Source organism: Balaenoptera acutorostrata, chromosome 7 (assembly GCF_949987535.1).
Source record: "Balaenoptera acutorostrata chromosome 7, mBalAcu1.1, whole genome shotgun sequence".
Lineage (NCBI taxonomy): Eukaryota > Metazoa > Chordata > Mammalia > Artiodactyla > Balaenopteridae > Balaenoptera > Balaenoptera acutorostrata.
This window is the reverse complement of record NC_080070.1, coordinates 28,057,545-28,129,633: the sequence shown is the minus strand read 5'-3', so window position 1 is coordinate 28,129,633 and position 72,089 is coordinate 28,057,545. Positions and strand designations below refer to the sequence as shown.

At 39.8% G+C, this 72,089-nt stretch overlaps 1 protein-coding gene and 1 long non-coding RNA gene across 2 annotated transcripts; one reads left to right on the top strand and one right to left on the bottom strand.

The window, feature by feature from the left end:
* Positions 1-34,412: 34,412 nt before the first annotated feature.
* Positions 34,413-35,528, bottom strand: TMEM229A (transmembrane protein 229A). Its single transcript, XM_057550573.1, has one exon. The coding sequence runs from the start codon at positions 35,526-35,528 to the stop codon at positions 34,413-34,415; it is 1,116 nt and encodes a 371-aa protein (XP_057406556.1).
* A 282-nt stretch (positions 35,529-35,810) lies between these two features.
* Positions 35,811-43,377, top strand: LOC130708605 (uncharacterized). Its single transcript, XR_009008870.1, has 3 exons — positions 35,811-35,960; positions 36,714-36,809; positions 43,236-43,377. It is a non-coding gene; the product is annotated as an uncharacterized LOC130708605 (long non-coding RNA).
* Positions 43,378-72,089: the final 28,712 nt, after the last annotated feature.

Sequence of the window (72,089 nt, the reverse complement as noted above, 5' to 3'; positions counted from 1 at the left end):
GTGGGAATTAGGATTTCAACATATGACCTTGAGGGGCACAAAAACATTCAAACCACGGCAGTTCATTTCTGCCATTTTTATTTATTGAGGTTGATTCTGTGAAGTAACATGGTAAAGATGAAAAAGGAATAGAAGCGGAAGATTAAACTTCCTTCTCACCCCACTGCTCGAAAAGATTTGGGCTAAAGTTACCATCATCCACAGCCCTGTAAACCCCCTGGACTCCTTCCTGATCCTAATTCAAAAATAATGTCTCGGGCTTCCCTGGTGGCGCAGTGGTTGAGAATCTGCCTGCCGATGCAGGGGACACGGGTTCGAGCCCTGGTCTGGGAAGATCCCACATGCCGCGGAGCAACTGGGCCCGTGAGCCACAATTACTGAGCCTGCGCGTCTGGAGCCTGTGCTCCGCAACAAGAGAGGCCGCGACAGTGAGAGGCCCGCGCACCGCGATGAAGAGTGGCCCCCGCTTGCCGCAGCTAGAGAAAGCCCTCGCACAGAAACGAAGACCCAACATAGCCAAAAATAAATAAATAAATAAATTAATTAATTAATTAATTTTTTAAAAACAAAAACAGTATTTCCTTAAAAAAAAATAATGTCTCATGCTCCCTGCCACGGCGGATATAATCTTTCCTCCTGCTTGAGCTAGTTACATAGAAAGTCATATGGAGGGACTCACGGGTGGCATCATCTGCTTTTCTTAGTGTCCCTTACCCACATTTTGACTATACAATATATTTTGAGCTAGATTTGTTGTCACTTCAAAGGCATATTTACAGATATAAATTAGTGAGTGATTTCTCTCAGCTAGATATCTCTCATAGATAAGAGAAACTATGATAATATTAGAGAAACCTCTTATAACTTGCTTTCTTTACCATAAAAAATATTCATACACACTGTGGCATGTATTAACCATTGGGTCTCCTGCATGAAAGACTCTAAATGAGGAGGTCAGAATAAAGAAATGCTATTTTTATATTGGAACCACTCTGGACACAAGAAGGAGTGCAGTGTTAAGGGGCCTTGCATGGTGGTGGCATCTGAAGTGACAGCTGACCACACCGTGATGTCACCTCTGTCCCTTCCTACCTTGAGAAAGTTGTTTCTGAAGCTCAGTCATGAGAGCTTGCAGCGAGCTGCCATGTTTACCACGAATCCGCCCAGCCCTGCTGTCAAAGCTGCCTCCTTTGCCTGAGACCGGGCAGGTTCTCAAAACACTTCAGGAACTTTTAATGAATCCGCACAAATCCCCTGTGAAATGGGACATTTTTCATCTGCCTCCGAGCAGGAGGTAAAACATTTGTCTGACTTGTTTAAGGTCACAGACAAAGAGAGAGCCAGGGCAGGCAGAAACAGGAACAGGGCTGGGCGTGGAACTGTTAGCTCAACAAAGTCAAGGCAACGAGCACGACGCGGCGGGTGGAGCTGGGCTCCAGGTGTTTTCCACAGCGGTGATATCGCATTTCAGGGAACAGCGATGATAAATGTAGGCCCTGTGCCTTTCCTCAGACTGAAAAGGCATCCGAGCATGGGCTGGGATGAGGAAGGGGCTGATGAGGAGACAGGAAGAAAGCAGGGATCAAAGGTCAAGTGTCAGGGTAAAGGGGTAGGAGGTAGAGAGATGCAGGGACTCAATGTAAAGTGATGGAGATGCAGGAGTGGAGTCGGAAAAAGGGCAGAAACAGGTCTAGAAGGAATGGTGGCAGAGGTTTGTTTTGTGTCTGGGTCTTAATTTATGAAGGTGACTGACTGAGTGTGACATGGAGAAGTCAATGCCATTGAAAAAAGAAAGTTTAACATTACTCACAGTTTCTCTAGAAACAGGAGGTTCGGCTCGCCACACATGGACACATAAGGAGCACCAGGTTTTGGTCAGGAAGCCGAAACAGGAGCAGAGATGGGTGTGGGTCAGGGAGTGTTAGTTCCTTGTAGGTGTCCCATAGTCCATTTTTATGCCACTGAGGGGCCTCTGAAGAGTAACGTTTGACCATGGACTACCTTTGCTGGTGGCCAATGTACTTCTATTGTGAAGCTTCGTGTTTTCTCTTCTACTTTTCCATCAAACTCAAATGAGGATGTAGTAATATGTATTCCTTACAGAGATGAGATTTAGAAACTAAGTTCTACAGTCTGTTAAACATCTGACCTACTAAATTTTTCCTTTTATGGTCAGAGCCCACCACAGAATATAATTCCTACTGAAAATTTTAATATTAGAAAATTTAGCAGGAAAAACCAACTCTGAAGAAAAGTTGCAATTCATCAAATTGCTCAGGATCAGTTTATGTTACAGAAGCAAGGTAAGTAAAAAATTAAGAATAATGTATTTTAAACATTCAAAAAGACCACCTGATAAACTAATGGAAATTACTTTAAAAATAAAACAAATTTTATCTAGAATAAGATTAATATACTGATAACTGTCCTCCTTAATCAGACATGTGTAGAGTCATGTTAGGTAATTGTTTTAGCTGGAAATCAGTGATTCTTTTGGATCACAGCCAGTCTACAATTCCTAATAAATTCCACAACTGATGGTTATTATTATACTGTTTTTTCTTCTTTATAATTATTGTCTTATGGAAGTATAGCTTATATACAGAAAAGTGTACAGATCATACAGCTACAGTTCAGAGCATTTTCATATTGAAAGGCCTTTGTGTTTTTTCCCAGCCACTCTCCTCCTTATCAAAGGTAATTCCTTTCTGACTTCTATGATTATAGATTTTTTTTGTTTTATACATTGATATAAATAAAATAATACAGTATTTACTCTTTCGTGCCTGCCTTTCTCTCCCTCCAACATTATTTTTTTGATATGCATTTCTATTGTTGTAATAGTAGTTTATTTTTTATTGCTGTAAATATTCTAACATAGGAATATATATATATATTAATTTATGTTATAAACCACTCCTATGTTATATGTGGGAGAAATGTATGGAATGTGCGCCAAAGGACAGATTCAAGAATGTCCATAGCAGCACTAGTCTAACTTAAATGTCCATCAGCACATTCTCTTCCAGTCTGGTGGCTTTCCCTTTTCCTCTCTTAATGCTTTCTTTCGAAGAACAGAAGCTCCTAATTTTCATGTAGGTCCTTTTATCAATCTTTTTTCCTAAGGGTAGTGGTTTTGTGCCTTGCTCAAGAAATCTCTGCCTAGACCAAGGCTATTAGTTCTATGTTATTCTCTAGAAGCTTTATTGTTTTCTCTCTCATATTTAGACCTGCAATCTACCTAGAATTTTTTTCCTGTTGTGAAAGGTAGGGTCAAGATTAATTTTTTTCCTCTATAGATATCCAAATTAACCATTTAGTGACAAGACCATTGCTCTTCAGTGTCATCTTTTTCTACTGGTTTTAAATAATACTAAGTAAACGGAGTCGGGAATTCCCTGGCGGTCCAGTTGTTAGGATTCTGCACTTCCACTGCAGGGTGCCCAGGTTCCATCCCTGGTTGGGGAACTAAGATCCCACATGCTGTGCAGTGTGGTGCATCCAAAAACAAAACAAAACAGAAAACTAAATGGAATAAAACCTAAGAACAATGCTGTTTTTTCTAATACCCATACATCTTTTTGTTTATGTACCTGGAATCTATGGTAAAAGATTTCTCTAAGTATTTTTTTCCTAAGCTGAACTTGTTTTTTTAGATACATTTTAATGATCCTTAAACCAAGACCACCACAAGATTTGACTGTGGTCTTGGAATTTTGCCATGGTCTTGAGAAAGCAACTTAAATTGGTTTTTGCGTTGCTTTTATTTCTTTTTGAATCATTGGCAGGAAATAAAAGGGAGGATGCTTGAGGTCAAACTTTCTTCCCAAGATAAAATGTATTTGTTGCTGAAAAAAATTGGTGCTTCCACAAAAAGAAACGAAGAGCAGACTTGTCACAGAAATGCAGTTAACATCATGCAACTGAAAGACACTTAAGTTTCTTAGATTATTGAAAAGATGTAAACAGTTTTAAAAAGCCTGGATTTCCGAGGTTCAATAAAATCATACGCTTTGCTTAGGTGTCAAGAGAGGTACCCTGATACGGTGATAGAGCTAAAAGAGTCATGTTCCCGTGTTCCTGCTCTACCACCAGATACTTATCAACTCTTCTTCGTTTCCTTCTTTTACCATTAAGTGATGCAGGCCAGTACTTATTTTTTTCCTGTTGTGACTGTGTCACAAATGTTTCATCGTACAACCTACACGCAGGTGCATGCCTGGGCCATAGTCTGGCCTCTGTTTATTAGTTTTATTCTTTTTTTACCTCCTATTTGGGAAACTTTCCTGAGGGCAAGAAAATAAAAGGCTGCTACATAGCAATGAACTTTCTTCCTCTGTAATTCATTAAACATAACTTTCAAACTATTATCACTAAAAACTCGCTTGTGGCCAAGTTAAGCTGAGAGCTTGGAATAGCCTTTAATTCCTCTCAGACCCCTCTCATTTCTTTTTCTCAGTTTTTGTTACCAAAAACTTTTGTATAGCTTTTCTTGCTATACAGAGAGTGTTGATTTTTCCAGTAGACCCAAGGAAATGTGTAGTTCCTCTTACATGTTCTCAGCTAATTCCACCTTGTGACAATGTATTTATTTGCCAAGTGCTTAAAGGTTAAAGATAAGTTTGTGACTAGGAAATGCAGTAAAATTAATCTACAACTTGTAACAACCGTATTTCATTGAATCCAATGCACCATCAATTGTAAGAAGCACCATCCTGTTAAGCACCAGTAAGAAAGAAAAAAAATGCTCTCAATGAAACCATGAAACATTAATTGTAAGATACATTCTAATTTTTAATATATTAAAATGCATTAAAATGTCTTGGAACCTATGAAATATGATAATCTTATTAGTTCTCTAACTAAATAATTTACAGCATCATATACAAGAAAAAAAATATAGGTATGAGCATGATAGTTCCCAAACTCAGCTGTTCATTGGAACTACCTGGGGATTTCTGGATCCCTTCCTGGGCCAGCTGAATCAGAATACTGGAGGACGGGTCCAAGGAATGCATATTAAAATAAACCAGCCAACAGGTTAAGAAACACTCCCCACTTGGTTCTGCTGGACTTTCGTATTTGGGAGATATCAGAACAGAGAAAGCCTATCTGATAATTGGCTTGTCATCTTCAGCTCTCTGTTGTTGTTGCCTAATCTATAGAACCAGCAAAAGAGGATGTCTGTGGAAGAGCTACCCAATATGTTGTTTGTTTTTTTTCTCTTCTATAAGAAGAAAATGGATTAATGGACTAATGCTTTTCAGATTTTCAAAAAATGAGGGTGTCAATGCTATTCATTCTGAAATTGATTCTTGACAAAAAGTTTAAAACAAGTATTGAGCTGAGAGTTTGGTATTTTAGAAAGGAATAAATTAATCACAAGAACCATAGGATAGGTTTGATACTCCAACCTATTTTTTTTTTTCAAATAAGATTATGAGGTTAGTGTATCTTAAGGGCAGCAAGGCATTTCACAAGCCTCCTATGGTATCCTTGAGGACATGATGATGAAATATGTAGCATAATATTAGTGAATTCATTTCAAGGCTGGCCAAATAAATGAAGCAAGGTTCTGTTCTTGACCCTAGCTTATTTACCTTTTTAATAAATGATTTGATTGAAGACATCTAATAACACTTGTTTGTGCAATTTGAATTGTGACCAAAGCTGGTAGAGCTCACTAGCACTATAATCATTCAAACTAACATTGGCTATAAAAATCTTGACATGCTGGAACATTCAGGGAAAAAATTAATTGAAAAACTGTGAGCTCTTTTTTTTTGGTTAAAAAAATATAATTCGAAAAGATATGGTATATGTACAGTGGAGCAATCTGAATAAGTCCCGAGCATTTTAGTTGATCTGAAGTGTATCATAATTACAAGGTGTAACCTAACTGTTGAAAAGCTAAACACATTAGCATGCTACAGGGAAGCTCACCAGCTGCTTTAACAGAATCACTTTCTAATTCTGCAGGCTTGGCAATGGACAGAGAGGCTCCAGATAAGGAGGGGCTGCTGGACTTCACAGCTCTTCTCTTATCCTTTAAGAGATTCCACTGTCACCAGCAAGCTGTACCCCATCTATCCTTATTCTGGCACAAGCCATAATTTAACTGAGGGCTCCAGGAAACTGGAGGGAATTTCCACCCAAAGACTACCATAAACAATTGGCTTCTAAGATTGGCTCTTCTCAGGAAACAGAACCCTGTCTCTCCTCAGGGTCCCCTGGTGTGATCTCCTGTCCAGACACAGGGTTGTTTCTCCTTGCTAACCACCCATTTGCCTCATCAACCAAGAGCCCTCTGAACACTTGGAAAGACCCAGAGTGGAGCAAGGAAGATGGCCCATTTCTTTTTCATTGTGGATTTTCTTCCAAGTTATAATTCTATTCCCAGGATGCTTCTTTTCCATGGATAACTGACACTGAAATGACTATTTCATGACATGAGGCACTAACTTCTACTCATGTGATTGGAATGACAGTACACTTTGGCCTTAATAGGACAACTATGTCATATCCCACTAGTCCAATATTAGTACAAGATACACACATATGGACGGGGGTGTTCTTTTCATCAAACCATATTATTACCTGAATTAAGAAATAATGTCTCTGATTTTGCAGTATACTAAATCTTGAATGTTAAATTCAATTCTGCCCATCAAAACTCAAGAGAAACTTTAACAAACTGCTGTGTTTCCCAAAGAAGGAAACCAGGTTGAAAAAAATTGGGAAAGTGAAGCTTACAGAGTAAAACGGGAAGATTTGATAGCTCTCTCTGTATTCCATTTAGATGAGGAAGCACTTGAAAGTTGTCTGAACAGTGTAATTTTTAAAAAAATTTTTATTTATTTTTCCTGCATTGGGTCTTCATTGCTGTACGCGGGCTTTCTCTAGTAGCGGCGAGCAGGGGCTACTCTTCGTTGCGGTGTGGGGGCTTCTCATTGCGGTGGCCTCTCTTGTTGTGGAGCACAGGCTCTAGGTGCACGGGCTTCAGTAGTTGTGGCACGCAGGCTCAGTAGTTGTGGCACACGGGCTTAGTTGCTCCGTGGTATGTGGGATCTGAAAGGGTATGAGCCCTTCCAGACCAGGGCTCGAACCCGTGTCCCCTGCATTGTCAGGCGGATTCTTAACCACTGTGCCACCAGGGAAGTCCAGAACACTGTAATTCTTTTTTGATTTATTTATTTTGGGCTACATTGGGTCTTTGTTGCTGCGTGCGGGCTTTCTCTAGTTGCAGTGAGCAGGGGCTACTCTTCGTTGCGGTGCGCGGGCTTCTCATTGCAGTGGTTTCTCTCATTGCAGAGCACGGGCGCTAGGCGCGCAGGCTTCAGTAGTTGTGGTGTGTGGGCTCAGTAGCTGTGGCTCACAGGTTCTAGAGCGCAGGCTCAGTAGTTGTGGCGCACGGGCTTAGTTGCTCTGCGGCATGTGGGATCTTCCCAGACCAGGGTTTGAACCCGTGTCCCCTGCATTGGTAGGCAGATTCTTAACCATTGTGCCACCAGGGAAGCCCCTCAATGTTTTGTGGGTTTTTTTGATAAAATAATATTTCTAGAATAATTGTTAATAACACTTCTTTAGGAATTTTTAAATGAGTTTAAATAACTATTATTTGGAAGATTTATGTAGTGAGAAAGGTCCTGAGGTATAATCTAGTACAACTCCTTTGTTTTATAGAAGAAACTGAGATTCAAAGAGGCCAAATGACATGTCCAAGATTGCACATCAAACTTGTAGTTGAGCTGGAAGGAGATCCCAGTTGTTATTTTTTATCTCCCAGCTCAGTTCCCCTTCTATTCTAAAAAATGGTAACTGGAATTTTTGATGACAAATTAAACACAGGAAATTAATATTATTTCAACAAATGGTTAATAAGCAATTATCATAAGCAATTTTTCAACCTGATGAATGTGGAAACTTGAAACATTTGTTAAGCAAGTGAATGGTTCACTGAGTCCGTTTTTACTATACACATACCTGCTATCATTTTAATAGAATTCCTAAAAGGAATATGTTTGACAGAGTTAAACAATTTTATGGCATTTCTGGAATCACTAGTTATCACACAGTTGTCATGGAAGGTGGGAATCTATTGACATAAAAGGAAGGTCTCAGAAGACCAGCTCTTCAAACCCTGAACATTGTTCCCAGTTGAGATGTTGGCTGGTATTAAGCAACAAAGACATCTTGCCTTTTAGAATAAGCGTGAAGAGGTTCTGATTTGGAATATTAATTATAAAGATCACATAGTGAAGAGAAAACATACCTATGTATGGAGCATGGGAAAGTTTCTTATGTGTAAACAAAACGAAAGTTGTCATGAGTTGAGGGCATTTTCCATTTTTCATTCATATTGATAATATATAGCTGCCTTTCCTACAGTCTGCTTAAATCCAATTATGAAAGGATTTTTTTCAATTGCTCTGAGAACAGGAAAGAAGCAAAATTAGTATACCATATTCCCAATAGTGTTGAAATAAAAGAAAAATGGGTGTTTTTCTGAGAAAAGATATTTGAGTAAAGGCTGAAACTGCTGAAGGAGCTTTTATTTAGCAGCAATGACACACTATTCATTAAAACAACACATTTTTTTAAAAATTAAGAAAGCATCACACATTTCCCTGCACCCAACTTTTTTGGATATCAACCCTGGATGCATGGATTGGCAATTTTTACATTTCTATTCTTTTTATCTGTATTTATGTTGCTTAAATATGAAATTGAGTTTGTTACTGTATAATTATTTCCCGAATTTTTTTTAGATTTTTGTGCTAAATGAAGGCAAAAGGAAATGCTGAAGAAATGATGCTGTTTTTTAAGTTAGGAAAGATATATTAGATAATCCTTTTCTTCTCTGTTGAAAAAAATGTTCCTGATGTGTTTTCAACTTCATTAAGAAAAAGTAGCATGTAAATTATATAAAAAACACTAAACACAAATAATAATATTTATTTATTGCTCATCATATTCTAGTAGGATCTTGGGTTTAGTTTTTACTCTATTTTATTATCCTAACAAAATTCTTGGAATAGTCCTGTGAGGTAGCTCTTGTTATCCCTGTGTCACAGGTAAGGAAACCCAGATTACAGAAGTTAGTAAATGGCAGAACTAGGGTTCTAACCCACACTGGCTTCAGTCTAAAACTTTGCTTTTTAACTTGCCACTCTTCCCAAGTATGTACAGCAGAACTGTAAAATGCAAGATCATTTTGGGTGGTGCAGGCATGAGTATTTTTTATTTTAAAGAATTGTATATTTACTTTAAAGCATTACATTTACATTCTTACTAGGTCTCATGAGATGTGAGGGAACTGATCAAGAAAGGAAGGGTCTTAACAGTTGGAAAGATGCTATCTGGGAAGATCTGGAGAAAGCTAAACCTCAGAATTGCCCAGAATCACCTGCCTCATCTCTTCCATATCTTGAGGAAGCAATTCCAACCCCTGACTTTGCCAGAAACAGCTAAATATTTCCCTTAAGAAAGTGTTAACTTTTTAAAATTTATTTATTTATGGCTGTGTTGGGTCCTCGTTTCTGTGCGAGGGCTTTCTCTAGTTGCGGCAAGCGGGGGCCACTCATCGCGTTGCGCGGGCCTCTCAGTATCGCGGCCTCTCACCATCGCGGCCTCTCTTGTTGCAGACCACAGGCTCCAGACACGCAGGCTCAGTAGTTGTGGCTCACGGGCCTAGATGCTCTGCGGCATGTGGGATCTTCCCAGACCAGGGCTCGAACCCGTGTCCCCTGCCTTGGCAGGCAGACTCAACCACTGCGCCACCAGGGAAGCCCAGAAAGTGTTAACTTTTAAGTAGATATAAGAATACAAATTTACAGAGCCTCAGGGATAAAATGCAGATTTGGATTATGAAAAAGAAAGGTTCCAACCAGAACTGAGTAATTTATACTTTTTAAAATCTCAGTTATTTCATTTATTCTTTCCATGCAATAATTACTTATGAAAAGCTATTGTGGTGAGGAACCATGTTAGATTTTAATCCCTTGACTTCAAGAAGATGGTATAGCAGGGGAGTCAGAAAGTAATCTAGAGTAATAATTTCCCAGCCAATATATAACTGCAGCTGTGACGTGTACTTCCAAGGAATGACCTGCTGGCTTATGAACTTATTCAAGGGTAACGCTTCCCTGATGCGTTGGAATCGCAGGGGAGCAAAATTTGCCACTCAAAATGTCCTCTTGGCATGCAAATTATTTCAAGCCGAAAACAATCAAGGCCCAAAGACTCAAGAATCTTTGACCTTTCCCCCTAATGGCCTAAAATAATTTAGATAGAGGACCTGTTTCCAGAATAGAGCAATCATCAGCGATATCTGCAAAGACTGTGGATTAGGTGTGGTGGGGAAAACATGGCAGAGTTTAGAGTCTACTCTGTGTCCCTTTGTCTCTGCACAGCCAGCAAACATCTGTTTACCAAACATTTGCTTTTCTGTCACAATGTGAATTGTCTTCCTCCCCTTTGAAATTCCAAACACTACACCCAAATCCTCTTTTGTCTTTAGCTGAAGATGGAATTTAAGGTGAGGGCTTCGGCCATTTTGGTGAGTTACTCAATTCGCCTGGGTCTCTCCCTTGTATACATGTTATTAAACTTTTGTTTGATTTTCTCCTGTTAATCTGTCTCATGTCAATTTAATTCTTAGACCAGCCAGAAGAACGTGGAAGGGTAGAAGAAAATTTCTTTCTCCTTGACAGAGTTAACCAGGTAGAAAAGCAGGGACAAGCAAACTAAGTGGGCAAAATAGCACATGCACATGCGTTATGGTGGTGGGGATAACCCAAGGAGGGACTTTAAGGCCATGGTGATGGGACTTCCCTGGTTGTCCATTGTTTAAGACTCCATGCTCCCAATGCAGGGGGCCCCCGGTTCGATCCCTGGTCAGGGAACTCTTAGAGCCCACGTGCCGCAATGAAGATGCCGCAAGTAAGACCCGGAGCAGACAAATAAATAAATATTAAAAAAAAAAAAAAAAAAAGACATGGTGGCTAAGGTGGGGAGGGCAGTGAGGACGAGCGGGGTACAATATGAAACTAGCTCTGTGAGGGAGCTTTGCCCTTATAGGTAAACCTCATTTCTTTTGCAAATGTCAGGTAGCATTTTATCACATTTGTGCCCCTCCTACCCTCTCGCTGTGGCTTCATCTTTGTCTTTGGATGCAGTGTATCTTTTTTGGTAGGTTCCAGCATTTTTTAGCTGATGATTGTTAAGCAGTTAGTTTGTAAGAAGAGGTTGAGAGCATGTTCTTCTACTCCGCCCTCTTGTCATTTCCTCAATTAGCATTTTTTTAAAAAAATTATTAGCACCTTTAATTATTATTAATTTGTTTATTTATTTGGGCTGTGTTGGGTCTTCGTTTCTGTGCGAGGGCTTCCTCTAGTTGCGGCAAGCGGGGGCCACTCTTCATCGCGGTGCGCGGGCCTCTCACTATCGTGGCCTCTCTTGTTGCGGAGCACAGGCTCCAGACACGCAGGCTCAGTAATTGTGTCTCACGGGCCCAGTTGCTCCGCGGCATGTGGGATTTTCCCAGACCAGGGCTCAAACCCGTGTCCCCTGCATTGGCAGGCAGATTCTCAACCACTGCGCCACCAGGGAAGCCCTCAATTAGCATTTTAATTGTGATGTTTAGTTTTAATTGTATTTATTTTTTAAGGTTACCTTTTTAGTACATGCAATACTAGTTTTCCTTTTACAGTAGTAATATTTTTATTTTACAATCTACTTATTTAAAAATAGGATGAGCTTTAATAATTTTATAATCAACAAGATTATAGATGTGCAGAGATTTAGAAAAAACTATGAAGGTGGTACGGACATGACTCAAGTTTGAGAAACACTCTACTAGGCCAGTGTTTGGCAAGTTATGGCCCTTGGGCCAAATCCGGCTCTCCAGTGCTTTTGTAAATAACATATTATTGGAACAGAGTCACACCCATTCGTTTAGTATTGCCTGTGGCTGCTCTCCCCTACACTGGCAGAGTTGAGCAGTTGAGACAGAGAATATATAGTCCAACAAACCTAAAATACTTACTATCTAGCCTTCCGCAGAAAAAATGTGCTGACCCTTCTACCAACCCATATAAAATGTAATCATTACAATCATGACTTTATAAGGCACAGATACATTCACCAGCCAAACTTGTCCTTTCACTATATTGTCCCTTTTCTATATTCAAGATATTTTAGTGCCTCTCTACAGATCAAGAGCTTTCCAGGACACCTAAGGCTTGAGGCCATGTGAGAACACTGGGCTATTATGAGAGTTTCTTTGTTTACTGTTTGACTGGATGGATTCTGCCTTCTCCTCAAATTCTGTTTGATCAGAAACACTGTGGCACAATAAAAGGAGCTGATGAATTACTGAGGCCTTGAGGCTCCACTAAAGATTAGAGTTAAATGTGCACTTCAAAGAATCCTGGTGAAGCAGGAAACGTCCGACGAAAGCTTTGATTTCTAAATGCAGAGGAGGCAAGGGAACTTAGGATGAGGGAACTGGAAACTATCATTCTTTTTTTTTTTTTTTAATTTATTTATTTATTTTTGGCTGTGTTGGGTCTTCGTTTCTGTGCGAGGACTTTCTCCAGTTGTGGCAAGCGGGGGCCACTCTTCATCGCGGTGCGCGGGCCTCTCACTATCATGGCCTCTCTTGTTGCGGAGCACAGGCTCCAGACGCGCAGGCTCAGTAGTTGTGGCTCACGGGACTAATTGCTCCCCGGCATGTGGGATCTTCCCAGACCAGGGCTCGAACCGCGTCCCCTGCATTAGCAGGCAGATTCTCAACCACTGCGCCACCAGGGAAGCCCGAAACCATCATCCTTAAATGAGCGTTGGTGGAGCAATGTAGGGATTGCTTCACCTGGTGGTCAAGGTTCTGCTGCGCTCTGGTTTCATGTTCCTTTTCAGCTTAACAAATATATTCTGGGTAGGTCTTCCATAATCCATGTCCTTGTAAGAACACATTGCTTCTGATACCTGTGTATGTCCTGAGCACTGTTTCCAGTGTTTGACGTCTATCATCTCACTTCATCCTTACATTTACCCCATGAGGTAAGTACTGTTATTATCCCTGTTTTACAAAGGAGGGCACAGAAGCACAGAGAGGTTTGGTAACCTGCTCAAAATCTCAGAGCTGGTAATAGGCGGAGTGGGGATTTGAACTCAGGATTTGATTCCAGTGCCTGTTTTCTAATCACTGCCCTACTCTGCCTCTATTCTGACCTGGACACCCAGCTGAAGGCACAGTGTAAAAGTCATGTTACCAAACCAAACTTGGGTCTGCTCACCTGTGCTCAGTAAAGCCAATCTGACACCAAGTTGTGGTGAAGGAAAGTGCAACGCTTATTACAGGGGGCCAAGTAAGGAGTCCAGGGCAGCGAGTGCTCAAAACACTCCCTGATGGGTTTTTGGAAAGCATTTTTTAAAAAAAGGCAAGGTAGAGGAGGAGGAGTCCCAGGGTATGAGATCAACTCATGCACAGTTCTCTGGTTGATGGTGAGGCAACAGGGGTTAACGTTACCAATCCTTAGGTGCCAGTAGATCTGGGGGCTATGTGCCCATGGTCATCAAGCAGTTAATTTCTACCATTTGGTGGTGATTTTGGTATCTGTAAAATAGCTCAGGAAATATGCATCAGATACTATTATCTAGGCACTTCAGAGAGGAGATAAAGCAGAGGATGTGGGGGAGGGGTCTGTCCCGGGAAGGCCCAATAAGGTCCTGCTCTGTTATAGTCACACACCTATACTTAGGAGGCAGAGTCTTCCTTGAAGGTGTTGATCTAAGACAAATTGACTGGGACTTCCCTGGTGACGCAGTGGTTAAGAATCCGCCTGCCAATGCAGGGGACACGAGTTCGAGCCCTGGTCTGGGAAGATCCCACATGCCACAGAGCAACTAAGCCCACGAGCCACAACTACTGAGCACACACTCAGCAACTACTGAAGCCTGCGCGCCTAGAGGCCGTGCTCCACAACAAGAGAAGCCACCGCAATGAGAAGCCCGCGCATGGCAAAGAAGAGTAGACCCCGCTCGCCGCCAACTAGAGAAAGCCCACGCGCAGCAACGAAGAACCAACACAGCCAAAAAATTAATTAAAAAATAAAATAAAATAAAAAATAAAACAAATTGACTGCCAGTTATTTCTCCAGTAAAAATGGGTTTATTTGGGATCAGCTAAGAACTGCAATGCAAGGTCTGCAACCATGGTGAGCCATGTGCAAGACCCCAACAAAAATGGAAAGGTGAACTCTTTTATAGAGGGGAAAAGGAAGTTAAGAGGGCTCTGGTAAACAAAGAGTCCATGGCTTTTCATTGGCTGAGTTGTGGAAGGTGGCTACGCTCTCCACTGTACCACCAAGGCTCATTGGTTGAGTGGTGACTGTCTCTCATTGGCTGAGCTCTTGCCAGGAGAGAAGTGGAGTCTTTCTTCTTCCTACTGGGCTCTGCCATGTCACAGGGAGAGAGAGCTCCCCGTTCTGGTCTCCCGACTCTATTGAATTGAGGTTTCTGTTTATTAATTTTTTACAAAGAGATGAATGTTCTTCGTGTCAATCCCTGAAGAAGAGACGGGTTTAGGCAGGAAGCTGAGACGAGGAAGGCTGGCCTTAGAACGGCTGAAGAAGGAATTCCTGTGCCCACACCTGGTATTTTTCTCTTCAGACTAGACTTTTAGGGAGGCAGAGGTTCAGACATTAGCTCTTGGATGTGGGTTGTACTGGTCAGCCTATCTGTGTGGAAACAAGGCCTTGAACAAGGACTTTTGAGGTGAACCACAAGAAATGGGGAGATGTTGGAAATTTCTAAGTGAAGAAGTAATATGTGTGCTTTAAAAGAAAACAAACCCTGGAGATTTGTTGAGGCTATACTGGAGGGACTCTTGTAGAGTCAAGTACATGCTGTTGCAGACCTGCACGGAGGAGGAGTGGGGAGAGCACGGTGGGCGGTGGGTACCACCACCTCTGCTGCGGGGAGGGCAGGGGAGATGAGGCTGGAGGGCCACCAGTTTGGCAACTTGGAGCTCATTGGTGACCTTGACAAGAGCAATTTCCATGAGTGGTGGAGACAAAACCTAGTTAGAGTGGGTTCAGGAGGGAATGAGCAGTAAGAAAGTAGAGACTGCAAGCTGTTGGGGCCCAGGACAGGCCACCCCAAAATATGCCTCAGTGGCATGGTGATTATTTTAAAAAGTTACTTAAGAAATGGCCCATGTAAGAGGGACACTTTGACCCTCCTCTCTGTCTCCCTGAAAGCAGGAAATAAATCTCCCACGTGAAAGGTGCTCTTCCCTTAGCCAGAGGTAGAAAAAGATCCTTATCACCAAAGATAGGGAGCTCGGGGCCAATAAGCCTGTATAAACAAAGCTCGTTACTTCATTATTAATTTACCACCCAAACCCAAACTTTGCTTAAATGTCTTAATTAATAAGAAATTAAGCACTCAAACCTAAGTTTCTTTGTCCTGTCAATTCCTCTCAAATTTATCGTTTGTCTTAAAAGTATAAAAGCTACCTGCATTAGCCACTTCTTAGGTCCTATTTCTATGAGACCTCTGTGTGTATGAATTAAATTTGTTTCTCTTTCTCCTGTTAATATGTCCATTTTATTATTAGTCCAGCCACAAGAACTCAAGAGGAGTATGAGAGGAAAGTCTCCCCCTTCCCCAACATAGGGTGGAAATCTCTTTCGTGGAGTTTTGTTGTGAAGGAGAGAAGTGGGCAGTAGGTAGAGAGAGTTGTAAGGTCAGGGCAGGTTTTATTTTGTTTTGTTTTATTTATTTATCTTATGTTTGTCAGCTGATGAGACTGATCTAATGGAGAGAGAGAATTTGATGATATAGGAGGTAATGTGATTACCTGTAAGAGCAAAATCCTTGATTAGGTAAGAAGTGATTAGAGGCAGTGTGCAAGCAGAGGAGTTGGTCTTATACTGGAACACAGTTGTTTATTCTTAAGAACAAAAGACCAGGTGGGAACCCTCCCACAATAAAGTCTGTTAATGTTTGGGGGGAAAAAAAGAGAAAAGAACAAAAGAAAAAACAGAATATGTGGATTTGTACATGCAGGGAGGTTGATAGTTGGATGTAGAAAGATGAGGATACACTCTTCTGATTGCCTTATTTTCTCGGTGCATAAGAAGTAAAGTCATCATCTGACGTGAGAAGGGAAGAAGAGTATCAGAGATTTGAGGGAAAAGGAGAAGCTATGTGTGATGTTGTGATTTAAAACAAGGGATATAAATTTGGTCTTTGTCCTGTTTTTGGTACAGCACTCCTAAAACCCTTGGAATTTCCTGTGATAAGAGCAACAAAGGTGTATCTTGTTATGTTAATGAGGTGGCTTTTGGTCCAAGTCTAAGGATGGGGACTGGTTGCCAGGAGAACCAACCAGGTGATTAGAAGGTTGGCACTTTCAGTCTCACCCCATCCCGACCCCCTCACCTCCAGGAAGGGGAGAGGGCCTGGAGGTTGAATGGATCACCAAGGGCCGATGATTTTATCAATCTTGACTATGTAATGAAGCCTCCATAAAACCCCCAAAGGACAGGGTTTGGAGAGCTTCTGGGTTGGTGAACACCTGGAGGTGCTGGGACAGTGGCGTGCCTTATGCGTCTCTTCGGTCTGGCTGTTGCTGAGTTCCATCCTTTTATAATAAACTAGGGATCTAGTAAGTAAAGTGTTTCTTCGAGTTCTTCGAGGTGCTGTAGCAAATTAATCAAACAGGGGGGAGGGTTATAGGAGCATCTAATTTGTAGTCAGTTGGTCAGAAGTACAGATGACCACCTTGGCTTTCGACTGGCATCTGAAATGGGGGGAGGTTGCTGAAGAGGCAATCTTGTAGGACTGAGTCCTCAACCTGTAGAATCTAATGCTGTTTCCAGGTAGATAGTGTCAGAATTAAACTAAATTGAATTCTTGGACACTGTGCTAGATCTGAGAATTGCTTATTGAGTGGGGAAGCCTCCCCCCACCCCCGACACACACACACACACACACACACACACACAAAATGTCGACTGAAAAAAAATGCACAATGTGAGAGTTGTGAGTTGAGTTTTATTTGGGGCAAAATTAGGACTATAGACTAGAGACAGCATTTCAGAGAGCTCTGAGAAACTGCTCCAGAGAGGTAGGGGGGGAGGTCAACGTTATACGTGATTTTAGTGAAGGGGGATACGAGCAGTCAAGCACACATTTGACAGAGGCTTGCTGCCAGTCACGAGGAGCAGATGCCACTGTTAATGAGTGTAGTGCTTTTCTAGATACCAAGAGATGCGAAAATTGGGCTCGTAGAATCTTCTGAAAACATTTATCTAAAGACCTGTTCTGCCAGTTTTTTCCAGAGCACAGAGTGCCTCATTCCTGATCTCCACCATGAACTCCTTTCAGGGGGTGTTGAAGGTCAGTAGATGCAGCAGCTCATGATTTAATTCTTGTAGAGGTAGATGGCAAGTGCCAATTTGTAGTTGGCAACACACACACACACACGCGTGCGTGCACACACACACACACACACACTTTGGAATTGGGTCCAGAAACACAAAAGACTATGAAACAGTAAAAGAACTACTTGACTAGGGAAGAGTATGTATACTGCCTGCCAGAATTGTGGTCCACATGAGTTTTGAGTTCTAAACTTAAAGAAGTTCTCTTATCTCCTTTCCAGCCATCATCAACTACTTGAGTGAAGGCATGGATGAACAGGCTGAGAGTGTGTATTTCCAGGTCTGAAGTTTTAGAAAAGATGGACAACAGGGAGAAACAGGCAAGGAAGGGGAGGTTGTATGTAAGTGAAGGAAGCTAGAATATCACCCCAAAATATGCCTCTTTAACACAAAAATTATTTTAGGCTGAAGGCAATTAAGAAGTAGTAAATGAAGAAAAAGCTCCCCCTTTTCTGCCTTAAGGCAGGAAATAAATTCTCCTTTTACTAGAGACAGATTCTTATCAGCACAGTGACCAAAGGAATCTGCAAACAAACCTTGTTAAACAAACACTTATCTTTTTAGTTACTTCTCTACCATTTATTACCCCAAGCCCAAACCCCTTTGTCTTGTCGGTTCTTCACAAATGTATTGTTTCTTTGCCTTTAAGGTGTAAAAGCTTCCTGCTCTGGTCGCTTCTGTGAAAAAATACATTTCTGCTGTTTTAAGCCACCAAGTTTATGGTAATTTATTACAGTAGCCCTAGGAAACAAATGCCATCGTATTATTATTAATGTGAGGATTGTTAGCCTAAATGAATGACAAGTGAGTCTAAATTTTATTGCAAAGCTTAGCTGAACATGGGCATCTCTCGAGCTCCAGGCTTCAGGAGAATGCATTATTCAGAAGAAATGGACTTCCCAAATGAGGAATAGATGGTGCAAAATCAGAAACTGAAACACACTTTTACATCCTAAAAACCTCAACAATTTTAGACATTACAATACCACTCTCTCATTAGGGCAGATCGGTGATTTTCAGCTGGGGAGGGTGCTACAGGCTTCTAATAGGTAGAGACTAGGGATGTCCCTAAACATCTTACAATGCACAGGATAGCTTCCCACAGCAAAGACTTACGTGGCCCCAAATGTCAGAAGTGATGAAGTTGAGAAGCCTCAGGGTAAATGTAAATATAGTGCCATGAAGTTCCCATCACTCTTACTTCTCAATTTGGATGCAGCACAATTGTTGTTTTAGGGAAGAAAAATATTCCTTCTATCTTTCTTGGCTGGTCTAATAATCAAATTGACAAAAGCAGGTTAAAAGGAGAAAAAGAAAGCTTAATAACATGTATAACTCCTGTATACATTGGGGAGACGCAGGAAAACTGAGTAGCTCACCAAAATCACCAAATCCACCACCTTAAATACCATCTTCAACTAAAGACAAAAGAAGATGGGAGAGGGGGGAGTCAGTTATGGGAGGTTACCAAGAAAAGTACAGTAAATAAGGGTAAGATCGTTACGCAAATTTAAGTCATTCCCTTCTGCATTGATAAGAGTTTCTAGAGATGAAGTTATCACACTCTTCCTGGTACAGTGAAGGAGACACCCTTACAAGTGGAGATTTCTCTCTTTTTTTTAATTGAAGTATGGTTGATTTACAAATTGTGTTAGTTTCAGGTGTACAGCAAAGTGATTCAGTTATTTGCTGAGCCCAGGTCCTGGAACTGGCCAGCACCAATCTTTAAATTCTGTTATTTCTTCCTGGGAACAGATTGAACTTGCTCAGACCTGCCTTGTGTTGAGATTACTCCTAACACCACTTAATTTGCAATTGCCAATATTTGCCTTGTGCCTCTCAATGGGTGTGAAAATATTCGGATTGTCACGCTAATTAGAATATCTTTTGACAGCTGCACTTTCTGGGGATTGGGCCAAGGAAAGGCCCCGGCGCACCCTAGTGCCCCTCCTGGGAGCAGGTTTGTGACCTCAGGTGGCCCAAGGTTAGTCAGTTTCCATTCACAGGTACCTTGAGGTGCTTTTTCAACCTCACCTCACCCTGAACCATTACCTTACAAGATTGTTAGGCACTTTTGATCTTTAAATATCACACGATATATACAAAGCATTTTAAAAGAGGAAGCAAACCAGAAAATGGCAAAGTGAATGTTTATTAAAATAAAAAAAAAAACAAGACAAATAAATTATGCAAGCTGTCTGTTTTACATAGAATACAGCAAAGTCATAGGAAGTTTTTACATGTGGCAATTCTGTCAGTCTTGACAGGACTATGTTTTTTTGTTTGTTTTGTTTTGTTTTTAATTTTTATTAATTAATTTATTTATTATTTATTTTTGGCTGTGTTGGGTCTTCGTTTACTGTGCGAGGGCTTTCTCTAGTTGTGGCAAGCGGGGGCCACTCTTCATCATGGTGCGCGGGCCTCTCACTATCGCGGCCTCTCTTGTTGGGGAGCACAGGCTCCAGACGCGCAGGCTCAGTAGTTGTGGCTCACGGGCCTAGTTGCTCCACGTCATGTGGGATCTTCCCAGACCAGGGCTCGAACCCGTGTCCCCTGCATTGGCAGACAGATTCTCAACCACTGCGCCACCGGGGAACCCCCAGGACTATGTTTTAAGACAAAAATATTAGGGACTTCCCTGGTGGCTCAGAGGCAAAGAATCCGCCTGCCAATGCAGGGGACACGGGTTCGAGCCCTGGTCCGGGAAGATCTCACATGCTGCAGAGCAACTAAGCCCGTGGGCCACAACTACTGAGCCTGCACTCTAGAGCCCGTGAGCGACAACTACTGAGCCCGAGTGCTGCAACTACTGAAGCCCACATGCCTAGAGCCCGTGCTCCGCAACAAGAGAAGTCACAACAATGAGAAGCCCGCGCACTGCAATGAAGAGTAGCCCTGCTCGCCGCAAATAGAGAAAGCCCGCGTGCAGCAACGAAGGCCCAATGCAGCCAAAAATAAATTTAAAAAAAAAGACATGAATGTTTGATAAAAATATAAAGTCCTGGGGTTGTAATGTACAGCATGCTGACCATAGTTAATAACACTGGATTGCATATTTTAAAATTGCTAAGAGAGTAAATCTTAAGTCCTTATCACAAGAAAAAAAATTGTAACTATCTATGGGGAGAGATGTTAACTGGACTTATTGTGGTGATCTCTTTGCAATATATATAAATATTGAATCATTATGTTTACACCTGAAACTAATATAATATTGTATGTTAATTTTACCTCATTTAAAAAATACATACATAAAGAAAGAGATAAAGAAAAAAAGAAAGAAAAGGATGAGGATGATGCAGTGTTTCATCTCTCACACACTTAAGACTAAATTCTTGCCATCACAGTGCCTCCTATCCCTCTTTTGCTGTATCTATTCATTCTCTGGAACCTACTTTCCAAATAACTTTCTCCTATCCACTCTGCTACAGCCTTAACTCAGACCAGCAGCATTTCTTATCTGAATTATCACATCGACTTCCTGGTTTCTCTGTCATTCACTATTCTCTCCCTGCTAATCAGAGTAATCTTTCTAAAACCCATATCTGCTTACAGATAGTTCGCTCTCCTGTTTCAATTAACACCCGATATCCACAGGATAAACCCAAACTTGGCATGGAATACACATCTCTCCATCGCCTGACCCCTATTCCAGTCTTACCTTGCAGCCGCTCCTCCCTTGATTTCCTTCCTCCCTGACTCTAACAGAAATACACCCTCCGCTCTCCATCGCCATCCCAGTGAAGTTTTTGTCCTTATGCTTGATTAAGGACAGAATTTGTGAAAAATGCAGTTACCTATTCCCTTGTGGTTACAGAAGAAGGGCACTTAATACACACTCTCATCAATAAACAGCATAATTCCAATCAGACTTTTAAAGAAATCTTGAGAGTCTGGAATTTTGAGATAAATAAATGTATTATTTATGAAGGTTTTTCTAAAAACCTAACCCCCATAGGTAAAAATGTACTTAAGAGTTTCTATTAAGAAATGCCGGGCTTCCCTGGTGGCGCAGTGGTTGAGAATCTGCCTGCCAATGCAGGGAACACGGGTTCGAGCCCTGGTCTGGGAGGATCCCACATGCCACAGAGCAACTGGGCCCGTGAGCCACAACTACTGAGCCTGCGCGTCTGGAGCCTGTGCTCCGCAACAAGAGAGGTCGTGATAGTGAGAGGCCCGCGCACCGCGATGAAGAGTGGCCCCCGCTCGCCGCAACTGGAGAAAGCCCTCGCACAGAAACGAAGACCCAACATAACCCCCCAAAATTAAATAAATAAATTAAAAAAAAAAAAAAAAAAAAAAAAAAAAAAGAAATGCCTCCTGGTATTTATATGAAGTTAGATCTGGCCTATGAGAGGAAGTTCAGTTTCATACACAATAGAGAAAACACACAGCAAAGGCTAATGCTAGCTCTGGAATAATTTTTCATCCCTGAAAACTCATAGCTAAGTCTTCCTCTCTAATTTGAAGCCAATTTTTAATCGGAAGTGAAGAGTCAGTTTACACATTCACATACTCAATTTTATATTTACCTACTCAATCTTCATGTGAAAATGTTATGTCATTTATTTGGTCAGTAAAGGGAGAATTCAAGGAGGACTGAACACAGAAGGATAAGATTAAATCTGAAATGCCAACTGGGACCGATCCCACAGGAGCGGGTCATCCATTAGTCAAAGAGTAACTGATCACGGTGGGGCCCAAGGGTTTGGGACCGTATCCAGGTGAGTGAATTCCGCAAAGAGCCCCAAGGGGGAGCAGGGACAGCAAAAGGCCAACCCAGAGGAAAGGCTGAAGTCTCTAAAAAGAAAGGGGTGAAAGAGATTAAAGGGCTCTAAGAAGTGCCGTCAGATGCTGGGAAGGCACATCCTATTGTTTCTGAACAATGACAGGCTTTCTTTACAACCCTCCTTTTCACTTCATTCCCATATATTTATTCACACGGATATGTGGAACTCGCACTAACACTCATTTCCTTCAAATAACACAAAATCTTATGTTTGAATTTCACAGTTTTGTTCTCCTAAGAGCTTTGCTATACGCTGATACAGAGGACTCTGCTTTAATTTCAAAGATGTACAGTTAGTTTATGTTTTTTTAATTCTTTTATTCTCCATTTTTCCGATTTCCTCCCAGTTTCATAAGGAGAGTCAGAAGTGCAGTCGTGTTAAGAAGAGCCTTCCAGGACTTCCCTGGTGGCGCAGTGGTTAAGAATCCACCTGCCAATGCGGGCAAAGAAAGCTCAATACCTTGTTATCTGTGTTTTCTATTTTATGCCACCAAAAGCAAAACATCACATAGGTAAGCATATCTGGGGTTATTTATAGATCATCTAGAAATAATATTAGGAATTTATGTTTCTGAAATGAATACCCTATAAATTAATGGAAATGTGGTTATGTAATAATAGTTACAATACCTTGAAAATTGATTTTGTACTCTTGAATACCCTGGTCAAATATTTTAAATGCTAATCTAAAAATACATTCTATGAAATTAAGTGAATTGCCAGTAGAGTTGCCCTTTAAGGCCTCTGTCTCAGCTCTCAGAAAGTCCTGGAGACACAGTGTCTGTGTTCAGATGTTTCCAGAGAGCTAATTTTCTGAGTAACAAATAGACTTTGAAGAAAAAAATAAAAATGGGGAGGGGCTCACTTAAAAAATCTGTGTACAAATACCAATAAAGGTTAAAATTAGGGATGGATGAAATAGAACTTGTCCCTAGAGAGAATTAAAAAAAAAACAATGATGAATTTATTATGTAACATTGGAAGGATAAAACTAAGGGGAAGCTCCTTCTTTCTTTTTTCAGATATTCTTCTCCCCTGTCTAATGATACAGCCCTGAACTTTCTGAGAGACAGATAATGTTGCTTAAAAAGAATACTGAAGGACTTCCCTGGTAGTCCAGTGGTTAAGACTCTGTGCTTCCACTGCAGGGGGTGCACGTTCTATTCCTGGTTGGGGCATTAAGATCCTGCATGCCATGCATGGCCAAAAAATTAAAAAAAAAAAAAAGAAAAGAAAAAAGAATACTGAAATGGAGTCTCATTCTTGTCTCTTATTAGCTGTGTGGCAGATAAATTTCAGTGACTTCATCTATAAGCTATAAATAATAATAATAACAATAGTAACTATAATACCATACAGGGTCATTGTGGGAATTAAAAAAAAAGAAGTGGTATGAACTGAATTGTGTTTCCCCACCAGATTCATATGTTGAAGCCCTAACCCTCAATGTATTTGGAGATACAGTCTTTACAGTTACTTAAGGTTAAATGAGGTCATAAGGGTAGGGCCCTAATCTGATAGAATCAGTGTCCTTTTAAGAAGAGACAGTGGAGAGCTTGTTCTCTGTCTACCATTCGAGGACACAGTGAGAAGGCAGCCATCTGCAAACCGGGAAGACAGCTCTCACCAAAAGAGAATCCTGCCAAACCTTGATCTCGGACTTCTAGCCTCCAGAACTGAGAGAGTAAATTTCTGTTGCTTCAGTCACCCAGTCTACAGTATTTTGTTACGGCAGCCTGAGCTGACTGATACAATAAGGTAGGATATCAAGGGTAGAGTCCATGTCAGACTTGCTGATGTTTAATCCCACAGCATTCTCAGTGCCTATTATCTAGTAGGTACTCAATAAATCTTTACTGAATGAATAAATGATTGAATCAAAAAATAAAAGTTAGTCATTACATACAGATTTAAATTCTCTTTGAGCAGAGCTGACTTCAGACTTTCTCTGAGTCCTTTATTGGATTGCATATGTTAGGCAGCATGAAAATCCAGTACAGTGCCAATCCCAGGAGTTTCTCCCTCTCTATACTTTCCCTTTTCCTCCACCTGTTTGTGTAGGTGTTTAGAGAATGCAGCTTGGGATCCAGACTGCCTGAGTCCAAATCTTGGCTCTATCACTTGTAGCCTTGGGCAAGATGGTGGCAGTAATAGCATATGTAAAAACAGAGATAATAATAACCTACCTCATCAGGTTGCTGTGAGAATTAAATGAACAGACACTTGTCATGCTTAGAAAACAAATAACTTAATCTATTGACAGCATCCTCCCTTCCGTGCCTATACTCCCCCTTCCTGAATATCTTGAAATACAGAGGTCATTAACTCTGTTCTTAAATTTACTTTAATTTTAGGATGAACTTGATGTATTGACCTAAAACAAATAGACTGCCAGATATTTCTCCAGCAAAGACGGATTTTTTTCAGGATCAGCACAGAATCACAATTCAACCATGGCAAGCCACATGCAAGTTCCCACAAGGCAAGGGAAGGAGAAGATTTCATAGAGGGGAAAAGGAAGTTGGGAGGGCCAGAGTAAACAAAGAGTCCATGGCTTTTCATTGGCTGAGTCCTTGCCCGGAAAGAAGTGGAGTCTTTCTTCTTCCCAATGAGCTCTGCTCTCGTTGCAGGGTGTGGAAGCTCCCATCTCTATTTAATTGCAGTTTCTGTTTGTTAGTTTTACAGATGATACCAAACACGCCCTCTCCTTCCTCTCTTCTGTTGTTGGTGCTATCACCTTCTCAGGATCTCCTGCCTATCTGACCATTTATTCCCATATCTCTTGCAGGCTTCCTCTTTCTACTTTCTTTTGGAAGTCTTCAAGGCTCTGAGTCTACATTCACTTGTCCAGTTGCATCTGCTTCTCTCTCTCAACTTGTACAACCATCCTATCACTACACACTCTCTATTCTGACTCTTAAATATCTCTCAAATCTATATTTTAGGCCATCTCCACTGTCACAATCCTGGTCCAGCTCTCCATCATCTTTCACCTTTTGTATAACAGCCTCATAACTGGTCTTTCACTACCTCTAATCTTGTCCTCTCCGATCTCAGTTTTGTTTTGTTTTGTTTTTTCATTTTTTTTATTATTAATTTATTTGTTTATTTTTGGCTGTGTTGGGTCTTTGTTGCTGTGCGCAGGCTTTCTCTACTTGTGGCGAATGGGGGCTATTCTTTGTTGTGGGGCCCAGGCTTCTCACTGAGGTGGCTTCTCTTGTTGCGGAGCACAGGCACACAGGCTTCAGTAGTTGTGGCTCACGGGCTCCAGAGCTCAGGCTCAGTAGTTGTGACGCACAGGCTTTGCTGCTCCGCGGCCTGTGGGATCTTCCCAGACCAGGGCTCAAACCCATGTCCCCTGCATTGGCAGGTGGATTCTCAACCACTGCACCACCAGAGAAGCCCTCAGTTTTGTTTTTAAAAATGCAAGTTGGATTAGTACTTTGCCTGCTTAAAAGCCCTAATTAACTTGTCAACACCCTTAGGAAATGGCCCTCCAAACTTTAATGTGCCCATAAACTTCAAGACCTGCCTCTTGCCTACCCCTCTGGCTTCAGGTCTCACTCATCCCTCCGTTGCTGTCCTCAACCAGATATAGCGGGCTTTGAGTTACTCCGCGCTCTGACACTCACTCTTGACAGGCCTTTGAGCAGGTTGGGCCCCCCATCTAAAGCCTTCCCAATATGCTCTCCAGTCTTGGTGGCTTCCCCATGGTCTCCTCCAGCAGCAACTTTCTGTAACACACTTTTGTTTTAAAATCCTCATCCTCTGCTTGATGAAAGAAGAATTGCTTATGTCTTATTTACTTTTTAACACACAGTACACATTTAAATAGTTGTTGGCTAGATGAATGAATGAACCCTTCTCAATTTTCCTTATGCTCATTTTTACTCCTTTGGTTCAAATGCTTTGATCTGTGTGACAGTTAATTTTATGTATCGACTTGGCTGGGCCGCGGGATGCCCAGATACGGGGTCAATCATTACTCTTAGTACTTCGGTGAGGGTGTTTTTGGATGAGTTTAGTCTTTAAATCAATAGATAAAGCAGATTGTTCTTCCTAGTGTGCGTAGGCCTCATCCAATCAGTTGAAGGCCTGAATAGAATAAAAAGACTGACCTTCTCCGAATAAGAGGAAATTCCTCCTGTTCAAGCTGGGACATTGGTTTTTACCTGTCTTCAGATTTGAACTGAGACATCGGCTCTTCCTGGGTCTTGAGCCCACTGGTCTTTGGATTGTAACTACATCATTGGCTCTCTGGGTCTTCAGCTTGCAGACTCACCCTGCAGATCTTAGGACTTGCCAGCTTCTATAATTGCGTGAGCCAAATTCTTACAGTAAGTCTGTCTGTCTATCTATCTATCTATCTACCTATCTATCTACAGCCTGTTTGTTCTGTTTCTCAGGAGAATGCTAACACAATCTGCCAATAGTATATGAGGTTGGAAATACAGCATGAAGTGAATCAGATTCATAGATAATAAAACAAAAATATTTACTGCTGGACAATAAAACTGCCACTAGCAGCAGTTTTCTAAATTTAACCAAGTTTGAATTTTATTTTCATTTCTCTGTTCAAAAATTGCCCCAATCCAGAAGGTCAGCAAAAACAGTAATGAAAATCAAGATGCATCAGTAAGCTGCAAACTGAATAACTCCTTCTTTAGGGGAGTGTTATCCAGTAAAACATGCACTGCCAGCCAGTTCATATTTAAAAATTCATATTTCAGAAATAATGTTTTAAAGGGTAGTTAAGTTTAAATAGCCTACAAATTAAAACAAAAACAAAAAACAAACCTATAATGTGGCTAAACTCTCTTAGAGAATGACCTGAGTTCTGTGCCTGACAAAAGAAGTTGCTCAGCAGAGAATGAAAGACTATGAGAAGATTAAGCAATTTCTACCTTTTTTCTAGGTACATGGTGGGTCTTATTTATGTTCCATAAATAAATGTCCTGTTGAAGTCACATGTTGTCACCTGGCAGCATTCCTAATTCCTGCTTCCACTACTGAATTATATCTGGCATGAGAATTCAGATGAGTTCACCAAAACAAATTTTTTGAGCACCTGCTCTGTGCTAAGTTCATTGCTAAGTGTTGAGAAGACACAGAGAATGACATATGCCTGCTCCCAAAAGATGAAATTAGAAAATAGTAGGAACAAAAGAAGTGAAGAGTGAATTCAACAGCAACTTTTCTGTTCTTCACTCTATTTGCCTTCATTTCCCTCTAATTACTTTCAGGCCCGGTAATGAGTATGTGACGAGCAGATCCTGGCCAATTACTTATATCAGAATGTGCAGGTCCATGAAGAGGACCACCGGCTTAACGGGAGTCTATAGGAGACAGACTTAGGGGATGTAGAAAATTCAACTGAAACAATGATGTGACTGAGCTGCTAAAAAAGCTCATAATGCTTATTTTGTTCTACATTTGTAGAAATAAAGCATCTAGATCAAAGTAGGTAATAGTTTTACCACTGTATATTTTATTATATATTGCTGAATGATCTTGGATATTTAGCCTGGAGTAAGTCAATTAAGACACATTTGGAAACTTTCTTCAAACCTTTGGTCTTCTGTTTATCTATGGATGAAAAACTTGGGACAATGAGTGAAAGTTACAGATGGGGTCCCTTTTCTAGCTATCAAGGTATATAACAAAGAAATGAGTTGGCCTGGGGGATCTGAATAAGTACAAAGCTTTCTATCAGAAGTGATCAAGGAAAGGATGGATGGACACCTGTCAAAGATAATCTAGAAGAACTTATTCTTTTGGCAGGAGTTGAATCATGACATTCATTACCTCCTCAAGCTCTAAAATTCCATGATTTTAGATTTCAATAAGTTGTAGACTGTTTACCCGTGCATTGGGTAGACACATCAATGATACATTATTAAAACTTTTATAGCATGTTCAATAACATCATTTCACAAAAAATAAACTCAGAAATTTTGTTAAATAAATATGGATACAATAAAGTGTACATTTTGGTACCCAACCAAACTTAGCCTGTGCAGTATTTCATGAACATAAAGTTTTCTTTGTAATTCAAATCTTACATGGTATAAAGACCTAGAATAATATTTATAAATGTGAATTATTTTAGCCAAAGAAAAATAATGCAAGGTCTCTCTGAGGCTATTGAACACTCTCCCTTTCAATGTATCTTTTACTTCTGCCTTTATTATTCTTTTGTTTCTGTTTTATTTGCTGAAAATATCATTACAAGTAAGTACAATGATAAATTTTGTTAAACTCTTGCTTTTAAGTACTTGGAATCTGAATCCTTGTTCTGATGTACTCTGGGGAACTCTTCTATTTATTTTTTCTTCCTGTCCCTTCATTGTTTCTAATAAAAGGTTAAGACTAAAATAGTTCCCCTTCAGAAATGTACAAGGGCGTATATTCAATTTAGTTTTTGTTCCTAGAAGTTAGTGCGTAATCAAAATGATATGATATAAACTTTCTGCATGTTCCTCTCCATATTATTTTCAAATATTTAAAGTTTCAAATCTGAGATCCTTTGAGACTACTTTTATTTTCATCATGCATGGATTATAAATAATATGTTAATAAAATACCTTGAATGTAATATAAATATTTTTTGGAAACCCATCAAAAGTTGGTCTAGTTCTCTCCTTAATATCGTAAGTATAATTTTTTTTTGGATGGGAGGGTTGATCCATGGCATCTTTCACCGTTTCTGGTTAGCTAATTGCTTCTGTCATACCTGTGTCTTCTCATTTCCTTTCCTGATGAAGCTGTTTAGGTCTGCCAAGGAAGCTACCATGAAACTCCCCCAGCTAATATTCCACAGGTGGACCTGAGCAGCCACCAAAGGCTTTTCCTGGGTTGAACCAGGTTGAGATTCCAACGACCCAAGCAGGGTTCCTACTATTTAATCTTTTACTCCTATGCCTGCAGCCAATGTTGGCTTATTTGTTTGTTTGTTGTTCTGAAGTAATTTAAATTATACTCAAAGCTCTCAAAGTCCTATTGCTTAGACTCAGTGAATTGGAGCATCTTTGAAAAGATATGATAAGTAGAACATAAGTATCATGGTAAAAGAATGAAATACTGATTTTTTTCTTTTAAATAAAGAGAAAAGAGTGTCTTAAAAAGTGTTTCATTGCAATACGCCAGCAGGCTGACCAGTATATATTAGCTCCTGGAAACTTTGAGAAGCCTTCTTCCTTCACGAATAGACAGTGGGGTTTATCATCTCAGCTTTAACACCTTTCCCCTCATTTAGTCTTTGCATGAGAAACACAATTAATGCTGTCTTGAATAGTCCAAGCTGAGTTGAGAAACCATCTGTCAGAGATGTAAGAAATTCCAGCCTTGGATGGAAGGCTGGATGTTATTAATCTTCATGGTTTCTTTCAACCCTTAATTCTTCTTAATTATGGTAAAGATATATTTTCTTCTAAATGGGAAAGTTGATCCATGTGACTTGGATTCTAACAGTGGATTCTAACAGAATTTTTAAGAGGTTAAGATGAACATCAAACTTTTCTGTATATCAAAGACCAGCCTCTCTGTCTCTCTCGCTCTCCCCCTCTCTCTCCCTCTCTCTCTCTCTCTCTCTCTAGGAGTTGTCTGGTCATTTGTTTGACCGTTTCTGAAAAGAGAATTTAAAAATTAAAGAAAAAAGTCTCCATATTTACGTTCTCTTTATATTAAGAAAAAAATCTCTAAGGAAAAATTTCTCTATACACATCACAGGTTAATTTATAATTTGGGTTGCTAGCGACTGGAAGTCATTGCCTGTGTGATAGCTTCATGTCTCCGTGTTAAAAATTAGAAAGAGATCAGTTCTAATGAACAGAGGTCCACACAGACAAGTGCTGTTTTTGTTGGTTCCTCTCGTACCAAGTCTAAGAATAAAAAGGAAAAAAAAAACCCAAAAACTGGCAACAGAAGAGAACCATCTTTTACTGCCATCTTTCCCTTCAGCATAAACTGAGGCACGTGTTTGATAGAGGGAAGGGAAGTGTGCTTCTTCTTACTCTCCCTCAGTAAAGGATCTTAGTTCCATTAAGCATTGTTGGAAAGTATATTGGAGATAGTATATTTAAAATTAATTTAAAAGGTAAAGGGTTTTTAATGCCTTTTAATATAAGCAAACATTGATTTTATTAAAATGCCTTCAGATATTACAATACAATGACTTATTTATCACTCCAAGTCTGTATCATGAGTATAACTTCCTTTCCAAGTATACTGATTTTGTGTATTTTGGAAGTGGAGAGAGAACCAAAGCAGTCTACCAAAATTCTTCCTCACCATCCTTCTTAAATAGAATCAGGTCTATCATGCCAACAGAGACTATTTCAAAACAGTAGAAATTATTATTTTTTTTAAAGGGATAGGATTAACCAATTAGATGTTTCTTAAACAACAAAGAATGTCATATTTTTCTAAGCTGTGTTTGACATAAAATGTCAAACATTTATAATAAAATATTAAAGTTAAGTACAGTGAAATGTGTGAAATATTGAAAGGATTATCAACCTTGTTGGAGTCCTTGTATAGCACAGGAACGTCTATATTCATTGATAACATGAAAAACTTAGCATTTCTCTTTAGATTGAAAGCCCAAATAGAATTGATTTAAAGTTTAAAGCACTTCTAGAAAGAAATTTCAGCACTGTATAAGTTAAACATGGAGTGAAAACCATATTTATTACTTTTTTTCTCATGTTTTTCTGTTAAGAACTTTCTTAGACTCTGAGGTGTTTAATTGAACTCAACAAATATTTGCAAAAATTTAATTTTAATTTTTGGGCTGTTTAGCTCTTACAGTGAAGCCCATTCTGAGTGGTATATTAAATGTATAGCAGTAATTATATGTATTTTCCTAGCTTGTGATATGAGGTATCTTGCATTTCAATATATTATTCTTATACTCAAGATCATCTGACTTCAAATGAGGAACTCTATTTCAGAGCACCCCTTGAATATAAAGACTATCACCCACCTGGGGATTAGAACTAGGCTGATTGTCAGTTATGCAACCTGGTATTAGTGCCCTTGTTATTTTCCACGGAATAAAAAGGCAACATGAAGGAGAGTCTTTGCTACTAGTATCTATCTTTTATACAGCTGCCCTTGCATTTGTCATAGTGCAAGAGAAGAGAAATACAGATTGTAAGGTGAAATCCATAGAAGATTCAAAGTCACTGTGGTCAGTAGATAGAGGCATGACAGCCATGCTGTTAAGAAGAGACACTGGAGTCCAGTGTACTTGGATTCTATCTGTTGATAAATAGCTGTATGACTTGGATAGTTACTTAACCTCTTTGGGCTTCAGTTTCATTGTCCTCATGTAAAAGGAAAGTTGTTAGAGGTTTAAGTAAATATGTGTGTGTGTTTGTGTACATATTTATGTGTATATATATATACACTTAAGGTATATATATATCATATGATATGTATGTATCTTTAATATATATCATATATGAACCTTAAGATATACATTACTTAAAATTAAATACATATATACTTGAGATATATATATATAATGTATATTCATTTAGGATATACGTGGCTATGTACATATATTCACTTACAATTATACATATATGATAACAGAACAGTTCTTGGCAGGTGGTAAGCACTACTTAAATATTAACTATTATTTTATTGCCTTATCATTTCTATATCTGAACTACTAATGAGTAACAAAGTTGATTGACCTGATGGTTCTTTCCTTTCCCTGCTGTTTCTTTAAAGGTTCAAAGTTGCAGCAAAATGTTACTTTTAAGAAATTGAGTAAACACAGAATGAGAAGCCCTAAAGCAAGGTGCTGAGTTAATAGACAGGATAATCACTTCCTGAACACAGATGAAGGAGCTCTTTGTAGAACTAGCAGGGGGACTGTTAATGGGCTTTTGTTTTAGAGAGGATGGATTAAGGGAGAGGCCTGATGAGAGCCCTCACAACATCTGCCTCTTTCCTTGCCTATTACTGAAACAGTAGCCTTGCAAATAAGTATAATCTCATATAAATCAAAACACTAGACTGTGAGCTCTATCAGGACAGAGATTTTGTCTATGTTGGGTCACTGCTGTCTCCACAGGGTCCAGGCAAGCGCCTGACAAATAGCAGGTTCACAATAACTATTTCTTGAATGAATTGAAAGAATGAAAAATCTTGACCTTTCCTTTAAATAGGATTAACATTAAAAGCAAAACAAACAAAATAGCAAGCTTTCCTACTTCCTGATGGATTTCTGACCCCAAGAATGCTGGTAAGCAGATTAAGCAGGGTTGAGGAGCAGCATGTGAATGACAGCAGTGTGAATACGTACATTTAGCAAGTATTCCAGAAGCCACGGATTTGGTTTAGGCTTCACAGGAATGTGTGGTGTGGAGAGGTGCCACACTGAACTCGGATTCATGCACATGTGACACATTTGAATTACAAATATTTTGTCCAGCATCTAACTTTAGTGTCTATACTTATACTTTTTCTCTCCCCAGGTTTTCACAAACCTTTTTCACAAAGTGATACTTTTACTCTCTGCAAACATTTAGCTTACTTTAGCTTTCTACTCAGCCTTTGACTGGCTAACACGATCAGTGCGACAGGATCTATTTCACAGGTGGGATTTATCATATAGCATTACTTATAATTTAGCTCACGACCTCGGATTGTAGATTAAAATAATATAACATTCTTAGAGCTATGCCTGACTTCAATCTAAATACATGTTCATTTTTACTGTCATAGCAAACATTTTTTTGAAAACAGAAAGAAGTCCCTTTTTATAGCATAGGCAAGCTAATAATTTGAATAGGAATATATGTTCATTTATGTACACCATAAGTTTTCCTAATTTTCTTTGTAATGAAAACTGAGAAGGTATTAATCATCCTTGGATGAGCCATACTCAGTTCTACTTGTCTTTTCTAAATATAATGAAAACACAGCAAACAAATTTAAAGTACATTATTAATTGATTAGATATGATTTCTTAAAATGGCTTACATCATCTCTTTTAACTTCCATCTCTTCCAAGCTTCCAGACATTCATAACGAGTCACCAAAAAGCTATCATTGATTTATAATGCACATTACTACATCGGGCTTGGCCCAAGAAATCTGTATGGGCCCCAAAGAAAACAGAAAAATGTTTACAACTGAGCCATGGCAGAAATAGTCTGAAAACACATATCTGTATTCTCCAAAAACAATTAGGGCTAATGTAATTAAGGTGAATATTCCGGTTCATTTTATTCCATGGAACTGTTTCTGCTCTTGAAGCCCCATGTAGGAAAGAGTCTTTATGGTTAGAACACTACTGAGGGTGGTGTAATTTTGCTTGGCTCTTGTACATCTAAAGTAAACATTTTACATTATTGCACAGGGACAAAAATTTACAGCCAAAGATGACACAGGATCTGATTAAAGTTAACACACTTGGCGTTTAAGGCTAACCCACATAGGAAAGCAATCATTCCCAGGATGGAGATCAAATATCTTAACACAGTGTTACCTGTCTGAGTTGCTAGAAAAGATTTCTTACCTAAAAATTGATTCATAGGATGTGTTTTCAAAGTTGTCAGTTTCTTTTCATTTGTGTGCTAGACAGAGGCACTTTAAGAGCTATTAACTGTAGTCTCAGGAGTACAAGACTGGGTTTCAGCAGTCATTGGTAAATATGGCAAGGAATTTAAATGACCTTGGATTAAAAAGAAAGTAAACAAACCATTAAATCAGAAAATTTCACCAAATCTTGTAAAAATCACTGGTCTCTGAGTTGAAGAACTTCCTCACTTAAAAAAAAAAGAAAAAAGAAAAAAGAAAAATCAGTGGCTATCCTCCCACCCAAATAAGTGAATTCTACAGCTTTTAGATGTTAAGGTATGATGGTTTTGCTGTTTGGGCTAGTGAGGGTTTTAAAATATTCAGGAGTTAAGTACTTTGAGTTATGTTTCCAGCAATATTTCAAAGTATTGTAGTATTATGCATAAGTTCCAAATAGAAAAACTAAAATATCGAATAAAACAGGTTGAAAAAGTTCAATAAAATGTATAAAAATTAAAAGGCTAAAAACCAAAACCAAAACCAAAAAAACCTCACCGCGTTTTAAGTGTGTAAAAATAAATCACATTCATTCATGGAAATCCAGTGACTGTGGTTTTTTTTTTTTTTTTTTGGTCTTAGTTAGTTGGTACGTACTGCACCTGCCACAACACGTTGGAAAGTAGGTCCTGGTACACACTAAGGAATATCCAACCAGGTAAATACATCAGGGTGATAAGGCCCATGAAATTGAGCGGATAGTGAGAATAGTCCCAGGAACAAGCGCCCCAAGTGCGGAGTCCCAGACCCCAGGACAACTCCCACGCGTAGATGAAGACCACGTAGAAGGGCACTCGCTTCCAGGTACCCCAGCCCCGACTGTAGTGGAGGTGGAAGTAGAGCTTTTCCACCACGAAACTGCAGCTGCCGTACATAAAGAAGGACCAGAGAGACGTGTGGCCGCTGCTTGTCCCGTCCCCCTGCCCCAGCAGGTTAAAGAAGAATGTGAAGAAGATCTCATCCAAAAAGCCGTGCATTCCGAAGAAAAGAAAGCGGAGCAGGTCCGGCAGCCCCTGGCTGGGGGCTCCCGCGGCGCCCCTGGGGCCGCGAGGTCTCCGCCGCCGGCCGCCGGCTGCCGCAGGGACCCGGGCGCCTGCAGGGGCGGGGGGCGCGCCCCGCAGCAGCTGTTGCTGCTGCTGTTGCCGCCGCCGCTGGTACCGCAAGCGCAGGAAGCGCTTCAGGAACACTTGGCAGTGGTAGAGCGCCAGCACGTACTGCAGCGCCAGGTCCAGCGCCCCCGGCGCCGCTGCGCCCCCCGGGCCGCCGCCCTGGCTGAGCAACGCGCCCGCCAGGGTCTGCAGCCCCACGTGGGCCGAGGGGTAGAGGAGGAAATTGAAGACGAAGGCACTGGGGCAGCGCCGCTGCTGCAGGTAGACCTTCTCCAGGGCAAAGTGGGTGAGCGAGTGCAGAAGGCAGTGGTAGGGCGAGGAGAAGCCCAGCATCCGGAGGTCGGGGCTGCGAACGAAGCGCCGCGCCGCAGACAGGAGCACGTCCAGGGTGATCCCGTGCATCCCGTAGAAGTAGAGGCGCATCCAGGCGGGCAGCGCGGCGCCCTCGGCCGGCGCTTCAGCAGTGGACAGCGGCTCGGGGCGGCTGACGGCTGCCTCGCCTCCCCGCCCGCCGGGGGCCCCAGAAAGCCTCGCCGCGCCGCCCCTCCGCGTGGGACCCTCGTCGTCCGCGTCCCTGCGGGCCATCGGCTCAGAGGCTGCCCGGGCGCCCGAGCCCGCGCCACCGCTGCCGCCGCCGCTGCCGGGTGCGCGGAGCTGCGGGGCCGAGGGCCCGAGCCCCGCGCCGCCTCCCGGACGCTGCCGGCCCCCGGGGGGCGCGCGGGGAGCTCCGTCCCGGCTGCGGCCGGGCGGCGGCCGGAGCTGCTGCGATTGGGGGAAGCGCGGGCCGCCCGGCTCGCGGAGTCCCCCCGCCGCGGCCCCGCCGCGCCCTCGCCTCCAGTCCCGGGCGAGGTGCCGCCGGCCAGCGCCCGCGCTCACGCTGCGCGGCCTATCGGGCGCTGAGGCCCGGCGAGGTGCAGTGGCGCCGGGGCCGAGGGGAGAAATGCAGAGGCTGGTGCAAACCCCATCTCCTCCGCGGCGCAGCCCCGCCGCCTCTGCTGCAGGTTCTAGAAGCGTAACGTGAGCAGCGACGCCCCTTCCCCCGGCCCTCCCCATGCCCCTCTCAGCCCCTGTCGACCTCTCCCGCCTTCGCAGCGCCCCCTCCCCGCCCCAGCCCTCCGCGCCGAGTCCCGCGGGGGTCCGCTGGGCAAGGCCCGGCGCTGCCTCCCCGACCCGGTCCCACGCTCCGCACCCGCTCCGCGCCCGGGCCGGAGGCGTTTGCTGGGGCGGAGGCTCCGAGTGGAGAAACACCCAACAGGTGTGACTGCGAGCTAGTGGGCATCCCTTTTATCGAGGAACCAGGGCGAGGGCCTGGTTGGCGGAGACGAATGGCCGAGTGCCACCGACCAGAGGCTGGGCCCGAGACCGAACTATGGTGCTGTATACTTAATGTCCTTATTCAAAGCCAGCTGTGTCCCAGTCACAGAGAATAAACCGGAGACTGCAGGCCGGCCCGCCCCTGGGTTTCCCTGCTTGGGAAGTGTTGCCGCGGGGCCTGGTCCTCTTTGTCAATCTCTCTGCCTGGCCAGTCGGCTTGCCGCGGCTTGTTTGCTCCGGGCCGGGGACCGAGATTCAGAGTCCCCCAGAAGTTATGAAATGATTGGAGGCCAGCTGGGTCGGGCATTGCTTTATCTTAAATCAAGAATAGTACCTTTGCTCACACTGGCACACCCCAGGGGCCACTTTTTCTCCTTGCAGAAGAACTAGGTCATCCCAAAAATGGAGAGTGGAAAAGAGAGCGGGGACTTTTTTTTTTTTTTTTTTTTTTTTTAGGTGGAGAGGGTGAGGGACTCCAGAAGTTTGGTGTGTTGGGCTCCACTGTTTTTCTCCAATTTTGAATCAGGCTTAGAATTGGAGACAACCCTAGAGGTAAGTTATACTGACACCGCTCCCCCGCCAAAAAAAAACAAAACAAAAAACCCCAAAACCCATAGATCATGTCTAGGCGCAAACTAGATAACAGATCTAGTTTGTAAGTTCAGATGTTTCCTGGGTGGAAAGCTTTCTGAGGATATTTTTTTCCTTCGGGAAAATAAATATTCTGAGGCAGTTCCTCCATTTTTAAAGCAACTTCCTCTCCACTCTCTCCCCTTCATTTCAACCCCTTATATTACAATCAATCTGTGGTTACTAAATTGTCGGTGAGTTAGGGAAGAGAGAGAAATAAGAGTGTGGTGAGGAGAAAGATTGTTAAGGTGATATCAACGCTTGAATAAGGCCAAGTTCTTATTTATTTATTTATTTTTAAAAGCTTTGTTAGAATGTGGTTCATTTGCAGATTTCCTTTAGCAACTGTCAAAAGTCAGTGTGTGGACGTTGTCATGCTACGGACAGAAGCATCAGGCATCAGGCTCATCAAACCTGTTGTAAAACAGACAGGGTTAGTTGCCCAAGGGCATGAGCAAGAACGATGAAGAGAAATAATAATGCAGACATTTTCATGAGCACCTAGTATATACAAGATGTTATGTACACTGGGGAAAGAAAGGGTTATAAGATGCACAATTTAAGAAGTGTATAGTCTAGTGGATATGACAACAATCTACCATACCTGTGTAAAGCTGACTTATTTATGATCCTTATTAATAACTAATTATGACTGGCTAGTAGTACACACCAGATAAAACGTTTCTTTGAGTTATTATTTTACTAAATAAATAATTTAGGGCCCAATTTATCAGATAATAAACAAATGCTTTCTGTTTCCATAATTGCTATTCAGACCAGGAAACACTTCATCATAATAGTGTAAATATAGTGATTCAAACATGCATACAGTAACTTGCTAGATTAAACCTGAATTATTTTCAGATAATAAATTAAAGTTCAAGGACCCAAGCCTTCTATTTCTTCTAACTTTTTTTAAAGATGCAAAGAAAACCTTGAAACGTCTAATTTTGTAATCCAGTCTAGTTCATCCCAGGGAGTATAGGAAAATCTTTTGAACAAAGCGAAAAATTAGAGCTTTTTTTCTATATTTTAAATCTCAGCATTTAAAAAATTTCTATTATATCAGTATGATATCAGTAAATAGGACATATATAAACTTTATATTAGTATAATATTAGTATATAAATTATATAAGCATAATAGGATGTATATAAAATTTATACATGTGTAATACATACACATATACGAAACATGCTTACTTTTTAAAAAAAATTTTTTTAAATTTTTGGCTGTGTTGGGTCTTCGTTTCTGTGGGAGGGCTTTCTCTAGTTGCGGCAAGCGGGGGCCACTCTTCATCGCGGTGTGCGGGCCTCTCACTGTCGCGGCCTCTCTTGTTGCGGAGCACAAGCTCCAGACGCGCAGGCTCAGTAGTTGTGGCTCACGGGCCCAGTTGCTCTGCGGCATGTGGGATCTTCCCAGACCAGGGCTCGAACCTGTGTCCCCTGCATTGGCAGGCAGATTCTCAACCGCTGTGCCACCAGGGAAGCCCAACATGCTTACTTTTAAAAAAAATAATTAATTTGAAATTTTTGGCTGCGTTGGGTCTTTGTTGCTGCATATGGGCTTTCTCTAGTTGCTGGGAGCGGGGGTTGCTCTTTGTTGAGGTGTGCGGGCTTCTCATTGCAGTGGCTTCTCTTGTTGCGGAACATGGGCTCTAGGTGTGTGACCTTCAGTAGTTGTGGCACATGGGCTCAGTAGTTGTGGCTCACAGGCTCTAGAACGTAGGCTCAGTAGTTGTGGCGCACGGGCTTAGTTGCTCTGCGGCATGTGAGATCTTCCCGGACCAGGGCTCGAACCTGTGTCCCCTGCATTGGCAGGCGGATTCTTAACCACTGTGCCACCAGGGAAGCCCCATGCTTACTTTTTAAATGAGGGGATATATAATAAAAAGTTTGGATCTTACCACCGTGGTCATTGTAGTGCTCTACCAAGTGACTTAGACTACTAAAAATCTTCTCATTCTTCAAAGACACTTTTAAAATCTGTTTTTCATTTATCTTAGGAGAAGTGATGAAAAATATAAATCAATAGTTTTAAAACTGGAGTAGAAAGTGCATCTATTACTTGTTATTCTTTCCATGTTTCTTTTATATTTCACTGTGGCCTCTACTTAATCACACTACTTTTAGAATGGGAAACACTAACTTAAAAGAAAAAGCAAAAGGTAAAAAGAAAAGTTTTTTAAAAGGCATGAGACATAGTGCAAGAAAAATATTCATTGTATAAATTACCTTTAATTCTTTTCACTCATTGCCTCATTTTTAAAAATCAGTATCTTCTACCGTTCTGAAAAGTTAGCCCAACAAAGATGGCAGTCTTTGTTTCTGCCTTGTCTTCACATTGTTCCTTTTGTTTGAAATGCTTCATTGCTATGTTTCCAAAAAAAATTTTTCTTGCTTTTAAAACTGCAGATTGGCTTTAATGATCCACGATGATTTTATAATTAAAAATCCTTGCGTCAGGGTCTCTATGATCATAAAATGTTTAAAAACATTTCTGTGTTGGTCTTTGCTGCTGCAAGCAGGAGGTTGCAAAGACATATCTGTAAACCCAACAACTCTGGGGGAGTTGTTGGGTGAGAGGATGAGGGGAGTTTAAAAGTAGGAAACAGGAATCTACAATGAAATAACATCAGTTTGAGATTCCTTAGGTTAAGGAGCAGTCATTCAAAGAATATTTGGAACATTGTTCTTCCATGGAAAACACAGGCTTCTTTGACCTCAGGGGCTATGAAACTGTCTGAGTAACTAGGTCTGTAGCGATGTAACGGTTCACGTGGAGCCAACACTGACCTTACTGGACTGGCCATATGGGTACAACTCCTAGAGCCACGGAGAGATTTGAGAATTAGGAGATGCGTCCTTTGGAGGACTGTGATATCTTTAGTGAATTGCTGCCTAGTGGCCAGAGGTTCAAGGTTGTAGTCTTTTAGATGTATGGAATGTCTGAGACCTTTAATTACATACCAGAAGAGCAAAAGACAAGTGTATGGAGAACACAGCATGATGAAAACAGCTTAAGAGAAGTTCAACAAGGCAAGGCATGAATGTAATGATAAACAGTAAAAGGCAGCAGCCATATTAGCAGTAGAAGTAAAAGTCTTTCTACCTATGGATCAAATCACACACACACACCCCTCTTATATACTGTAATCATCAAACCAAGGAAGACATCCATCCGAGAAGGCTTGCAGTTTTTGAATGCTGGCTCTCTAAAAATACCACCAACATTACCTGTTGCTAAAGCAAAGCTGAGTTTGTTGCTTTCCATGGCAAGAGAGCCCTCTATCTTGACAAAGTCTTAATAGCATCTTGGAGTGGGGAGGGCACTGTTGGGTTATTTATGAGATTTCTGGAGTCTGGTTGAAGATGGGTCTTTCAATATAAGGGCTTTATTAGAATTGGGTAACAATTTTGATATAATTGTTTAGGATTGGTGGACACAGCAAGATGAAGGTTTGAGGTGAGGGTTTCAAAAAGTGTTGAGAATAAATAGTAAACTTTTATCTCCCTGGACCAGAGCTTCCTGGAATAGTAAAATCATGCTAACGAAGACAGTCAAATAATTAAGTCACACCATGTAGACAATAAGTCGTAGGGGTGTATGGTCTTGGGTTTGCACAATCTAATGAAGAGGAATCCAAGGGGAGATTAATTTGAATAAGGACAGGTAAAGAGAATGAAGAAGCAGGATTGACACTGAGTTTAGCTAAAATGATGCCCATCCCCAGTGTGTGTAAATGGCGAGGGGAGGGGAGGGAGACTGACAGTTCAATAAAACCAGCTCTGTATTGTATATTTGTAAAACATTTGTGTGCATATGTCTACAGTTTCACTTATTTTACATAATCTCTTCTTTCTTAATTAATTTCTTTTGTTGTATACTAAAGTTCCAAATTAAAGAAATTTTTCTATACATTGCTTAAACAGAGGTGACTATTAGTGCTTGTTGCCAGATGCAGAAAGATCGAAGAGCAGTGCATAAACTTTTTTGAATGTAACACTGTTAGGGAATCATCATGGAAATCTGCCCTGTTGTTCCTATTGTTTGTCTTTACAAAGCTGCTTCTTTTAAACTATAGTCCTTTTATTCCTCTTTTCTGATAATCTGATTAATGGGGAGTCACATTGGTATCAGGAAAGTTTCCTTTTGTACTTCCTCCTGGTGGCTTTTTTATGTCCTTTTATATTGTTAATTTTAATTTCAGCCCTTCTCTTCTGTCCCTGGGATTTCTTGGAGCTCCTAGTTTTCACCAGGAAAGCTGAAGTTTGTTTCTGAAATCTCATTGAGTGAAGGCGCACAAGAAACAGACTTTGAATAAATTCTTTTAATTCATAACGCTTGGGAAAAAAAGTAAATTGTTTTGATAAAGCTTGCTTAAACAATAAAATTTCACCTTGAGCAATGTTCAAATCATAAATACTCCCTTTGTGTAATCTTTGTCTGCCTGCATGTGCCTCACCTTGAGTGCCCCAAGGAGACTATTTTCCCCACCCCCATTAATTCCATTTTTTTCTCATAGGAAGTTAGCTTCTTTTGATCATAATATTCCCTTATATTGGTTAGGGGTTTATTGGTAACATAGATGATCACAGTTAATGGATACTACCTCTTGAATACCTACTTATCAGCTGTGAGCTTCACATGTATTATCAGTAATTTGTACAATGGTTCTCTTATTTTTTTAACATATATTGAAACTAAGGCTCAGAAAAGTTGCTTGTTCAGTGTCTCAGCTAATAAGCCAAAAGCCAAGCTGTGAAGCTGTTTCCACTTGACACTAAATTTCGTTTGCCTTATACTGTCTTACCCCCTATGTTTTCATATTGAAGTCACTTGAATGAGTTGAAGTCGCAGACTTAATAAGAAATCAATTTTGTTTATAATTCCAGTGAGTATTAATTTAACAATCCCTAACTCCTCCCTAGTTACTCTCTCCCTTTTGTTACCATGCTTTTTGTTTTAATCATCTATCTACACAGTCATTTTATATCCTTTTTTTTCTCTCTGTACATTTACTTATTTATTTTACCCCTCTTTCCTTCCGGTTCCTTTACAAATTAGTAAATGGCTATTTATTTGGACAAATGTGGCTATGCGGAATGGGTTGCTATCTGGGACCAATGTGAGAATGGAAGAAGATGGGGTTAGACAATAGGAAAATGAGTATGGAAGGCAAACGTATTCCTGTGGATTGTTAGTACACGTTTCTAGACATCGAAGTTCAGCAAAACGGCTCCCTGCTGTTCTAGCTGTTAACACCCCTATTCGTGGCTACCATGATTTGAAAACCTTGGCTTGGTTCAGTGCAGTGATTTAAATAGATTTGCATGTGTCCATTTATTTAACCAAGTCCATTTATACCTGGTGGATCTCCAAAACCAAAGTGCAGATTATATTTTAATATTTTCAATATAGAAAAATAAAATACCAGTCAAAAACTACGTTGTTTGCTAACCTGGAGACTTTGGGAAAAGATCTATCCAACTTTTCAAAGCCTCGTTTGGCAGTGGGGTGCAGTAGGAGGGTAGCTGAATAAACACCTCAGTCAAAGAATTCCAGTTCTGCGGTGGAAATCAAGTGTCATGAGTGCTTGGACCCTGTTCCGCTTCTTACATTTACTGCACCTACTGCATTCGAGGTATCCTGCTGTGAACCAAGGATGCAAAGCTGAGTACCACGTAGATCTTATCCTCACTGAGATCAAGGTTTCGGCTACAAGGTTCATTTTTAATTATCATGAGCGAGATGGTAAATTCTGGACAGAAAGAAATGTATACAGCACAGTGGGTATGGGGCTCTGGAGGGATCTGGTTTGTTGCGTCTGCCAGGACTGCCAGGTCCCGTGTGCACTAGCAAGAACCCAAGTACCGACTTCCGTGATACACAGAGCAGGACAGAACTCTGCTGGTTGTTTGCCTTCAGCTCTTGTCCCACCAGTCAAGAGATAGATTAGTAGGTAAGAGGTAGGTAGGGGTAAGTGGAATTTATTGGCTGTTTCGGTGAAACTACATTAACACCAGAAGGCAAGGTCTTTCCTCTTGCACCACAGAGTGTTGTGAAATTACTTCATTACCAGGAGTAAAGGTAGTATTATACATTTTATAGTTTAACACCTAGTTATGGCTCACCTTAACATTTTTTTTCAGTCATTATCTCATTTTGTCCTCAATCTTGTGACTACGGAGCTATTTTTATAATTCATACTTAACAAGTAAAACCAGAAAATGTGAATTGATTGCCAAAACTCACTTTGTTAGTGGCAGCGCTGTTTCTCAGGTAGGATTTGAAAGCTCCTTCTTCCAGACCACACTGCCTCTCTGACAAAAGGTCTCTTCCCCACAGGAGGATTCTAAGTGCCTACCTTGACTATGAAACAAGCTCACTGATGGGGCTCTGAAGAGGGGAGCCATTTTCACTTCAATTCCAGAGGACAGGTGAAGGAAGCTTGAATGGTCTCATTAGCCTATAGCCTGGATTTCTTCGACCTTCAGGTGAGGGTGCAACACCCAGGACCCAGTATATTCATCGCCTTCCTTAGCTAAACTGCTGGCTCTGTTTCTGGTCACTAGTGACTGCCTGGTGGTTTTCTTCCTTTAGCTGTAGTTATTTGGCTTGACCTGTGTGGTCATGTTTCTTCTGTGATTAGTCATGTTGACAACATATTGCTATCTTCTGGCTATCACGGCCATAAATAACTCTTGCCTTAAAGAATAGATATTTCTTATATTTATCTCATATCTAAATTTTATTTAATTTAAAATAGCTAAATATAAACATATTTAAATATATTTTTCTTCATTCAGCAAACAGTTATGGAACAATTCTGAGCAATATTTTGTGCTATGTCCCAGACATACAAAAATGAATATGGCAAAGTCTATGTCCTCTTGGAGTTTAAAGTATAGCTTATTACAAAAGATATAGTTGCCTATTGAAGAAATTGGATATAAAAGTAAAAAGTAAAACAAGTACCTATCACCCATGATACCACAACCCTTAGATAATTACTGTTAATATTTTGGTATGTAGCCTTTCAACATATACTATCACCAGAAGGAGGTTATATCATGCATTCCTTTTGTAATTTGTAATTGGCTTTGTCACTTACTGATGATTAGGGAGTATCTTTCCATGTGATAGTCTGCTACATCATTGGTAATGATGACAAAGGATTCCTTTGTATAGATATTCCGTAATTTGTTTAGCCAATCCAATTTTGGGCTGCTTAGTTTGCTTCAAAAAACTTTTGCTGTCATGAGCTTCTATGTGACAAGCATCCTCTTCATTATCTTTTTCGTGTAGCCATGTTTATTTACCTAGGATACATTCCTTAAAGTTCAATTGGAGGATCAAAATTATGCACATTTTAAGGCTTTGTTTATTGCTACTAAGTGGGCCTCCAGAAACCTTGCTGGAAACTTTGAAAACTTTTGTGGAATAAATATTTCCCTCTGATGAGACTAAGAAGTCATGACTGGTGGGGGGTTCGGCTTTACGGTAGAATCTTGTGTTGAGAATGTATGTTTGGGGTGTACAATACCATGGGTTGTACCGAGTGGATGGTAATAAAAATAATCTTCGAAAAAATCTAATATGAGTAAATGAAATATAAATGCATTATTTTGGATGACATACTCTTACTTCCATCTCTCCATGTATAAAAATCCTTTGCTTATCTCTCCCTCTGAAAGAGATCCTTCCTTCCCTCTCTCCCTTTCCATTTTGTACACATACAAACATCTCTGTGCCAGATATAGCACAGCTAAAGTATGATCTTTACTCTCAAGCAGCTCACTGTCTAGTGAAGGAGGTAGATAAATAGAGACCATACAGCTGAATAATAACTATTATGACAGAAGAAAAGCACTAAGTGTATTTGCTCACCCAGGAGGGGGACCTGACTCTAATTGGGAGAAGGGTCTTCCTGTTCTCCCAGTATACTAACCTTGACTCCTTAATATCTCTCAACCCTCATATTCATCAGTTATTAGGCCTTGCCTATTTTTACTCTTCAATGTCTCTTGTAAACATTTTCATAATTTATTGTCTCCTTTCCAATTCCACGCTATCACCCTCATCCAGAATTCTACCACCTTGGCCAGGACTATTCCAATAACCCACTAACTGACATACCCGGCATAAGTTTCTTTACCCTCCTGCAATCTACCTTGGATATGGCTATCAGCGTAACCTCCCTAAACCACTACTTTGAAGATCTCATTACCCTGGTCAAAAACCTTCAAATGATTTCTGTGACTTATAGGAGAAAACTTATGTACCTTCGCTTGATCATCAAGGGCAAATAGCGACCTACTTTTCCAACCTTGTTTCTTCCACTCACCTTCAATAACCTCCCTGAGACTCCCATCCTACTTCAGCAAATCCCATCCATTCTCCAAAGCCTGTTCATGTTGATACCCTCCTTAAAGCTGAGCCTGACTGCACCTGCCTGAGGTATTTCAGTTGTTGATATGTCACCATAAAGTTTTATCACATACCGCTTTAATTGTTACCCTGAATTTTTCAAGACATCTCATGTTTATGTTTTGCCATTTTGAAAACTCATCTGAGTCACGAATACTGTTGACATTCTTGGAGCTCCTAGCATAGAAACTTAGAGAGCTCATTCAACATCTGTGGATTCTGATATTGATTTAAATGAACTGCTATTTTGACAATTCTCAAACTTCCTTGATTAGATTATATGTAAATAAAATCTAGTCATGTTGATATGAACTAGGTCATGTGTCTCTCTCCTACCCTTCCACATTTTAATTTAATGATCAGAGATAAAAACATCTAATTAGGCTCTGGACAAACTCTTCTTCCATTTCTTCATTCTTTCCTAAGGAATTCTAGGGAGGGGCCCACCTCTTTCTTTCTCAGTACGAGGCTTTACAAATCCTTCTATCATGTAACTCTCTTACCGAGAAATCTTTTTGTGGGAAATTATGGTGGGGGAGGGGAGCAGAAAGGAAGTAGGAAGGGGAAACATATGGAAACATACAGAGCGAGCATGACTGTGTCTGGTCCCTCCCACCATTCCTCATTCTCACATATGAGGCACACATAATTATTGCAGCATTCTTTCCTACTAAGTCCAGACTTTGTCTTAGAATCCTGACAACAGAGTGATCTAGGAAGACATCACCACTACAGGAGTTGGTGGGAAAAATGAATCTTACTTGGCGGGAAAAATGAATCTTACTTGGCATTCCCGTTCTAGAATGTATATGGGGCATTTATCTCTCTTTAAGCAAATTAGATATACGGAAATCAGCATTTATACACTTATACTCTCATGATTCGGATAATTGTTTATTCTATAAAAGTTCTCTCCATTGTAAGCGAATCCTCACAGTAGAATTTTTTGAGATCACAAGTTTTCCTAGTACATTACATGTGTTGTTTGAGTTACACACAACTATTTTTTTTATTTTTTAAATTGTACAATTTTCTTTTTTTTTAAATTTATTTTATTTATTTTACTTTTGGCTGTGTTGGGTCTTCCTTGCTGTGCGCAGGCTTTCTCTAGGGGGCTACTCTTCGTTGCCTTGCGCGGACTTACTGCAGTGGCTTCTCTTGTTCTGGAGCACGGGCTCTAGGGGCACAGGCTTCAGTAGGTGTGGCACGTGGTCTCAGTAGTTGTGATGCACGGGCCCAGTTGCTCCGCGGCATGTGGGATCTCCCTGGCTTGAACCCGTGTCCCCTGCATTGGCAGGCGGATTCTTAACCACTGCACCATCAGGGAAGCCCAGTGTATTTGTAATTTTGATAGTTATTGCCAAATTGTTCTCCCAAGAAAGTACATCAGTTGCACTCCCACCAGCAATTATGAAAGGGACTATTTCCACACAATTTTGCCAGTGATGTTTTATTACACTTTTTTGATGTTTGCCAATCTGATATGTGAAAATAGTATCTCGTTGTAGTTTTAATTTTCAATTATCCTATTATGAGTGCAGTAGGGCATTATATTAAACATAGAAGAACTATTTGTCTTTCCTTTTCTATGAACTATCTGTTCATATCCTTTTCCATTGGGTTAATAGGTCTTTTTAAATTTATTGGCAGCAGTTCTTATTTATTAGAGAAATTCATTCTTTGCGCAATGCACAAGACTTTTGGGTCTAAATTTCATGCTCCCACCACTATATTAAACAAATAGATAAAACATCATTTCTAATGATAGTGTCTCCAGAACTTGCAAATCTTTCACATTATTTCTATTTGCATGTAATGATACTCCCTTTTGTTTCTCACCCCACAAGGTTATTTCTTCCCTGTAATTAACTTACAATGTTGATGAATGTCACCTTCTGTCTAATTTTCCTTATTTCTGAAGCATCTTTTGGGGACCTTCCAAAATTCTACCAAGAATAATTTTACCTGTAAGAATACTCCTTCTTACCAAGAGGCATTTCCCTTTTCTGAAAATTTTTACCCAAATATCTGGAAACAAATTAACTTATACATTTTAGAATTTCACAGTAGCATAGATCTCTTTCCCAAATCTAAGCATTTTGGGCACCCAGATTTTTCTGGGTATGTGCGATAGCAAGCTGTATTCCCTGAGCTCACGCCTCCTCACACCTGACTGGTGGTAACTATCCTGTTCCTGCTCTGAATTGACCTCCATAGGGTGGTCTACCCCTCCTGTCTGCTGGTCCATTGAGTCTGTCCCAGAAAGAAACTGTTGCACCACTTTTTCCCATGCCCTCCTTGTCCACAGAAGAATTTTAGTGGATTATGGTTAACCAAATACAAATTCTGAAAACATAAAGAACAGATTGTAATTGACAACCCCTTTGTTTTCAAGTTATTCATGTGGCTTTTCAGCAATAACACAAAGCTCTCTTTGTCTTTGGAAAACAGAAAGAACCTCTTAACTCACCAAGTATTTAAATCTACTCAATATGATGGGTGGGCTAATGCGTGAATCCTGACCTGGTACAAAGGAAGTGCTGTGAAAAACTCATTCTCGAGCCATACATGCTGCTAAGTTTGCCACCATAAACAGTACTGAGGTAAAAAACTGAGAGGGATTAAAGAATGTTCAAAGATTCGCAGTGGGAAAAATTCATGTAGTTGGGAACTTAACTGTAAAGAAAGGCATTAGGACCCAGGGTTATTTAGTGTGCAAAAGAGAAGTCTCCAGAGTCCTTTAATAATGTGTTTCTGGGTCATAAAATAAACATGGAAAGGATGGTTACATGTTCTTTATCTGGGGATAAGGGAAAATGAACACATAAAATATGCGGAAAAATATAGGCTAGAAACAAAATAACACTTTGAATATATTCCATATTTAAAAATAAGGACGTGCCCTTCTCTACATATAGTATAATTTAATAAAAAGTTAAAAAAAGAAGTTCTGATTTTTGTCTGTGTGGGATGCCTCTGGAATAGTCAGAGAGCTAGATGGTTTTCTGAAGCTTAGTGGTAATGAGTGTGGCTCTGCCATCAGATTGCTTGGACTAAATCCTAGCTCTGCTGCTTTCTTTTTGGATAACTTTGGGTAAACCTCTCTCCTCCCTTGTCCCAGCCTCACTTTTCACTTCTAAAATAAGGATGATAGCGTTGTTATGAGGATTAGGTGAGATAACGTGCGTGTCCTAGTTTCGATTTGGTTTTGTTTTAAAAGGCAGTACGTTCAAATATTAGTGGTCTAAACAAGAGGCAAATTATTTTTCTCTTATGAATAATTTCCAGTAGATTTCTGGGGTTATGTGGTGCTACATAGTTCCTGGTACCCAGGTCCTAGCTCATGTGGTTACCCTACTATGTATCATTTTCATTCCTAAGTATATGTCTATTCTAGCTATCTAGTTATTGTCTGCATTCTAGCCATCAGGAAGGATGAAGAAAAGGCTCTTGAAAACACTTCCATTCCCAGCCCTTTGGTCACAATTTAGTTGCATGATGACTCCTACCAACAAGGGAGATTGGGAAGCTTAGTCTTTTTCCCAAGCAGCTGGGTACTGATTTGTACCCAGCCACAAATCAGTGGTTCTCTTAGTATAGATGATAGGGGAATATAGTTGGAGAGGAAAAGAAAGAGGGCAGATATTTCAAAATAGCTAGCAACTTCTGCTATAGGGTACAAAATGCTTAACACAGAATCTAACAACAAATAAAAGCTCTTATGACTGCTATCATTTCAAACTCAGATTTATATGTATAGGATTCAATCAGCTCTTTTCACCTGGGTGTTCCGCAGGCACTACCAACTCAACATTTCAAAAAATGAAGTCCTTATGTCACTCTTTATTGTCTCTCATTATTACCCACTCAGAGGAAATCTGCTCTGCCATTCTTGTTCTTAGTCTTGGATAATGGCTTCACCACCCATCTACCTTGGAGTCTCTCTCTACTACTTCTTTTTCTTCACTCACTCTATCTTAGTTTCAAAGACGTGTCAGTTCTTCTTGGGAAATGTCCCTCAGATACAGACTCTTTTCTCTACTCTCACTATTCATTATCTTAACTTCACAAGTCTTTAGAATGTGGTTTACAAAGCCTTTCATAGTCTGACTCCAATTTATTTTTTAACCCACACATCTTGTACTCCAGCTACTCTGTGTTAAAAACATAAAACAAATATTTATATTTTTATTTTTCTATGCAAAATTTGAACAAAATATGTATTTGTTTAATAAAGGGTTTAATTTTTTAACAAAGATAGCGATTAAAAACCTACACAAGCAACCAGTTTTATATACTACAGTCAATGCAAAATCAGAAGGTATTTTCTGAATGGGGCATCTCTATATGTGTCTCAACAAGTGAAAAAGTTGCCAAGAAATAAAAACCATGTACATTCTTTTTCACTTATATTCACTTCATTTACAATCTTCCCTCCAAAGCCTACAGACTCACAGGAAAGTGAGAATATTTCAGAGTTACCTGCTTCTGCTCCAACTTTACCCCCCATACTCTGTTAAAGATTTGTGAATGACCCATTAAAAAAAATAAACTTGCTTTGTAAGCAGTTGAGCCCTAGCTATTTGGTTGTTGTAAGTTCTTAATCATTTTTCTTTCTAGTCTGTTAAATATTCAGACTCTTTTCCTTCGCTGGGATTCAAACGTTCATAAGACTTTGAATCCAGAATTTGGAATCTGAATTTTGTGCCTGTGTCTTATCTCTTTAACCCAACGGTCCATTTGAAAAGTCATTTTCGTCAACTTAGAGGACCCAGTGCAGACTCTGGCTATATATATCTAACTAGATGAGGATAAAAGCTAGGGCACTTTAGTGGTTAGAAGTTTAGGCTCTGGAGTTGGAAGGCTATAATTCTAGCTTCATCATCACCTGGTCATGTGACCTTGGGCAATTTCCTTAGTACCTTGGTGCCTCTCTAAAAAGGGGGTTAGACTAGTTTTATACCTATTTCAGAGTTTTTTCTTTTTTTTTAAGATTAAATGGGTTACCTCGCACGAACCGAAGACCCAACACAGCCAAAAATAAATAAATAAATAAATAAATAAAAAAAAAAAAAAAAAAAAAAAAAAAAAAAAAGATTAAATGGGTTAATGTTTGCCAGGCTCTTAGACCAATACCTGGTTTATAGCAGATACACAATAAATGATAGCTTTCTAACAATGCCATTGTTCAAGCTACTGCTTTTTGTCTGTAGTGTTTGTTTCTCCAGGCTTAATAGTCTCTCACTCAGGTGCTTAATCTTTGAGCTCTATTTTAGATTGCCACATAAAACACAGAATATTCATAAAGCACTATCAATTGGTAATATTATTATTCCTTAAACTGTAGATGCAGAAATAACTCAAAATTGTTAGAAATTTTCCCAAGGTCTTAGAGTATCTAAAAGTTAGAGCTGAGATTTGAACCTAGATCTGTCTGTCTCCCAATGCTGAACCTTTTCTACATTATCAGACACTTGGAAATTAAGCCTTGAATTTAGTTTGAAATTCCAATGGCTGTATTTTCAGGGGATTAAGGACAAAATGTCAGTTAGTGCTGAAATTGATATCTGTTGAATTCATGAATGCTTTAATTTATTCAGTATCCCTCTTCCCCCCAAACAGGCATAACCAAAAGCTTATAAATCTAACCAAACTGACATTAAATTATTTCCTTTCTGAACAATGGCCAACCTTTCCCCTGACAACAACAACAAAAATCTTTCATTCTCTGATTTCTCATTCTTTGTTTTTATACAGTACAGTGTGGTTGTTGTTATTATTCTTATTGAGAATCCAGGTCTATTGATAATCAATTACATTTATTGTGTATATGTTATGTCATAATGTGCTAAACTACCCACAAATAATTTTATTTAACCCACTCAATAATCCAGAAAAATAGTGGTTCTCAATAGGGACAATTTTGCTCTCCAGTGGGCAAGTCTGGAAAGAATTCTGATTGTTCCAACTGAGGGATATATTGGCATCTAGGGAGTAGAGGCTGGGATGCTGATAAACATCCTACAATGCACAGGATAGCTTCTTCCAACAAAGAACTAACTGGTACAAAATGCTGATAATGCAGAAGTAGAGAAACTCTGCTATAAAGTCTTATGACCTCTGTATTATAGAAGAAGAAAGCTCAGAGAGGCTAAGTAACTTGCCCAAAGTTATAGCCTATAAATGTCAGAGCCAGGCCAAGAACCTAGATATATCTAGCTCAAAGTCCATGTTTTTCCCCATAGAGAGGCAAAGATAGTTTCAGTTTAGAGAAGGCAAAGATTAGTACATATACACCCAAACCATAAATTTACCTTAAGTGATAATTAATGAAGACACATCATTATCAAATGAAGTCTTTAGCAAAAGCTTCTGAACTTGCTGTGATACCTGAGGTTAATGTCTAGAGTAGTTGATATAGAGAAATAAAACTGTAATCATGTTCGAAAAAGGGGAATCACTTTTTTTCCCCCCATTTAATCACTTCTTTTTTGTTTCAGAAAATGCTGTCACTGGATGTTAAAATGATGTCAAGTGGATGAAAAAAGGCATAGGCAATCAGATAAAATTATTCAGGTTTCTGGGGAAAAGGATCATCAAATAATGCTCCATCATGGCTTCACTAAAAATAGACACTTCATAATGGAACCAAAATTGATACCAAGAAAGACTTGATATTATAGTGGTAAACTGCCTGAAATGCTAAACAGTCTTATAAATAAGTTAGTTGCCGTTTAGAAAATACAACTAGAGCATTTGGCTTATTCAAAAACAGGACTGCCTGCTTGCAAGGCTTATTTTAAAGGAATCGCTTTGCATTTTATTCCCTATCCAGCTAACTATAGCATACTAGGGGATATATTTATAATCTTATATATGTTCTCATGTAAGCCCTTTTAGAGACTGAACTTAAATATTTTAGAATTTTGTCCATGAAGAGGAAATCATACTTCCTCTGAACCATATCCATAGTAATTCCATTAGTATTTCCATAATAGCAAGTGGCAGATCAATATATATGAAAAGTGAAGGACAGGTCAGATGTTATCCCTATATTTTAGAACTTAGGGGGCAGGTGGGATGGTGACATTTCTATCTGCAGGGCGGGGTGTAGCTTTGAAGATGATGTATTTAGACCTAGAAGACTTCAAATGTAATTCCCTAATCCACTTAGACCAGTTTCTAGTGCCCCGACCAAGTATTTCTAGAACACCTGATAACTCATTTTTCAGAGCATTTGCCAACATCTTTGTTTTTTATTTCTGGCGTCACTGCGCAGCTTGTGGGATCTTAGTTCCCTGACTAGGGATTGAACCCATGCCCTCAGCAGTGAAAGCACAGAGTCTTAACCACTGGACCACCAAGGAATTCCCTATTTTTGTTTATTTCTTTTGGACTGTAAGCTTTGTGAGGACAGGGTTTGTGCTAACTTTTGTAGTATTTGATATTTCCTTACTGAATTTTTAATGGAGTTTTCCTTTTAGGTACACGTAGTTAAAAGAGATCTGCAGATAATACAAACGAACACCAAAGGGGGAGGAAATAGATATAAGTATTTGTGTACACAGAGAAATGGAAGCTGAGAGAACAGAAGAGAAAGGACATAGATTGAAATCAGAAGTGGAATAAGAAGCTAAGGATAGATTTCCAAGAAGCATTCATAGTGAACAGGCCACTAGAAAACAAGGGACCTTATTTGAAGGTACTTCTGAACCCACCATAGTTCATAGAATAAGAGGTGAGCAGGGAACTCAACGCTTTTTCTTCCCTCTGCCTAGATTGTGTAGTTCTCATCTACTCTGGTTGAAACGTACTCAAGAAAAAGAGAGGACTTTGTGATTATTTTGATTATTGCTTCCCTGTTTGTTGGAGGAGGTCACTGAGAGGGTGTGACCACAAGTTGACCTGTGATCTGGACCCTGGCGATTGGAGGCTCCTCACCCTCACCCTTGTCCTTGGAATGTACGTTCTGCCTACGGTTCCCACAGCAGGAGCTATTTTCAAGGACACAGCCTTGAGACAGTAATGTGCTGTTGAGACCATCTGGACTGGATACATGACTGAACTTTGTTAAGAGCTCTATGCAAACTTTTAAGATTCTGGCAGGTGCCTGTGGAGATCTACTCCTCTTGTGGCTGCCCAAGATAAGCCTTGTACATAAATTCTCTTGCTTATTAAACCCACCGTTAACTAATCTGGAATGATCTGTCTCCTTCCTTGGTCTCTTCTTGCCCTCTGTGTACGGGGACCAGTTTCCAAACCAACACTGTGCCTTTCCATCTTGGAATGAATAGACACCTAAAATGTAAATAGTTGTTCCTGGGCAGAGTTTGATAGCTTTTTGTATTTCTAACAATACAATTTTTATTTATTTATTTATTTATTTTTGGCTGTGCTGGGTCTTCGTTTCTGTGCGAGGGCTTTCTCTAGTTGCGGCAAGCGGGGGCCACTCTTCATCGCGGTGCGCGGGCCTCTCACTATCGCGGCCTCTCTTGTTGCGGAGCACAGGCTCCAGAAGCGCAGGCTCAGTAATTGTGGCTCACGGGCCCAGTTGCTCCGCGGCATGTGGGATCTTCCCAGACCAGGGCTCGAACCCGTGTCCCCTGCATTGGCAGGCAGATTCTCAACCACTGCGCCACCAGGGAAGCCCAATACAATTTTTTTAAACTTCCTTATTCCTCAAGGAAGTTTTGCTTAAACAGGTTTTGGGTACATTTTGGCTTGTTGGAAAATATTTTAAATTTATTTCATACAAACTTGATCTTTTATTTATAACATATTATTAGAATAAAGTATTAGACTAATACTTTGAAAAATAAAAGTGTGATGAGTACAAGGAACTAAAATACAGTAAGCCCCCACTATAGCTCACTTGCAAAATCAGGTCACTGAGGAAATATGGACTTGGAACTCCTGAAATACGTGAGCAGGGAGAAGTCTCTGAAAGGTGAACTGTAATGGGTAATTGGAATCTCTCCATCTTAACCTGCTCAGTGTATTAGAGCACCTTGAGAAGTTGTTTTCACTGACTGATTGTCGTCTGAGTGTAGAGAGAACTTAATGAGTCCCAGTAAATGCGGCCACAGCAAAATTCTGTAAAAGAATAGAGTCCACGGGGTTAAACCCATTGCCATTGCCGAGTTTTGTGTGGTACAAGAGCTTGTGACTGGGTAATTCTCCCCGGTTGACCTTTGGTGTGACAGACTGCTTTTCTCTGCTCCAAGCCACAGACTTGCCGTTGGCCATTCTGGATATCAGACTCTTGTCAATCTCCTGTTGCTTGAGAGCTTGAGAAAACCCTGTGCTCTGGAGTGAGGCAGTGACTTGGCCAGGGTTTCCCAATTGATTGGTTGCTCATGTAAGTCTCCAGTTCAGATGTCTGGCCCCTCAGTTTAGTTCTCTGGCTCCTACACTGTGCTGGTTCTATAATGCGCCAAAGAATGAGTAACAGAACGAGAGAGGAATGTATAGATTCATTCTCACTCTAAGGATTACAAGACAGAGTATCTGCTTCCTGGTGGGCTACAGAAAAAACTGTCTTAAAACAAAACAAAACAAAACAATGAAACCAACCTCACTGAGATTTTGAGTAGAGATCCACATTAAGATTTAAAATCCAATGAACATTTTTGGTGACATTTTAGAAATATCCTGAAATAACAGACTAAGCACACACTAATAGCATGATAAAGTTTAGTTCACATAATTTAAAGGCTGATAGAAAAAAAGGTAGTGGTATAGCTAAGAAATTTAGAAAATTTACTGGGTCTTTTGTGTGTGTGTGTGTTTGTATGTGTGTTTCATCAATCTGAACAGAAAAATAAAACCCTAACATATAACTTCAGAAAAAATAGCCCTAGAAATATTTTGAAATGTTGAAATATATAGCCTTCTATTACTGAGGGTCTCTCAGCATCATCTCTGAAGATACTGAGGTGTAACTAAGATTTAGAAAATGAAATGTATAAAACATTAGGAGTAAATAGAAAGAAGCCAGTGAATCTATTCTATTTCATCCTACAAAACAAAAAAAAAGCAAAGGGTTTGTTCCACTGTCCTTTTAAAAAGTTCTGATGGAAAAGTTGAAAGGAAAATAATAGTCTAAGATAGGAAAACACTGGGACTTCCCTGGTGGCACAGTGGTTAAGAATCCGCCTGCCAATGCAGGGGACACGGGTTCGAGCCCTGGTCAGGGAAGATCCCACATGCCTCAGAACAACTAAGCTCGTGCGCCACAACTACCGAGCCTGCGCTCTAGAGCCCGCGAGCCATGACTACTGAGCTTGCGTGCCACAACTACTGAAGCCCGCACGCCTAGAGCCAGTGCTCCGTAACAAGGGAAGCCACTGCAATGAGAAGCCCACACACAGCAACAAAGAGTAGCTCCCGCTCACTGCAACTAGAGAAAGCCCGTGCGCAGCAACAAAGACCAACGCTGCCAAAAATAAATAAATTAAATTAAATTTTTAAAAAAAGATAGGGAAACACCAAAAGGAGTTAGTCCATGTATTAGTTTTGTATTGTTGCTATAACAAATTACCCCAAACATGGTGACAGAAAACAAAAATTTGTAATCTTACAGTTCTGTAGGAAAGAAGCATGACATGAGTCTTGCTGGGCTGAAATCAACGTGTCAACAGGACTGAACTCCTTTCTGGAGTCTCCAGGGGAGAACCAGTTTCTTTGACTTTTCCAGTTTCTTGAGCTGCCCACATGTGTTGGGTATCTTCCTCCATCTTCCAAGCCAGCAAGATTGTTTCTTTCTATTATTCCATAGTCACATCTCCCTCTGACTCTCTTCTGCCTCTCCCTTCTACTTTTAAGCACCTTAGGATTACATTAAGCCCACCTGGATAAACCAGGATAATCTCCCCATCTCAAGGTCCTTAACCTTAATCACATCCAAAGTCCCTTCCTGCCATGTAACATTACATATTCACAGGCCGTGTTCATCACTGTGTGGCCATTACTCTGCCTACCGCACTCCACGTAGTTAATATTACCAAACATTGCACAAAATTTTTAACTGGGCCTCTTGTAGTACATTTAAAAACTATTTCAAATTAATATATGCACATTGTTAAAAAAATAAAATGGTATTGAAGGGTTTACCCTCACCCTCAACATCACTCTCTAGAACAGGGGTCCCCAACCTCCAGGCCATGGACCAGTACCGGTCTGTGGCCTGTTAAGAACCAGGCCTCACAGCGAGAGGTGAGTGGCAGGCGAGCAAATGAAGCTTCATCTGTATTTACAGCTGCTCCCCATCACTTACGTTACTGCCTGAGCTCCGTCTCCTGTCAGATCAGCGGTGGCATTAGGTTCTCACAAGAGCGTGAACCCTACTGTGAACTGTGCATGCGAGGCATCTAGGTTGCACGCTCCTTATAAGAATCTAATGCCACGTGATCTGAGGTGGAGCTGAGGCAGTGATGCTAGCGCTGGGGAGCGGCTGCAAATACAGATTATCATTAGCAGAGAGGTTTGACTGCACAGAGACCATAGTCAATCAACTGCTTGCAGACTCATATCAAAACCCTATCAGTGAGTGGCAAGTGACAATTAAGCTGCATCTTACGGAGTAGACTGGACATAAGCAACACACTTCGGGTGTCACTGTCTCCCATCACCCCCAGATGGGACCGTCTAGTTGCAGGAAAACAAGCTCAGGGCTCCCATTGATTCTGCATTATGGTGAGTTGTATAATTATTTCATTATATATTATAATGTAATAATAATAGAAATAAAGTGCACAATAAATGTAATGCACTTGAATCATCCTGAAACCATCCCCACTGCCCCCTGGTCCATGGAAAAATTGTCTTCCACAAAACCGGTCCCTGGTGCTAAAAAGGTTGGGGACCGTGCTCTAGAAGTTACCCCTTTTACAACTTCAGTTTTTAGTTATTGTGATGGTTGGCTCCACATCTCCAAACAAATCCTGTATAATGCTGTTCCTTGACTTAACCTCAACACTTTCTAGCGACGGCTTGCTATGAGGGATGAGGATTTACCTCCCACTACTCTCCCACCTGTCACCACTCCTCAAGTAACTTTCTAAGAAAGGGTGTATGGAGGTAAATTTGTCAGTGCTTTTAGACTTCAAAGTTCTTTATCATTCCCTCCCACTTGATTTGACTGGGTAAAGAATCCTAAGTTGAAAAAAAGCTTCTCACAGAACCTCGAAGGCATCACTCTACTATTTTGTGTTGCTAATAAAATAAACACAAAAGCATCAGTGCTTCTGATTCTAATTTCTGTGTATGCAGTCTTCTTTTCCCAAACTTCTCTGGAGCCTTTTAATATCTTTTAACCCTTGGAGTTCTGAAGTTTTATAATAATGTGCCCAGGTATGGTTCCTTTTAAATTCATCCTATTGGTAGCAGGTAGACCCTACCAGATTGGAGCTATGTGTCTCCTTTCATTTCTGGAGAATTTTCTTGTTTTAATTCTTTGATAATTCCCTCTCTTCTCTTTAGAATTCCTAATAATTGGACTTCTTATGTTGATTCTTGATTTTGATGATTTTTCTCATTTTCCTCTCTTTGTTTTCTTTTGCTTTTAACCTCTTGAAGAGTGCCTGTGCTTTGTCTTTCAAATTTTGAAATCATTTTTTGATTTGGGAAATCATTCAATTAATTCCTGAACGCACTCTCTTGTTTGTTTGGTTGTTCTTTTTTCATAACTTTGTGTTCTTGGTCTTTGGATACAGTATTTTCTACCTGAGGACACTAAAGTTTTACCTAAAGCTCTCTTCTGCTTCTTTAATACTCTCTCTTTGTTTAGGGGACAATTTTCTATTCATCTTGGTCTTGCTCTGTTACCTGCAGCCTCTGCTCTATTTTCTGATGCTCATTCCTTGTCCATTTATATTTACAACCTCAGAGAATTACAAGGTTGATGGTGTGCATTGTATGTGAAAGAGATTTGTTGGCTGGAAGTCTTACAATATAGTGAGAAGGAGGTGAGCCAGTTGCCTTTTCTTTTGGCAAATACTAGGAGGAAGGCTGTGCTTTCTGACATCAGTGTGAAATGCCTGACCATGGGTTATCCTAGAAGAGAAGATGGGTGTCTGATTGTTTTATATACAGGTCTTCAATGAATTTCCTATTTTCAGCTCCGTTTTCTCCTGCCCTTTCTTCTGCCTGCAGTCTCTAATCTGAAGCATCTCAAGATTTCTGCTGGGCAGGGTGTTTTCCATATCTGTTGCAGCTCCCTTCTCTTTTATTTTGGGCTACAGCTTTGGCAGAAAATACTCTTTCCGAGTTTCCATATTCCAGAAATATGTTGAAGTACTTTTTTTAGATTGTCTTTCTCTTGTTCTTTTTAATTATTGTGTTTTTATGATTTTAGATAATACTTTATTATAATCTTATCGAGGTCCCCAGAGGAATAGAAGTTGAATAAGTGAATAAATGGACTCTGAGTGAAAAATTGTTGCCTGCCATATCAGTAAACAAAGGATGTTGCAGCCATTAAGTCATCACATTACAGCCACCCCTGACGTGAGTCCCAAGGAAACTCAGGATGGAAACAGGATGCCCCCTCATCTAGCAGTCAGCCACTCCATCCACCCCCAGTGATGCACCCTGAGGAGACTCAGGAAAAGAAAGCATGGGATATGGCCTCAGATAGCTGAGGTGCATATCAAAGGAAGATTTCAATGAGTCCAGACTTTTGCATCTCCCCATACATAGAAAAGTGCTAAATTCATTAACTTGAGATGTCTGGTTTTCTTCCATTAACAGGAATTTTTTGATGTTCCGACTACCTGGTTTTTGTTGCAAAAACTCCTATATATTCTGGCTCTTCCTTTACCTTTTTGGAAAAGTACTTTAGAGCTATCTGAGAGGTCTAGTGCTGGGCTTGAAGTCCTCAGAATATCTGCTGAATAAGTTATAATTCTCAGCTTCTAGGTTGTACATTTTTTTCAGTTGACAGGTTTAATCTTCCATTTTGTATTAAAATATAAATAATATACAGTGTTTGGTTGAAATTGGTGGAGGAACGTATAGGACCATGTAGTAAAAAACTCATTTATGATTCTGTTGATCCCTCACCTGTCTCAATTAGCTTAGATCTCTGTCACTTGGATTTTATCTGGAAAGGAGAAAAAAGGCATAAGAATACATATAAATGCTGTCCTTAAGTGATGCAGAGCCATTAAAATTCACAGGTAGCACCTAGTTTTTCAGTCCTGCTATTCCCCTCACTTTCAATCAAATCAGAACTTTTTAGACACATCTAAGAATATAAAAATCTCCTCTGATTTGGATTCTTTTGCATTTTAAGATACTTTTTTTCTACAGCAACTTCTCAGATTTTTGTAAAATACCCTCCATTTTGGTGTCTCGGTTACAGTTTGATGAGGGAAGAAAAACCACTACGAATGATATAGAATGGATTTATTGTAGCAGTTAGATTGTACAAAGTTGTGGGAGACTCTGGAGGCACAAAGGTCCAAAAAGTGATGGTTGGAAGATCAGAAAAAAGTCACTAATCATCATGAAGGGGAACTGGTGAAGTAATTTCTCAAAGGTCCCTCTACATATGGTGGTGGGCCTGAAGTCACTGTAGGTCAGCAGGACAAGTTGGTGGGAGAGAAATTTGGACCTGAAGTAGGGGAAGGAGAATGGAAAATGGGACCCATGGGGACAAAATGGAACCTGAGGAGGTAAATTGGAACACATGCCAGCAAAGGGAACCCTGTTTGACTCTCCTAGCATCTAAGTCTGGCAATGTGGGTAACCTAAAGAAGAAACTGATGCCTTTCACATCTTGTTGCACACGTGCCTGGTCTAGGACTCAGAAAATAAAAAGGAAGAGAGCTGGTGGGAGCTGGAGTTGCTATGGACCTGCTGCTGTTCCTTGTCAGGGAGGTGAGCAAGCAGGTGAGGACAAGGTACATGAGCTATAGCAGTGCCTGGGGCACAATCTTAGGCTCTAAGCAATTATCAACTAGGCACACTGAGTTTGCTGTTTCTGTTGATGTCTTCATGTACATGTTGGTAGGAAGCTGGAGGTTGTACCCAGAGACTGTATTATTAGAATCATAAGTTTTTTAAAAATTAATTAATTAATTAATTTTTGGCTGCGTTGGGTCTTTGTTGCTGCACGCGGGCTTTCTCTAGTTGTGGCGAGCGGGGGCTACTCTTCGTTGTGGTGCGCGGGATTCTCATTCCAGTGGCTTCTCTTGTTGCAGAGCATGGGCTCTAGGCGCGTGGGCTTCAGTAGTTGAGGCATGCGGGCTCTAGAGCACAGGCTCAGTAGTTGTGGCGCATGGGCTTAGTTGCTCCGCGACATGTGGGATCTTCCTGGACCAGGGCTTGAACTCGTGTCCCCTGCATTGTCAGGCGGATTCTTAACCACTGCACCACCAGGGAAGCCCTAGGATCCTCAGGTTTTGAAATAGAAGAGTTCTATGGTTAATAAGATTCAGAAAATGCAAGATTAAGATCCCAAGATTTTAGGAGATTAAGGAACTGTGAATCTAGGACTTTAGGCTGTTGGATAAATCATCTAAGTGGACATTGAAGTCATACAATATGATGACTGATATTTTGAAAGACTAGTGCCAAAACCACCTAGGTATTGACTAATGGCAGTAGATGGCAGAGAATAAGGGCTGGATAACATGTCTCAAAGGACAAGAGGTTTGTTTGCTTTTATTAGAGGAAGAGGGAGAATAAACTATTTAAAACTAATGTGATGTGCTAGGGGAATGCCATTTCTTCTCTAGTAGATAAGCTTATTTTGTTTTTCTTTGGAAATATGAACTTTATATGTTTTTGGAAGAGCTATCAATTTTGGTGTCCAGTCTCTCAAATCAGTGGCATGTTTATCATGTCCCAGGCTGGACCAGTAGTATAGTATTCTCCATAGATAGTGACTGGACCAAAGAATAGTTTTGTGACACACGCTATTTCAACTAGAGTCCTACATTGTAGACATAATTCTTGAAAAGAGGAGAAAGATTATGTAATCTTGTGGTTATCAGTAGCTGTCTTGCCCACTGTCTAGAAGAAGATTGCAATAGAATCATGAGGAAATTAATTCAAGCTGGCACAAGTGGAAATAATGGCTGAAGGTTGAAGGGATATTTCTGATATCGTTTGTGTCTTTGAGAATACCTCTCTTCAGTTATGTAAGTTCATATGTCCCTTTTTTTAACCTTAAGCTAGATTTGAGTTTGGGCCTCTATTACTACCAACCAAAAGGCTATTAACTAATATACTCCTTCCTACACCTCACCACTATGGCCTTGGACTATGTGAGTTGTGAGAGAACAAAGAGGACTGTAGATGGTTAAGACTCTGCCTGCCAATGCAGGGGACACGGGTTCGATCCTTGGTCCGGGAAGATCCCACATGCTGCGGAGCAACAAGCCCGTGCGTCACAACTACTGAGCCCGCGCACCTAGAGCCCATGCTCTGCAACAAGAGAAGCCACCGCAATGAGAAACCCGCGCACAGCAACGAAGAGTAGCCTCCGCTCGCCGCAACTAGAGAAAGCCGGCACGCAGCAACCAAGACCCAACGCAGCCAAAAATAAACAAATAAAATAAATTAAAAAAAAGAAGAAAAGACGACTGTAGAGAGAGGGATCCTCCAGGGAAAGTGAAGTTTCTATTAAAGAGTACAGAGTGCTTATTTACAGTGGGATGGAGCTTTAGAGGCCATGATGGAAAAGGTTGGAAGCCTGGGAAGTGTGAGAAGGAGGGTGAAAGGAGAGGAAGTAGAGAATAACGACGGGCTAAAGTAAACAGTAGTCCCCTCTTATCTGTGGTTTTGCTTTCCAGGGTTTCAGCAACCTGCAGTCAACTGAAGTCCAAAAATATTAAATGGAAAATTCTAGAAATAAACAATACGTTTTAAATTGCACGCCATTCTGAGCAGCATGATGAAATCTCACATCGCCCCGGGGACGTGAGTCATCCTGTGTCCAGAGTATCCCGCCCATTAGCGTTAGTCACGTAGTAGCCCCCTCAGTTATCAGATTGATGGTCGTGGAATCCCAGAGTTTATGTTCAAGTAGCTCTTATTTTACTTAATAATGGTCCCAAAGCGCAAGAGTGGTGATGCCGGCAATTCCTATATGCCAAAGAGAAGCAGTAAAGTGCTTCCTTTAAGTGAAAAGGTAGAAGTCATCAACTCAATAAGAAAAGGAAAAAAATCATATGCTGACGTCACTAAGATCTACAGTAAGAACAAGGCTTCCATCCGTGAAATTGTGAAGAAGGAAAAAATTTGTACTAGTTTTGCTGTCACATCTCAAACTGCAAAAGTTGTGGCCACAGTGTGTGATAAGTGCTTAGTTAAGATGAAAAAGGCATTACATTTGTACAATAAGATATTTTGAGAGAGATAGAGAGACCACATTCACATAACTGTTATTATATTACATTGTTATAATTGTTTTATTATTGTTGTTGTTGTTAATCTCTTAGTGTGCCTAATTTATAAATTAAGCTTTATCATAGATATGTATGTATAGGAAAAAACATAGTATATACAGGGTTTGGTTCTATCCACTGTAGGCATCCACTGGGAGTCTTGAAATGTATCCGTTGAGGATAAGGCAGGGATTAATCTATGAAAGTTCTTTAGAAGAATTAAAGTATTGTATACATAAGGTATAAAATTATCTTAAAGTCATGACTTTAGTGACAGCATATATACATTTTTTTAAATTAAAAATGCCACTTATCTGACCTATTTAAACTCGTCAGATTCATAGAAACAAAACATAGAATGGTGGTTACCAGGGCCCCTTGTAGGATGGGGAAGTAGGAGTTATTTAATGGGTTATAGAGTTTCAGTTTTGCAAGACGAAAAAGTTCTGGAGATCTTTTGTACAACAATGTGAATATACTTAACACTACTGAACTGTACACTTTAAAATGGTTAAGATGGTAAATTTTATATTACAGGTTTTTTTTAACCGCAATTTTTAAAAAATGAGTTAATTAGTTTAGTTAACACAAGTTCTTACATAACACTATGAAGGGTTAAGCTGTTGAAGAGTACCTGGAAATAAAATAATCAATCTCACACACACACACAAAAAGAAACAATGAGAAGAAGCTATATTATCAGAGCAGGCATAATGTTTGTTACTAAATATTGAGTTTTAGGTATAGTTTCTGCTTCAGGGAACTAAACTGTAAATTAGAGATGGAGACAGATCAAAGGTCAGGAAGGAGACTGGAGAGAAAATATCACAGTTAATAACTAGCTGATACCTTAGTAAAACAATATAGGACAGACAATTGGAAACCAAGAAGTTGGACTCACTCTGGAATCTCAATGAAAGGGAAAGGAATGAATGGTTGAATGAAAAAAAAAAAAAGCAGCTCCTGAGCAGAAAATGATTGCATCTTTAGTGTAATTGTTTCCATGAGAGGAGTCCCTTGGCAAACTCTAGGAGGAAATTTGGGGTGTGATGTCCTAGAAGTGAAGACTGTCTGATTGCTAAGCTTGCTCAGAGAATATATATATATATATATATATATATATATATATATATATATATATATATATATTTGTTTGTACCCTTAAAATAAACTCAAGAAATTTCTAGACTGAGCTAGATCTACTTCTGGAGGTCCATCTCCCTGTTTTACAGAATGTTAAAGAACCTTGACTTGCTGTGATCTGACTTCGATTTGTTCAAGTTCACACAACTAATAAATGGCATAGTTAAATCCTAAATCTCTGGACGTTATTCCTAGTACTTTCCCTAAATGTGAGTCTGACTATCTGCCATGCTGTATGACTGGAAATCATTGTCTGTTCATCTTCGTACCACCAGCGCCACCATCATCATCATTAGCAGCAGCAGCAGCAACATCATAATCATTTGCTATTAAAAAAATAGCCAGCAAAAGATAGGACAGGGGTTATTAAAGCTATAAGTAACCTCAGCACAAAATTAGGTAATAATCTGTCTTTTACTTTTCATATATTCTTGGATTAGAAGGCATATTATAAGAGAAATGGTACTATCCAAAACGATGAGTGTAGAATATCACTTTAAGAATTTATCCCAGGGAATTCCCCTGGTGGTCCAGTTGTTAGGACTCGGTGCGCTTGTTGCCAGGGCTGGGGTTCAATCCCTGGCTGGGGAACAAAGATCCCACAAGCCGCGCGGTGCAGCCAAAAAAAAAAAAAAGAATTTATCCGAGAGATTCTCACAAATGGGTCCCAATATGACCCAGTTCTAAATACCTTCTTACTCTATATGTTATTTTGATTCTTGGAAAATATGTCACATATTACTGAACTGCCAGATTAGAAGCAGGCATGAGACATGTTGAGTGATAATGCAGCCTTTCCACCTCGAAGTTCACTCTCTTTTTATGAGCAGAAATTTAAATATTCTTTCATGACTTTCTGTCCTTCTTTTCTCTTTCTTGGTACCTCTACCCTCTCCTCCTAAGAACCCAAGTTGCTCAAGTTTAGGTTGGAGAAGCAAAACCATTCCCCTTTTTTTAAAATAAAAGCATTCCATTTATTATGTTGTCTCTGAATTAACCTAATAGGTCGGGTGACCATATAATTTATAGATTAAACCGAGACATTTTGCATGAAATGGGGGCATTATCAAGATTACGCAGTATAACTGACATAAACAGGCGTTGTCCTGGACACAGTGGACCGTATGGTCACTCTATTTGTACAGCAAGACAAGGTTTAGTCTATCTCTGAGAGCATCTTTTCAGATAGAATCTAATCATCTATAAACTTATGAAACAGAGTGATGCGATAATGTGCAGAATTCTCGGAGGTAGAATGTTCAAATAGTTGGGACTGGGTCTGTGAACTGAGTTGTGAGATTTTCAGAGCTACCATTGCTTCATAAAGAGCTAGATGAAATTAAAATGGAGATGATTGTTTAAGCTTTTTTAATATTTGTTTCAAATGAGCATTTAGATGTTTGCTTATTAATATTGCTATTGTATTTTTGTATAGCAAATAGGGAAACAATTTAGAAACATGCTTAAGCATAAATAAGCAAGTGATACTTCTGATTCTGGTGTGGATTCATATCAGAATACCTGCAAATAATTTCTGAAGTTGACATTCATTATATATACCTAAGCTTTCAGCTATTCAAATATATTTAAAATCAGATTATTCAAAAATCAGGTTATATGGGAATTATCCTTGGAAATGATAATTCAGAAATCATCTTTTGCCTTTGAACCTAACAAATAGAATAAATTAGGTTTTGCTAGTAATTCCTAAATTTAAATCTTGTTGAATAGGAGACCATATATTTTCAAGCTGCTATAGTGTGACATATTTTTTTTCATCCACTATGAAGCCAAAAAAATTACAATTTAATCTTCAGTGCTTAATGTGATACTTTAATTTAGGGCATCCTTGATTGGTATGCAGGGAAGGAAGCCTTTTCAGATTCAGAAAGAAGTGTCAGTTACTATTTTTTGTAGATGTGCCCAAAAGTTTGAAGAACAGAGCCTTTTATATTTAGTATAAAATCACATTAACACCTTGTCAGTAATCTAAACCCTCTGGAACAGAGCCCTGAATTGGAATTACGTGGAAAAGGCTTCTACGTTCTCTTGAGTAATTGCCACAAAACCTCTGTACTGAATCTGTGCCCTTAACAATGATTGATTCCACAGGACTGAGTTTATTGACTTTTAATCTGATGTGTCTGTGTATACTGTACATGAGGTTAAGAAGCTTTATCTGTTTTCTCTGTAAGTAGAAATTTAGAATAAAAAACGGCAAGAACAGCAGATAAGAAAGGAGACAGATTCAATCTACATGCATTTTTTTTAACTTTTTTTTTTTAACATCTTTATTGGAGTATAACTGCTTTACAATGGTGTGTTAGCTTCTGCTGTATAACAAAGTGAATCAGCTATACATATACATACATCCCCATATCTCCTCCCTCTTGTGTCTCCCTCCCACCCTCCCTATCCCACCCCTCTAGGTGGACACAAAGCACCGAATTGATCTCCCTGTGCTATGTGGCTACTTCCCACTAGGTATCTATTTTACCTTTGGTAGTCAATCTACATACATTCTTAATGAGATCTATTCTCAATGAAGACTTTAAATCAACAAGAAAAATTTAAATAATACCCACTAACTATTGCTTAATAAGGATATATTAATTTCTTTCCAAAAGAATTCCATAAAAATCAGTATAAATGTTTTAAAAAGTTGTTGGCATTTAAGCGGTAGGCTTTGCTTTTCAGTAAAATGCACTGCCATTGGACACTTCATTTTTCCATAAAGCTAAATAAATGAAATAGTTTTACAATATAGGCTAGGTGAAAGGTAACATAAAAGTATGCATATTATGTGATATATGAGCATATAAATATCTATCTTGATATAATTACCCCCAGAGCAGGCCTTTTTGGACTTGAGTACTTGAGACTCTGAATCTGATGAGGGGGAGAGAGTGGGAAGATACAGAAGAATTCTGGTTTCCTTGGCCCCAGTTTACAGCTGCTGCCTATCTGAAGTGATATGCCATGTCATTCTGTATTACATAATTTCAGAGGTGCTGATTCAATGTCATGTGCAAGTACATTTCCTCAGGAAGTTGATGAGGTTGAACTGCAGAATGGCTGTAGGTATGTGGAGGAAATGGCGGACTAGCTGTTAAAAGGTAGTAACGAGACTGATGATTCACCTAGGATTCAGTTATTAAGAAAAGCAATACTTTCTCCAGAAGCAAAGAAAATAAGAAAACTGCTTGGTAAGGAGTAACATATTACTATACTATCCTCCCCAGTCTCCTACTAATCCATGTATTATGAAAATTGTGGTGTTAAAAACATTCATCTTTGGGACCATGAAGAGAACAAGACTGAACTAACTCCAGCCTGGAGCTAACACTGCCAGGATTCCATACTCCACACCGAACACTTTCCCGTTGACAAACTTCTTTTCCCACTCAAATTCTGAATGAATCATTGAGTTGTTGGCATAACCTCTGAGTCATTTTGCTAGCATGGAAATATGCAGTTCGGAGTTGTTTATATTCTCTACCACGATTTCTTTTGGAGAGGTAAGAAAGCTGGATCTGGCTAAGGGGAAATCTGTGGCCAGAGATCCGTTTCCTTCTGCTGAAGTTAAGTGTCTTGTACTAGGATCATTCCTTGGCTAAAATCTTATTGCTATTGAGATTTTAACAGATTGTTAACAAATGCCATCTACACATAAGAAGAAACATCTTTCCTCACTTCAGACACGTCAGGCCTTGGGGACCGTTGTGTGTGTATAATAAACGCCGGACTTCAATCTCTGATGTGGAGATGGTGGTTATTCATTGACCAACCAAAGCTCTCAGACTTGTTTCATATCTTAGGTCACACAATAGGTGACGTGACCTCCCTGTTTTTATTTTTTTTTTCAAATTTATTTATTTATTTATTTGGCTGCGTTGGGTTTTCGTTGCTGCGCGTGGGCTTTCTCTAGTTGCGGTGAGCCGGGGCTACTCTTCTTTGCGGTGCATGGGCTTCTCATTGCGGTGGCTTCTCTTGTTGTGAAGCACGGGCTCTAGGCGTGTGGGCTTCAGTAGTTGTGGCACACGGGCTCAGTAGTTGTGGCTCGTGGGCTCTAGAGCACAGGCTCAGTAGTTGTGGCACACGGGCTTAGTTGCTCCGCGGCATGTGGGATCTTCCCAGACCAGGGATCGAAACCTTGTCCCCTGCATTGTCAGGCGGATTCTTAACCACTGCACCACCAGGGAAGTCCCTCCCTGTTTTTCTTGGTGAGGTTCTTGCCATTATTTGTCTTACCTCTTCAGGACACATAAAAAGAGTAGAGTGGGGGTGACGAGGTGGGGTGCGAAAGAAGTTGTAATGATACAAAACAACATGTTCTCCTCTCACCTGAATCTTAATATGGGTGGAGTGATCTAGAGATGGGTTGGTGGAAGAGCTTTCAAATACCAAAGTCGCAACTCATATCTTTCAGATGATAAAGTACTCCTTTGTAGATAATTGATTTATTTATTTGGTAAGGTAGAGGCCATTATTGCTAATAATAACCTCCTTCTCACTTGCTTTCATTTCATTACCATTTCTTGAGCGGGGAGAAAGGAGTATAGTTACAGTTAGTACGCTGGGAATTTCACACGTCTTACCCATGATGGAACCCTTAAGTGACTTACTGTTATATTACTCAGCCTGAGATGTCCTTCACTCCTTCCCTGTCCGGAAAAAGAAATCTGCTTATCCTTTAAAGCAGGGATCAAGTGTCACTTTCTTTTGACTAACAGCTCTCATCCCCCAACCCAGCTGAACTTTGCTCTCACTTCTCAGCTGTTTATAGCAAGTTATGCTGCCAGTTGATGTTTATCACATTATGTTTGGGTTAGTTATATGCAAATCTCTCCCTCTTACTAGAGGGTGAGCCCTTCAAAGGTCAAGGCTCTGTTTTCTCCATTTGTATATCACCAGGGCCTCCTGGAATATCTAGTGCTTAGTAATGCCCAGTAGATGTTAGTGCTGGAACCAGAACTGGCATCCAGTCCAGTATTAACATGACACCAAGTTATTTCTGAAACAGAAAACAACGAACCAATCAACAGCAAAAAAAGAACAAGTAACTATAGTCTCTATTACTTGCCTAATTACCTACATCCTTTACTCAACTCAAACGTTGTTTTGTGTGTGAGTGAATGGGGCAAGACAGGGTGGTACATGTTTCTGAGTTTATTTTCTGATTGACGGTTTCTCAGACTTCAGTCTAAGTCACTTAAGTCATGGACACCTACATCATGATACTGTGAAACTTTTAAATGTAAAAAAAGAAATAGGAGTTTCAGTTGAAAGGTGTGAGCTGTTGGGACATTACTGAGATAAGTAGAATAAATAATGAATGTTGAAGGTACTGTATTTCTGTCAAAACCTTGGCCAGAAGAGTCAGAAGGATTTTCTATCTGTCTTTGTAGAAAGCTATCTGTTTTATTTCTTCTTCTCCTCCCCTCACCCCTCTTCTTTTGCTCCTCTTTCACATCTTCCTTCTCTTCTCCTTGTCTCCATGTCTGTTTTATGTGCTTGTTTTCCCCCCTTTTTATTCCTAGAAGTTTATTTTTAAGAAGTTGGCAATGGTGGTGGCAAGTCAGTGAATCAAAGAAGAAGATGATTATAGGGAAATCAGTGCAATCTAGACCACAACTATAGGAAGAAACTATTTCTCACTTGGTTTTATTTTTCTGTCTTTCAAAAATGCATTTATTTATGTTGACTACATAATATGGTCACATGGTTCTAAATCCAAAACTAGAGAAGGGAATAGAGAGAAAAATCTTCCTCTCACATCTGTCCTCTAGCCACTATCCTCTAGCCCCTGGACAGAAAACAAGATCAAGTTTCTTCTGTGTCCTTTCAGAGCTATTTTCTATATATACAAGTAAATACACACACACACACAAACACAGATATTCTTTTTCTCCTCTTGTACCTAAATGGAAGCAAATATTTTGCACCTTAATTTTTCTGCACATTACTTATTTTTATTTAATGTTGCAAGGTATTCCATCATGTGAATGTACTGAATATATATTTAACCAGTTACTTATTGTTAGATACTTAGGGTATTACCAATGTTATGTTGGTACAAGTTACACCAAATAAATTACCTTGTACAAATGTCATTTCACACATGTACAAGTACTTCTATATTCAAAGATGAAGAACATCTAGGTCAAAGGGAACGTATGTCAATAATTTTGATGAGTATTGCCAAATTGCCATCTTCTCACACTTATGAATGATGGTTTTTTAAAACTTTTGATAATTTCCAGTCTGATTCACAGGGTTTCTTTGAAGTATGAGTATAATTCCTTTCCTATTAAATATTCCATTAGCTAGTTATTAAGACAAAAAACATTTGTTTTTGTGCCTTTATGATGTTTATTGAATTTTAGTAATCAATTGAAAGAACTGAATCTTTGTTGGAGACTGTGTCCAAAGAACTGTTTGAAAAGTAAAAATGATAGGATTCAGCTTTTTGTTTAATTACATGATATTGAACCACTGATTGGAGGGTTTTGTTTTAATGACTTGGCAAAATTAACTTATCATTTAGACTTAGATTGAAGTTCTTAATTTCATAGTAGTCCAAAAAATATTGTTTTATATGTTTATTTTCACAGTTTACTTTCTACCAATTCAACAAACATTAACTACCTAAAATGTGCTAGATACTACAAGATTGGGAGATTCAAAGACACATATGACAGTCCCCCAAATCAGGATCTCACAGTCTAATAAATGACATGTTAACAGGCTTCTAAAACTTGCTTTAGTCAGGGGATATCGAAAGCACTTGCTTTTAATTTTAAAGAGGCTATTAAGAAATCAATGTCATAAAGAGGATGAAGAAAATCTCAACCAGGAAACTCTCTTTGTTTCAATCAACCAATTGATAATTGTTCTCTCCTTGGCATTAATGCAAATTGGATTACCCTTTCCAGTAGAGCAACATGAAATGTAAGCTATAAAACTTTCCACTCCTTTTGACCCCTTAATTGCTACAATTAGGTAATTTGCTTATAATTTGGAAATAGTTGATTTAGCTTGATAATGAAATTATCTAATTTTTAAAGACAAAACAACTAATTGAAAGATCAATGTTTTCAATTATTATGTTGTAGCCTTGCTCTGACCCTACATCATCCTATTTATGAATTGTATAATCAGATTGTAAACAGAATCAATGAACACTTGAAATTTATATATTAATGTAGATCGCGTGTTAATGGTCTGCTTAACTTAATGAAGTTTTGCACCTAATGCAACATTAGGTGTTAACTTCTTACTGTATGACCAGTTTCTTCCATACTACTTGGTATCAATTTTGTCCCACAATTATATTGTAACTAGAAATTACAGTCTTATGATTTTGATTGTCTGCCATTGTAAATGTCTTGCCACTTTGATTTTAGTACCATGACCTATTAGGACCAGTTCAGCCTTCTTATTTCACAATTCACGCATTAAACAAATAATAATTAGGACGTATTATATGCCTAAATGATGTCTGTATATTAAGATAATAGTTGAATATCACAGTTGACCACAGGTTTGAGAATGAATGAGTTTTACAATTATTGGGAAGAGCAGTCTAGGCAGAGATAATAAATATTAAGGCAGGAAAAAGAGCTTGGCGTTTTCTGGGAAAAAGATGAGAGTAAATGATTTATCTGGAGACGCACAGCTAGTTAGTGTTAGAAGTCATAGGTCTCACTTTGTGTAATGTCATCAAACACGTCAGATAGAATGTAGAAGAGATTCATCACTCATTCACTCCTTCATTTATTTAATATACTCCACTGGAAACACAAAAATCACAGCAGCAAAACCACTGCCTTGGCATCTGGTATTTTCAGTAGTTAAATAAACTTTTTAAAAAGTTTATGTTTTTAATCATTTTCTTGATATTGAAACTTTCACTTCCTGAAGGGTAAAATACAAGATGAAATATTTGAATTTTGAATAGTATTTTTCCTCAGTACAAAGAAGATTCCAATTGCCAATAGGTCATAAACTCACTTTTAAAATGATTAATGTATAAATTGGATATCATACTATCTATTGCACTTTTTCTTAGCCCCAGTTGAACCAGAGGTGGACATCTGACCCATGAGGGGCCAATCAGTTGTTTTGGAGTAAGAAGCCTGATGAAAGGAATTTAAACTGAAAGATTCAGTAGAGTGGGTGAGAGCCATTGCATATCAAAGCAACAAGCTAGTTGAAATTTTGGTGGGTAGTAGAG

Excerpts from the sequence above, each read along its gene's own strand:
- TMEM229A (XM_057550573.1), bottom strand. The coding sequence starts at position 35,528 with ATGGCCCGCAGGGACGCGGACGACGAGGGTCCCACGCGGAGGGGCGGC.